We start from the raw sequence: 72,089 nt of genomic DNA, 5'->3' as shown, positions 1-72,089 counted from the left end.
TCAAGCTCATAATTTTGGGGTGGAGTAGGAACTGGCAAACTATCTGAGTGTGGAATAGGTCAAGTAGCAGATGGAAGATTAGGGTATTAAACTGTTCCTTTTTTCTTCATTGACAATCCTGCCTTTATAGCTGGAATCAAACAGAAATAGCAGTTATCTGTATAGTTCGTAGGCTCCCGCCAAACCATAGGCACAGCAAAAGCCATAAATCGTTTTTTATTTTTCAGTCATTCTCGTAGTATAACTGAACAAGAATTGCAATATATATGTAGAGCCCATGTCTTATCCTGGTCCCCTACTTACATACCAATATGATGCTGATAGGCAGTCTTCACAAGAGGCGTCAGATTCAGTTGCTGTGACGAAAATGTTATTTCACCACAAACGTAACAAAGATTATTCACTGAATTTACACATTTTCGTGGCATTTTGATTTAACAAATTTTTCATTTCAAAAACACTCGAAAACCAGATATTCTGTACCAATTATAACAAAAACAATATGAAACTCACCGTCACAGCAACAGTAAGAACGTTTATAACCTACAAGCAGCTGGAGAACGTTGTTTTGTCATTATCAGGTGTGACAACTCCAAAAACAAAATTACCCCCGAACTAAAAATGTAGATCGGGTAAAATATGACGTTATTTGTGTCTCCAAAGTAAGAGCTAATCGGTTATTTTTATGGTGATTTTTTAATTCAGCAGATGGAAATACATAAGAATAAGCTATTTTTGAGCCCGAAACATTTTCATTGTTGGGCAGTGTAATTTTTAAAACTTATAGCTTCGGATAAAAGTTTTTTTTTAAACGAACTTCTCGTTGGATTTGAATAATTTTTCTTTCATTTGAAAGCCAACTCTTGAGGGTATTCTGTGAAAAAAATTCGTTTTTGTATGACAAGTTTTTACCGCAATTTAAAAAAGACTTTACGGGAAAATAGATTTTCGTCCGAAAAAGTGACATTTTAATTAATTACCGATACGCGTCTAATCTACAGATTTGAAATTGATCTCGTTGTGATAAGTATTAAATAACGTTTCAGGTGGTATAAAACATTTTTCTGTACCTGTTCAACTTCCGGACTTTCAATAATTTTAATATGGATTTGCTGAAAAAGACGAAAAATCTATAAAACATTGAATAAAGAAAAATCTACTTCGAAAATCGAAAAATTAGCTTCCAGGTGTTTCGCCTCTCGTGCCAAATTTCGTACCTGTAGGTGCAGCGGTCTATTCGATTTTGTGGTCATTAGTACATAAAATTGTTTTATTGTTTTTTAGAATCATTTTCAGAAAATTTTCTAATTACTTCAGAAACTCCGTTGCGATTTTTTTCTCATTTTGTTTTGGCAATTTTGCGCCCCTCGATTTTTTTAATCCGTGCTGGGGCCGGACAAACACTCCGTTAGTCCGTGCCCCAGCACGGCTTTCATAATTAATGACATACTTTCATGTCTTTTCATTTTAACAGCCTATAAGCTACTGGTATAGAAGAATTGTTTGAATTACGCAGTATCACTGCTTTTAAGCTTGTTTTTGACAAAAATCAATGAATAACCGCTAATCATCAGAATTATAAGCAATATGCAGATGAGACATCAAATTTTCTATACCACAATAGGAACAGCAGATGTATCATTGTCAAATATCTCATCAAGTCTTTATTTCTGTTTCTAAAATACGAAACTGTGGTATTCTACCTACTAGAATTTCTGCTTGCTGTTTTGATAAATTTAACTTGGAAACTAAATCGTTAAGTTTCACTTGTTAAATGAAATGTTCACTAAACGATTTTTCTGGTATGAAATCATTGTCACTTGAAGCTTGTGCCGCCGCATTATTTTCAGAACAATCCTCTTCAGAATCTGAAATTTCCTGCAGTAAGCCGGGGCTGTTGGAATAGATAAATCATCTCTATGAGGAATTGGGTCTCATAGCCGATAAAACATTTGGATACACAATATTACTTTTATTTTTCTGAAAAGAAATCTGTAACATTTTTGAAACAGAAGTGTAGCAGTCGTCATAATAATTTGTTAATTCGCACCAAACCATAAGTATTGCAAAAGGCTAATGCTCCTTTTTTCCTTGTAATCTTTGCATGAGCTAATGTAACATCTAGTATACATAAATGTGACACCCGTTGTTTATCTTGATCTCCAGCGGACAACTAAAATAAAGCCCATAAGCATTTTCATTCATTTTTAAATCGGCCTAGCTGACTGTTTGTAGTGAACTAACCATAGATATAACAAAAAACATTGGAGAATTTTTACATGAGTGCATTTGCTGGCTGGTTATGTAAAATAAATTAAAAAAAGAACTATTTTGACAGTCAATTAATTTATGTAAAATTAAACTGAAGTTAACTAGATAAATTACATATCAACCGATTACTAACTCAACTTGCATAATGTAACACCCTACTACTGCACACAAGTTTAAGAATCAGTGGCTTTAGCTGCACTGAGAGACTCAGCGTTTTCAAAGAGAGAGTTTTTATTCTAGGATGACTCATTAGTTAAACTGTAGTAGGGATGATTTAATATATTTGATGCAGCTTTTATTTATTCTGCAAATAGGAACACTGCAGGATGTTCCCCTTTCATAGAAAGAGAGTGTAGTAAGAAAAGACAACGAATGGGATTCACTGAAATTGAATGATGGATTTACGAGCTATTTCTTTTTAAAAGAGATTTTGAATAAATCGCACGATAAAGTTTACGTTAAAGGATTGAAAAAGAAAAATATCTTAGATGGTTATATCGATGAAAGAAGATTGTAGGTAATCGACTCGGATGAATTCGTTTGTTCGTTATGGGAAACATTAGATCATTTGATTAATTTCAATAGAAGGTGTCGTGTCTCTGATAAGAAGAATCGCGCGCTTAAAAATGTGTTTCTATTAAATACTTTGTGGGCGGAAAATAGTTAAGTGTACGATGTAACAGTTAAAGTCGATGCGAGCAACAGAAAATGTATCGCACTGGGATTTGCGTTTCCTGAAGCTGACATACTTATGTACGTTCAGAAAAGTATTTTATTTGACAGGTACGGAAACAACATAGATGAAAGCTAGGATTTGTTATCATCATATCTTAAAACAAGACAAAGAAATAATAAAGGGAAGAATACGTCACGAGCATTACAAATGGCGTGGGGGGAGAGGCGTTGTACCTTTTATTTATTTTGTTTTACGTCGAAAGTGGGAAAATTTGTATCAACCAAAGCCCGTAAATACTGCGTGTGTGGAGTTCACCGTCTACTGCAGTGGGACCCACTAAAAACCACTCCCTTACGCAATATTATGCCGATGGCATAACCTCAGCACCACGCGCGTCACGGGCACACCTTACATTCATACAAATATTTACACCTCTCATTCACACTCTATTTACAAAAATATATCTATACACTACATAGCACATTCAGACACCATTTACAATCAATAATATATACAACTCAGAATACATACCCACAGCTATGCCGGCTCAGACAACAGGAATGCGTCCCGCGGGAGTCATTGGTGACGACAATGTCGAGGCACCCCCACCACCCGCCTCCGAAGGGTTGCGCCCACCGCTGGCCTCAGCTGACATCTCCGTTGTTCGCCTCGCGGTCCTCCTCTATCAGTTTCTGTTGTAGCAGCCTTTTAAACCACTGGGCACACGCAGTTCATCCCTGACCGGAAGAGAACATCAACCGCATGACTTCCCCCGGAGAGTTCAAATTGTCACGTGGTATCTCTTGTCTCCATCTGGGCACACAAAGAAGATGTGATCCACCGTATCCACTTCATCAAAATACTGGCACAGTTCTGTGCGCCTCTTTCCGATCCTACAAAGGTAGACCCCGAACGACCCATGACCCGACAACTTCTAAGCAGTCCAGAAGTCCACCCCTCCACGCAGTCTATTGACCCAGGCAGCCACCTCTGGGATAAGGTGTAGGTCCAGTGCCCCTCCATCGCACTCCGCCACCTCTCCTGTCAGTCAGCCAGCAAGCGGCCCTTCACCTCCTCTGTAACTTCTGTGGCTCTATCTCTTCTTTCTTTGGCCAGCAGGTCCAACGGTGGCATACCAGCTACCACCAGTAAGGCATCCAATGATACTGTCTGGCCGCGCAACTCTTATCGCCAGCCTCCTATATATGCCATTCAACCTCCGGGCATTTCTCACCACTCCAAAGGCCTCCTACCATACCGATGCCGCATACCAAATCATCGATACTACGGTAGACACCAGCATTCTGCGCTTGATTGACCCGGCATTGGCCATAAGCCTCAGACTGTTGTACCTTGAACCACTGTTTCATATTTATTTTTTACGCTCTACTGTAGTACGAAATGTGTCATTTTAGATGCTTCTAATGGTTTTTCATATCTTTTTTACATCATGGAATGTAGTTTTTTGCTGATATCTACTCCCTCTACGAAATCCAAATTGTTTGTTCGAAAGCCCTCCAGCGTTCACTATAGCTCTGGATAACCTCTGTTGCAGTGTGCGTTCGAATACCATGTATATTGTGTAAATCATTTACAGAAATCTATAAGAGGATGGCAACACCGGATCCCTTCCTGGCTTAGGGAGCAGTACCAGGCGTGCCGCCTCCATCTCTGAGGGTAACTCCTTCTATTAAACAATTGTTGTGCACCCTCAAAAATGCACCGGGATCGGCCTCGGCCGTCACTTGAACTGCCCGGTCTAGCAGTGGATCCGGTCCCCTTATCCAGTGGACCCCTTGGATGTGCCTTATCCAGTGGGATCCGTTTAACTGCAATCACTAACTTCTCTTCCGTGAGAAGCGGTGGGGGATTTGCATCTTCTTCCACCTTCTCCAAAGTTCCATCCCCACGAGGGAACAGTCCGTCTATTATATTCTGGACCTCACCGGAATCCAGGGACAAAGGAGTTCTGGCTCTCAATATCCTTTTAACAACGGTCTGGAATGGTCTCCCCCATGGGTCTGTATCTAATTCCGCGATGAATCGCTTCCAGGAAGCCCTTTTCGATGCCCGAATAAGCTTATTAAGCTCGCTGCTAGAGATCCTGTAGCGTTCCATGTGCAGTTGTTTAAGTGCATGGATGCGTGTTCGTTGCGCAACCCTCCTGGCTAAAAGACACGTTTACGGACAATGTCTTCGGACCACCAATATGGATAACAACCCCTCCAACAATACCTACTAAGAAGAAAAGCGGAACAGGCGCTTTTCAGACAGACAACCAGTTTTGCCGCCCCATCCTCCGCAACGATAGTCTCACGCACCCCGCTAAAGTCAAAAGTCTCCACAAATGTTTTCGGGTCAAAACCCTTGGTTGTCCAACCGCGAGTTACCGGCCTCCCAGCATCTTGAAGCCTTTCATCTGCTATACTCATTAAAATGGCTAGATGGTTACTCACCAGATACTCTTCACTCACGCACCAGTCTCCGTGCTACTACGGCTGGCATAACGAGTCACATCGATAATGGAACTGGTGTTCCCCCTCCTGAACGTCAATGTATCACTCGTATTGAGACACTCTGAAAGTGCTGCGGCACTACGAGGAGTCTACCTCGTTTGTCGGTGCTAGGCGACTTCCAGGTAACCGACCAAGCATTAAAGTTTCCGGCCAGCAATGCCGGGTCGGTGGGCTCCGATATCCCTGCTAATCGAGTCCAAAACTCTTAAGGCTTTGTTTGTATATTTTTTCTCAATTTTTTGAAATGACTGCCGCACAGATTTTACAGACTTTTGTTTATTTACTTTCTTTTGGTTAATTGCATTTTTTCTGGTGTGTGTTGCAATGATTGTTTTTTCTAGTTTTCTTACTTGCTCCCTATTTTTACACTCTTCAGCCCTAGAGTAAGGTTGATCTTTGGTTGTGACAAATGTCTTTGCTTCATGATTATTGTTGGGTGTTGTACAAATACCACCAGAAAATCTAGGTTGTGAGTTAGTATCTGTTGTAATCGAAGTTGAAACAGAACAAGGAACCAAAGAAGCTGCTGATCCAGTGTTCAAAGATACAGATTGCTCAGAAGCTGAAGAGCTAGAGGCTAAAGAAGTATAACCAGTTTTCTCAGCAGTAGAGGAGCAAGGGGCTGAAGAATTAGAAAAACAAAGGGCTGAAGAGATAAAAGACACAGGGGCTGAACTATCTAAGGACCTATCAGTTACGTAGGAGCACAAGAAGTCATCATCAGTAAAAACTGATCCATTGAGGGGAAATATTCCTATATTTAAGGAAACCTGACAAAACACTGAAGTAAATAGTCGAGGATATGCTATTGCTAACACCTCTACAGTGCTGTAGATGTCAAAAGTCTTTCCTTTGTTATTTAGAAGCCACACTTTGACAGCTTGGTTTTAATATGCCTTCAATGGACCGTAAATAGAAATGTCTAAAGGCTGTAATTTATCCAAAGTATGAGGAGGTAGTTACCACCACAATACCTGTATCAGATGCCTTATCAAGGGCTTCAGGAGATAGGTGGGTTTCATGATTGTCAAGTATTAATAACAGTCGAGTTGGTGAATTTACAGAGTACGGTCGTGCTAGTTTTGCTTTTTTCATATTGTTTTTATTAGTTTTACATATGAACTGTTATATCAACATTGATGGTTGGATTACAACATTTTTTATGAGTTTGGTTAACGAATTGATTTTTTATATAGCTTTATTGTTTGTTGTGCTCTCTTGGGAGGCCTCTTGTAAGCATAGAAATGATTAATTGATTATCTAATAAATTATTTTTCATATAAACAATAGTCGTTGTAGTTAACAGTGCTTAATAACATTGAAGAAACTTTGTTTTGTATGAGTAGCCTTGACTATTAAATACTGTTGTGTGTCTGTGTTAGTGTCGGAGGTAAATATTTAACTTTTATTTACTTCTGATAGACTTGTAGCTTCAAATCTAAAGCTACTATAGTAATGTACTAGAATTTAATCAATTACAATTTATTCTTTGGTAACTTTATTCGTTAAGCTGTTGATTTGTACAGTTAGTTGTACCTCTTTGGTGCAGAATAGCCCAAAGGAATCCACATGAGGGGAAGCCCTGCCGTACACAGGTGGGACCACAGCGCAGACATTCTAGTTACCGGGTGCTTCTAGTGATGCAGAAGACACGATGATTGTGAAAAACATAGAACCTCAAGCTGCAAGGTCACGAATCACTAAGAGAAAAGCTGAGCTTAATCTCAGACAGTAGTCATCAAAGTAACATGGAGCAAGGTAAAGATTCTAGGGAGGGAGGGAGGGAGGGAGATCTATTCGTGTTGGCCAAACTTTGAATTGGTGCACTGGAGTGTTTCATGGTGAAGAAACGATGTGTCCATCCTTGAGTTTGGGACCAGCTTAAACAACTTTAGGGAGGCATTCCTGGATATACCACTTTCCTGTAACTGGCTTCTGAGTTTCCCACATAACTCGCTCTAAAGCTCCACTCACACTAAAAAATTCAGCCACTTTTTTTTCTTCACTGAATTTAAGTATATTAAGATTTACACTAAGATTTAAGTAATAAAAATCTTACATCACTTAAGGCAGTCGTAAGTCAAAATTTAGCTTAAATACTGTCTAAACCACTTAAACTTCCACCACAACTTATTCTGTGCCTCTTATAATGTAGTATAAGATGAAGTAGAAATTTAAGATACATATCTTTGCGTCTTAAGATTTAAGCAACCTTTCATTTTCAATTTGAATTGTAAAGCAATTTTGTACTGGGCGATTCAAAAAGGACTTCACAACTTTAAAAGGATATAAATATTTATTTAGATAACTTATAGATTCAGTTGAGATCTCCTTTTATAGCAAAACACATCAAGTTTTGACTTGTGTTGTTCATTAATACCAAATTCAGTCACCAGGGTTGTTAAAAACCGATACATTTACTGGCATGGAATAGTTCGCTATGTGTTCTGGTTTCAGAATCTGCAGTTCAACATAATTTTCATAAAAAGTACAGTTGGGAATCTCCTAGTAGACATACAATTTACTCTTGGCACCAAACCTTCGTTGAGGCAGGTTCTTCCAGGAGACAACTGTAAATGGTATAGTTTATCTGGGCGTTTCAACATTTTCTAATTCCTCAGTTAGACGATGATGACCAAGATGGATGCCATTACTATCAACATGACAGGACATCACCTCATTACCGACTAGAAGTCTGATATTTTCTTGATACTAGATTCTCACTTTCGTGGATTTGTTGTCAATGTCCAATTACATGGCCACCTTGCTCCCCAGATTTAATCCTGCTAGATTTCTTGTGGGGTTTCATTAAAGATCAGGTTCATGTACCACCTTTGTCTGCTTATCTTGCTGAGCCAAGACTTTGAATCGATGCTGCAGCTGTTAAGAGGTAACACCTGACTTGCTGGTTACAGTCGGGAATGAAATCAACTTCAGGTGGGATTATGTCGCATTAAAAGTGGAAGCCATATTGAACCAAAGTAAATGTTAGGCAACAAACTTTTATGTTTTTCTATGAAACAAGAAACTGCAACCAAATCTGTAAATTACCTCAATAAATTTTTATATGCTTTTAAACTTGTTGAATCCTTTTTGAATCGCTCAGTATAATGTTGTCAACAATTGTTTTTATTTATAAAGTGTTACTTCGTATATGTTATAGTTTATATGCTTTGTTAATTTTACTGTCTATTTATGATCCTGTTTAACAATAAAGATGCACATCTATCTTTAGATTTTATAAATGGCTTTTGAGCATTTTCATGGTATTACTTTAATAACAGATAAGCAAGGCTTTTTTATTTAATAATGTTGTAGTTTTAAGTATGATTTGAATTACATTTATAACAGTGATATGAACTGCATGAGCATACTTGTTTTAATATGCAGCTAAGAAAATATTGAATAATTTCTAGCAAAAAAAAATTGTACAGTGAATATAAATCGTAGGCGATTTTCTTTTGTCTTTTAAGTTGTTTCTCTGATCAAAGTAATTGTATATTGAATCAGAAGAAAAGATTGTAATTGAACTGACTGCTCTTACCACATCCCAATTCTATGTTCATTTTTTTTAACATTCCTTATAGATTCAAAATACGACTTAAAAAACCCAGAGAAATTCAAATAAAATGGTCTTGAATATAGAATTTCTGAAATACTAACATAGCAACTATTAAACAGGATGTTAAGATCAGATAATCCATGTTTAAAACAGTTCATTTCACAGTCAGTAAGACTAATTTAATTGACAATAATTTTAAGTTTAAATAACTTTTCATTTATATCTCGCAATATTCTTGAAAATACCTTGCACAATGATGCTGAAGATAATTTCTTTAGTATTTTTCTAACTTGTACAGTGAATACGAACTCTCTTGAAGGAAATGTGGAGCCTATATTCCATGAGAAATACAATTCACTGAAAAATTAACTAAAGATCGGCATTGTGTTAGATTAATTCATTTTGTTGTAATTATCCCTCCTTACTCAACAATTTATGTGTGTAAATGATTGGTTCACCCACACTATTGAGAAATTACATACAATACAAAGATTTTTCAAAGAATAAGTGTAATATGAAAAATACAGGAATTCTCAAAACTCCTTATTCTATTGTTTTGGCTTTTAATGTTTCTGGTAAGGTGAAACTATCTTTTCTTAATGTTTATGGAAAGATGAAAAAGATTGTCTAATATTTGCACACTAAAACAAAATGTTTGAACTCCTACAGGACTATTTTTTTTTTGTAAAGTTAGTTCCCAAAGTTCTTGCACTACTTCAGTTGAATAGTAATAACTTCAGGTTTTTATAGCCTTGTGATCACCACAGATAGGCTAATCTCTTTCCCATGAACTTTAATGACATACAATTGATGTTTTATGAAGTCACAAAGTAAAATCAATAGATGACTAGACCATTTACAATCAGACCTTACAGCAACTGTTTTATAAAATCTAATTGTTAATACAGAAATAGTAGATCTAACTGGAACTCCACAATCAGTAAGATTAGTCTTAAGATCACTGCGAGTACGAACGATTCATTGAGCAATGTTTGAGTCTGGTATGATTGCTATTAAAAAAAGCACAATAAAAAAAAAGTTCTTGTATTTGTTGAAAAGCTTCAGAGAAATTTGATTTGATTGACTGCCAATTGTTTTTTTGTCACTTTAATCAGGATTGATTTTATAAGTTTTATATACTTGAGTTGTTTTTTGTCCAAATGTTAATTTTTCCTGCTTCACTTTCTGGTACTTATATCTAGGATAATTTTAACAATAATCACGGATAAATGGACAATGAAATTAGTCACTCCACATACAGAAATTCATAATACAAGTAAAGATGACCACAAAGGTGAATTGCTTTTTATACTGTCATTACACAATGATGTAAAATATTCTTTTATAATACAGAAAATAATTACTTTATTTTTATCTACTGTTGTTAATGAAAATTATTTAAAAGTATAGTTTTGAAACAGCAAACTGAATCAAATAAATTTTATGTTGATGTTATATACTCACTTCCCTCCTAGAGAATACAGGACATAGTGGTGGTGGTGAAGCTTACTTGTTGTATTGATCCTGTGGTACTCAGGTTGAAGGTTAGAAGCCAGACTAAGTACTTTGCAGAAACATCTGTTCCACATTAGGTGTGACAAAAGCATCTTCTATTCTTTATACTAAGAGAGGACGCAATTAGCATCGGTTTGTTCCCCACGTCAGAGGCAACTTGATCTATAGGAAGAAGACAACAGAATACCACTCCCCAATGATTCTCGAAGTGTTAGCATCATACCACAGGCTTCTGCTGTTAAATATTTTGGGGTTAAAATTATTTCTCACTCGCATCTCCAGAGTAATCAACAACAGAAGCGAAAATCAGCTGCTAGAAAGATATGGAAAGAAACGGTAGGAAGATGAAAATAGTCGCATGGAATTTAAGGACATTTCTGCAGTTAGGAAAATCAAACAACTTAAAAAAAACACAGAGGACAATTAGGGAAGTCAACAATTTGAAAGTGAACAAAATGAATATAATTAAGGTAAGTGAAGTAAGATCGAAAGGAAAAGGTGAGGTAACATTATATAAGGTTATGATGTTAATATACCATTAAAAAAATAGAAAAAGAAATAACATAGGAATCTGTTTAAACAAAGAAATTTCAAAATCTCCATGAAGGAGGAATTTTACGAACACTAGTCAACAAAAAATGTTTTTTTCGTGTATCTGGTATCATACATGGTGATTTTAACAAATTTTGGGGTGCTGAATTTAAAACTGTTATCAGAATTTGTATAATATGTGATCTTTTTTTAAATACATACAATTTACTTACCAACAAATGCATAATCACTGTGAAATAAATATTTAACAAAAATTATTATATGTATTCCTTTAAATCAACTAAATTTTTTACTCAAACAGATAAATTGAAATGCATTAATACAATTTTAAAATAACAGTTTCTGAAAGTCTAAATCATTGGGAATGTCTTGAAAATAAGTTTTCAAAAAGGTAAATCACTGGAATTGTCTTGTCTTTAATTTTTAAAATATGATGACAAACATTTTTGCTTGTACAATGTTTAAACTAGTGTCTCTAAACAAAAACCAACAAGTCACCCATCATTCCAGGAACCCATTTTCCTTGGTACCGATGCTCATCAGAATATCCTGATGGAAATGCTCTCCTTGTTTATTGCTGACAGCCCCCAAATTTTTGGGAAAGTTTAGGTGGGTGTAGGAAATGAATTTTTAATGACATCCTAAAAATTTGTAGTTTTCTAACAGCTTATTAACCAAAAAAACAAATTTTCATCTTTTCTGTTGCCTAAAACACCACCATTTTTGAAGGACTTCCAAGCAGCTAATTCACATTTGCTAAGTTTATCATCAAAAGTTGAGTCCATAAGCAGTTTCCTAATTTGCAGAACAATAAATATACCCTCTTTCAGCTTACCATCACTCAATTTAAGAGAAAATATTTTTAAATGATTAAATCCTGGTCCATCTCTGTCTAGTGCCTTTACAAAAATTTTCATGAGTCCAAGTTTTATGCAAGGTAGTGGCAGTATGATTTTACCACTCTGAATTAATGATAAATGCTTAACATTTTTTTCACTGGCCACAAAAAGTTCTGCTGCAATGGCCAGTTCTTTACTTGGTAATGACTTTTTAATTCTCCCAAAGACAAAGGAAACAACAATATTCTGTAAATCCCATTGTAAACCAAGTAAATCAACAACTTTCAGATCAAACTTGCCACGTATGATCTTGGTATTCTATTGCTTTTAATATTGATATCATAGTTTCATATGTTTATTTCACATCGACTGCATGAGCCAATGGAATGGATGGTTGTTTGTTACCATTATGCAATAAAATTGCTTTCGTGCTAACTTTAGAAGTCAATAAAAAGACGCCATTCTTCAGGAATATGCTGAATTCAAAGCTCTTTCTTCAGGCCATCAACATCAGTACAAAAACACAATGAATTTTTCATAGTAAATTAACTTCAAAGGGTTTTATTTCATTTTCTAAATGTAGTAACTACATTTAGCTAAAGATGCCACTGTTGCAGTCTAGAATCCAGAAGTTCATCTTGCTGCTTTGATAACTTCAAATTGTGAACTAAATCATTAAGTTCATGTTGTTGAATTAAATGAAATTTCTTATCAGACAAAGGAAAAAATTCTTCAATATCCTCTATATCACCTGCTTCATTTTCAGACTTCTTCTAGCAATGTCGGATTGGATGGTGTTATCAGTTTTAGAGCTGAGGATACAGCTGAATATTTTATGAACTTTCTATTTTTGAATAAAAAAACAAATATATTTTTCACACAAAAGTAGCAGTTTGTGAAGTAGTCCTTAGGTTTACATCAAACAATCGGTACAGAAAATGGCATAACTCATCGCTTCCCCTTCAATTATTCAGTTGGAGTTACAATATAAGTACAATATACAAATAACATGTGGAGCCCAGATTTCATCTTGATCCGCAAGTGCATAATCAAAATAAAATGTATAAGCTGTTTTTATCAATTCAGAGTTTTATCAAATAGTATTTCTTTGAGATTTAGGCATAAATTTACCAGACATAACAAAATTTGTCTGTATGAATTGAACTTCTGCAGAAGCCATGTTGTAGCAAATAAAAATGAGAAAAATCACTATTGTATTATAAAGAATTGATGAAAATATAACAACAAAATACTAATAACTGTATGAAACACAACACACAGTACAGAGAAGTGAAGCTAGACTGAATAAGATTTTAAGCCCTGTAGTAGGCAATGACAGATGTCTGTATATATCATACAGACACTTTTGTACGTGTCTACTTCTCATGATATAGTGCATACATTAATTTTTCTTTATTAAGCACGTAGTTTAAAAGTAAAAATACAGAAACTATTCTTAATTGCAACCAGTAGTTAATCAAAATGAGTTTATTATAAAAAATCTTTTATTAATTTACGATTTACGTAAAACTTTTATGCGGTAACAATTTCAATAGCATGTTTGAAATCAGCACCCAAATTACAGTGAAAAAAGTTATGTAACATGTTAGATACAAATTTTGTGTTGACTAGTGTAACTGAATAATTTCTGTCAGAATAGGAATTAACTCAAAGGGTTTGCTTTTAATACACATGTACTTGTCAAATAATCATATGAGCACCAGTAAGTTGAAGCCATTATGAACATATACAGAAAGTAACAGAAGATCAAATGTTATAAAATAACAATACAGGATTGGAATGCTAAACAGTGGAAGGATGGGAAAGTATGAACTAGGAACACAGAATAAAAGGTATCAAAGGCTTATTGAGATTTGTATGGAAAATAATACTTTCATAATTAATACTTCGTTTAAAAAACACATAAAAGTGTATAACTGAAATCACCAGAAGATGAAAACAGATATAAAATTAATATAATTGCAAATGAAAGATTCAGGAATGGAATTAAAAAAGGCACTTGGGTTGCCAAGAGGAGCTGACATAAATAGGAATCGTACTCCGATAGCAGAATTAAAAGAATGAACTAAATAAAATCAGGAAAAAATAACGAATGAAAAGGATGTAGTAGGAGAGAAGTTAGTCAGACTATTGAAGAAATGCAGCAGGCAATAATGCAAATGAATTTAAGGTGAATGTGAAAGATACGATAACAGCAGCAAAACAATCAATTGCCTTCATTAAGAGAAGAGTGAAGAAGCCACAAATTACCAGACAATTGAAAAAAGGAAGACAGAAGAAAATAAAAAAGGCTCTACAGAAAACTGAATAATGAATTATGAAGAGTAACACAAAGAGCAAATGAAAAATGTCTTTCAGATGAATGCTCATATATAGATTTAGAAAGAAAAGGACAATGTAAACTAACATTTAAATAAGTAAAAACAGTGACATGGAATTAGTGAAGGAGTATAGGCACTAAAGAAATTGGTTGTATTAATGGTGTACTGTTATACAAGTATTTAAAACTTGGAAGAAGAACTACATATAAAAAAAATATCGATCCAACAAAAAGCCATATGATCTTACAGAATATCACATTGAAATTGAAGATTAAATGAGCAATAACACTAAAATCAGAAGTTATACAAGCAACAAAAGATATAAAAAATGGTAAAGCACTATAAATAGATGAGCTGCCAATAAAAATGAGTAAATATCTTAATGAAGGATACAAGAGATGATGAAATTATGGAATATGATAAACAATAGTGGGAGGATGTGGCCAGAAAACAACCAGATCCCAGTCCCCCAAAAGCATAGTGCAGTAAATTGTTTAAATTAAAGACAAATTACTTTAATTTCACAGTCACTAAAAGATCTATATATTTTAAACAAAAGACTGAATAAAAAAATGAAGGAAATGTCTTCAGAAAAATAGTAAGAGATGAAATCGATAAATTAGAACTTTTACGGTATTCAGATTATGGTAGCAATACACTAAAGAAAATATACATTTGTCTACATCACCAGTGTCATTACTAATTTAAGATAAAATGGAAAAGATTAGTAAGTAAATGTAGGCTAGTCTAATTGCTTTTCTTTCATAATTTTATATGGAAAGGAATTTTTGTTCCACAATTTATTATCTAATTATCATCATGCATATGTGGTATTTCTTTTACAAGATTAAATATCATGATAATAAAAATTCATTAATTAACAAACTGTAATGATAAGAATTTATCTATAGGTACAGTTTGCCAATTACAATGGCAAAATAAATTCTCTTCCTTACCAAAGTATAAACATTTTTTTTTAATACTTGTGACTTTTTATTTTGACTGAGGAGTTCAAATCAATGGTTTTCAAATTCATTTGCCACAAAACCCAAAAATGCTTTCTTGTTCTCTAGCACACAGGTCAGTAGAAAATTTAACACCTGTAATGAAGCAGTAAATTGCTCAGAGGACAATTATTTATGATGAACAGTGGACATATCGCAACCACACAAAGGATAGAAATCACCTTATAGAGACCAGTGTTCATTTTGTTGATAGACACATACACCCACAAAATGTGAAAAATTTGTGTTGCAAATCAGGAAGTAGAAACAAAAAAATGATGAAGCACAAACCAACACATGATTTAAATCAACACATATTTAAAAGTGAAATTACATGGAGGTAATATTATTTAAATAAAAATCTCTGACAAAATCCCCCCAAAAACATAGAATTTATGCAATTAATAAAACATGAATTAGCTCAGTTTTGCAACTGTTGTGATCAAAATTTAAAGGAACATTTATAACATCATTAACAGAAATGCTGTCAACTAATGAAAAAGATCCTTTTTTTAAATAGTATTTCAATAATAGATGAGAGGAGGAATCCAGAATAGACATATAAAACAATATATTTTTTAAAAAAGGAAAAGAGGTGATAAGTAACAAAAAGTTTACATAAACATTTTATTAAGATTTCTGAGCCAACACAGTAAATCTGTAAATGTTAACAAAATGCAAAGTAACAGAAAAAATGCTCATTTTCATGGAAAAAAAACTCAACATGTTTTGATGATAATAAAGTTTATCTGAATTAAAAAAAAAATCACGTACAGACAAATGTAAAATTTTGCACTTTAAAACTTAATGTTGTTTGTATATTAGAAAACTAGAACTAATAAAAAAAAAAAAATAAATAAATAAAAAACTGGTTACCTTTCAGCGAAATTTTCTTAAGAGAATTATAATGACAATATAAAGAAAACTGTCATGAGTCTGAAAGGATTATCATGCATACGATAACAAAAAATGTATAAATACTTCTTATAATGATTCCTTAACTTATCAGCAAACAATATACATAATTTAATAAAATAATAGTTATATTATCCAGCTTGAATTATACTTGTTAATTATGCTTTTCTTAATGAATAATATGTACAAAACAATCAACCTTAAAAAAAAGTTACAGACGAGTCAAATGAAGAAAAATAAATAAATACATGGCTCAAATTTATATTATCTGGTAGTATAGTATCACATAATACATGTACATAATAAAAACAGTAACAGAAAATTTATTAAAAATGAAACGCCACACAACTCAACAAATTAAAATAAACTAGCAATTTAGAGCTGTTCTATTCTGTAAAAATAAAAATGCACTTGCACAACAAATATAACTAAATAATATAAATGATTATGAATATGGGATGTTATGCTATTGCAATAAAAGGAAAAACAATTAAATGACTTTTTTTTTCATTTGACTCTAGTAAGAAAATAATTACATTAACAACTAAATTTAACAAAAAATATTGCATTATCGAATCATATAACCAATGCCAATAATTTATCCACTATATAATATATATATATATTTATAAATAGTCTATAACTCTGGAAGCAAATACAATAGATTACTATTTTATAGTTAATTACAATTCTTTTCATTACAACATTAATGTATTTTATAAACACCGATGAACCTGATAGATAATATAATTCTGAAATGGCCAACTTCGACTTATAGACTGATTTTTTAAAATAATTTACCCCACACATATACACAGATACAAACATATATAATTGTGTATATAAGAACATCTCTCATTTTAACATAGTTTTCAGGTATAATTGATAATAAATTAAATGTTCTCAATCACTATGTTACATTTAAAAAATATTTTTGAGATATACATATATTATGAGTACAGTCTATACAAAATATAACATCATAATTATATATAAATTACTTTTAATGCAATAAATAGAAAACCGATTTTCAACAATTCAATTTAGTTTTGATTAACATAAAATATTGTCTATATAATCCATTAATGTCAATAAGAACTTAGGGGTTTTAAAACATAAATTCGGAAACAAAGATCGTTCACCGTGATGACATTATACAGTTTTTATTTAGTTGGTACCAATATCGCATTAATGACATCTAGCAGATATCCGAGGGATAACTCAGCTCTGATCTTGTGTCAAAGCACCATATTTATTGTCTAGAGCTAATTTTCCTGGCGTCATTTTAGCTGCTGTATCCGAGTATCGCGAAGAATGTGATTTGCTGTTACGTACTTCTTCAAAGCCGATTCCATCATCTCTTCTTCTGCAAAACAAGAAGACAATAGTAATTATGTTTAATAATAATAAATTAAAAATTTAAGGCAATTAAATGATAAAAAAGGTTATGTTCTCTAGAGAGTCTTTGCTTAACCTTCTCCCATCACAATGATCCGTGCTTGATTAGCGCTCCGTGAAAATATGTTGGTATCTGATTGCCTCCTTTCATAGTCTTATGCTACCCTCTTGTGAAAAAAATTTCAACAAATTACATTATATTAAAGAGATTTAACAGATTCTGGCAAAAAAAAAAAACGTTACGATTGGATATTTTTTATGCCTGTAACAACAAAAATTGAAACAGTACAAAAATTACGATAATTTAATTGCAGAATTTTTTTTGCGCATTTCTACCGTGTTTTTTATTAGCAAATTTTTTTTTGCTTTGTGTTTATGAAACATTGTTTACAGATTTTAAAAATAATACTTTCAAGCAAATCAGTTGAAAATTGGGCAAAATATGGTGAAAAACCCGTGTCATAAATCACAGATTAGTAACACATGTTAGTATAAGTGAAAGTAGATTCAGAAAACTATGTTTTATAAAAATCCCCACCACTGAAAAAGGTATTCAGATTGACAAAAAACAATTTTTAGTGTATAGTGTTATTCATTATGAATCGTTATGTGTTACATGTTTACCAATATCATTTGTCAGAAAAGATATTTATAGACCTCAAGTAAAAGTGACGTATTTATGACCACAAATTCCTTCTTTTTTTGTGTGTGTACTGTATATCATAATTTATTATGTGTTTCAATACAACGATATGTTGCTAATAAGATAAGCTATTTTTGTAAATAATAAATAAATCCATAATCGTCATAGCAATTATAATACACAAGTCACATACACACACAAGCACATTTCTGAGAAAAAAATGGTCATATTCTTTCTAGTCTAAATAAAACATTTTACATCGTATAAACGTCGTTCAAATTGTGTAATAAAACTGATTCCTTTGTGAATATAAAACAAAATAACTGACTTAGATGCAATATAAAATGATTTTGTAACAGCGTTTTAAAACTGACGCCGTACATAACCAGTTCCAAGACTAAATGATCTGAAAAGGTTAATAGCTTTAAAATACATATAACCTTTTTGACATATTACCAGATTTTTTAAAAATATTTAATTTGTTAAAATAATGAAGATTATTGTTTACTAACAAAAATTTGGGCTTTGGAAAAAGACAGTATCTAGGATTTATTAAAAATATTAAGATTAGCATCCTAAGTAAATGTTACACTTTATACAACTTGCATAAATATTATTCAATATCAAAGTTTGTTTAATAACAAAAAGTTAAAAAATGAAATCCAATACTTTTAGAAGTAGAGTCATTATAAACATAAGATTATTACCATTATTCTGACTTGATACTGATCAGATATGATGATTAAAAAAAAATTCATTTTATCTTTTAAAATATCTAAAATAAGACCATTCATTTAGAATAGTTTTATACATTAATTCAAGTGATTATATCAATCTAATAATTCAAATTTATCTCATTCTAGCTTTGTTTTTAACAACTGTTCTGTATAATATAAATTCTTGCTACATACAAGGTGTGTGAGAAAAGTAATGAGATTGTTAACACTATAAGCGATCTGGCAACGCTGTGTCTACCGGTCTGTACTAGACTGGTTTGATCATCCCTTCCACATGCTCAGTATGAGTTTCAACTCCATTCAGCCAACTCATTATTTTTGACAGCACCATCAGTGAAGTTGTATTTTTATTGTGTGTTACAAAAATGGAGCATCGAAATTTAGAGCAATGTTGTGCAATCAAGTTTTGTGTTAAACTTGGGGAATCCGCGAGTATGACCTTTGAAAAGTTGAAAGAGGCCTATGGGGAACATTGCTTACAAAGAGCACAAGTTTTCCGTTGCCACAAATCATTTTTGGAAGGCCGAGAACATGAAAATCAACCTCGCTCAGGGAGACCTTCAACTTCAAAATCTGACGAAAACATTGAGTGTGTGAGGGTTCTTGTGAGATCAGACCGTCGTTTAACAATAAGGATGATGAGTGAACAGTTAAATTTAAACACTTTCACTGTACATCAAATTTTGATGTTTGTGCAAAATTGGCGCCAAAAAAAACTCACAACAGAAGAGAAGGACAATCGAAGAAACATGTGCGTTGATCTTCTTGAGAGGTTTGACAATGACCAAGAATTCTTCAATCGTGTGATCACAGGTGATGAATTCTGGATATTTGAATACGATCCTGAAACAAAGCGGCAAAGCGAAGAGTGGTACACTCCATCATCTCCTCGACCAAAAAAGTGTCGAATGAGCAAAATCAAAGATTAAAACCATGCTGATTTGCTTTTTGACAGTAGGGGTATTGTGCATAAAGAATTTGTTCCTCCAGGACAAACTGTCAACCAAGTGTTTTACAAAGGTGTCCTTGAAACACTCAGGAAAAGAGCGATTCGCGTGGGACCAAACATAGCAAACAAGTAGATGCTTCATCATGACAATGCCCCACATCACAGCTGGCCATTTCCATCATGGAATTTTTTACCTCAAAACGCATTCCTACGGTTCCTCAACCCCCCCTACTATTCACCTGATTTAGAGTCCTTGTGACTTTTTCCTTTACCCAAAATTGAAACATGTCTTAAAAGGACATCATTTTGGAAATCTGGAAAACATTCAACAGACTGTGACCGACCAGTTAAAAGCCCTACCAGTTGAAGCCTTCCAGTGCTGCTACCAGGAGTGGAAACAACGTCTCTGCCGGTGTATAGCTGCCCAAGGGAACTACTTTGAAGGGGATAATACTGTTGTTTGAAATAAATAAAAACTTTGGTAAGTAAAATGTCAGTCTCATTACTTTTCTAACACACCTCATAAAAAAATAGTTTTCACAACAAAGACTTTGTATATTGACTTTAAAAGATTTAAATTGAAAATTGACCCAATTAATTTCTTTTATTGGGTCCAAAAATAATTTTTTTTTCTCCCCCCAAAAAAATTGATTTTTTTTTTGAGAGGTGTAAAAAACGGTTTTTTACCAGAAAAATTGATAAAAGTAGAATCATATTGATTAGTAAGTACCTTTGTGAATGAACAACTTCAAGTAAGTTGTTTTCTGTAGAGAAACCGAACATAATTTTTTGAAATGCAATTCAACAAAATATGAATCATTTTAGGTAATGATGAAAAATTCCACCTTTCTATGTTTGTCGTATGGTTTTAAAATTCTGTAATTTGAAAACTTTTGTAAACTCTACGGTGTTCAAAAAGTGATGCAACCTTATCGGAAAATGAGTAAATTACAAGAGTAGTCAAAAGTGGCCTCTATAACACAATTTACATAATTGAATACAACATTGAATGCTCTTTAAACACATGTAACATTTGTTGAGAACCTGTAGTGACACATCGTTCAATTTTGCTCTGCATTTCGGGAACAGTGTGAGGATGAGTTTTGTAAGCAGCATCCTTAAGGTATCCCCACGAGAAAAGGTCAGAAAAAGATAAATCTGAGACCATGGGAGCCAAAACCCCTTCGAGATCACTTGTCCATGTGTTGTTGGCTGTATGAGCCGTAGCATTGTCCTACTGAAACCATGTGTACTCTAGCTGGTCTGCAGATGTAGCGTTTACAAACTGTTGCACCATCTGTATGTAGCATTTACCGTTACACTGTTCACTGTACCATGAAAGAATGTCATGAAGAATTGTCTACGTGACATCACATACCAAAAACCCACTTTTAGTCTGTGCAGCTGAAGTGGAATTTCCGCACACCAAATGCATAAATTCTGTGCATTCATGTATCAAGGTGGAACTATGCCTTGTCAAACCAAAACCAGTGATGGAGTTCTTCCCTATTTTACGTTACAGATGACATGATCCACTGACAGAAGGCTACGATGTTTTCCAGTATCTGCAGGTAACAACTGAACAACACAACTTCTATGCAGATGAAACTTTAAACACTTGCGCAATGCCATGTAAGCACTACCAACAGAGACCAAACTGGCTAGCCAAGCATCACATAGACTCCTTGGGACTAACAGAAAATGCAGCTTGCACGTCAATCAAGTTTTTTTCTGGTGTTGGCAGTTTTGGTCGACCACTTTTGGCTTCATTGGCCACATTCAATGTTTCTTGGAACTTGTCATACAGCTGCTTGATGGAGGACTTGTTTGGTGCATTCACACCGTATTTTTCTATAAAGGCATTCTGGATCTGGGCATAACTGACACATCTAATATATTGGGACACAATGAATATTCTCTGATGCAATGTGTAACCTATTTTTCCTGAATTAAACATGCAACAAAACAAGAAAACACTTTTCCATACGGTTGCATCACTTTTGGAACACTACATTATAATGTTCAAAATGTAACAATAATACAGACAGTGCCTTAAGTAACATGCATATGTTTATATTTCACAGTATTGATCCTTAATTGAATTAAATATGCTACAATTATAATTGCATTTCTATTTTAACCAACTATCTGCAAGACTAAATTATTTTACATTATATAATATAATAAAAACGTATAACACTTGGACTTTGAGTGATTGAAACATTTTTATGAGTCTAATCCTCTGTATTAATTGGTAAAGGACTTATACACCTTCAATATCAAAGCCTATGAAATTATTTAAAATAAATAAATACATATATATATGAAATAGAAACTGAAACAGACTTTCTACCCCAAGCACCAGTAGCTGGTTCAGCATTTTTAGCAGCAGATAAAGTGGGAAACAGATCTTCATTGTTAACATCAGGAGCAGCTTTGCTTTTCAATAATCGTGGATCTGAAAAAAAATTAACAATTTACAGTAAAACTTATAAAAGTAGATCTTCAGCTAAAGCCATCTAAAATTGAATTTTTTCTTAGTTCCAAAGACTTTTATATATTTAAGCATAAAAACTCTGTAAGGCAAGACCTCTCCTTACATGAAAGTAGATTTCATCCAACAAATAACTGTCTAAAACAGAAATGATTTTCTGAAATTTGACTTTCCTTATTTCCTAAGTGAAACTGCATTTTGAAGATGAGACTGTAACCACATCTAGTAATGAACTTATTACAGGAGTAAAATATAAAACACTATAATTCTTTATCATTTACAATAACTTAAAAAAAAACTACCTCTATGAAAACAGAAATTTAATTATAGAATTATGAATGCAGTCCCTCTGCTGATTGATCTTCCCCTTCTTCAATCATTTTCCTTCCTCAGAGAGTTATCACGGGAAACATATCTATCAGTTAGTTGCTACTCTCGTATGATTGTCTGTAGGAATATTCAAGGAATTTGTTTTTTCTGTCCTTGACTTAACAAAAATCTGCACTACTGGCCAAGATGTCTAATGGGTAAAGCTTACCTACTATTCCTCCTAACACATTTTGTAAAAAAAAAAAATACCAACTCAGGCGGTAATATGAGATAAAATATTATCCAATGGTACTCCTCCTCTCTTTATTGTTTCATTTAATTTGTATAAATGTTATTGCGTCAGCTGTAAAAACATTTCATCAATGAATATAATAACAGAAACTAATTTCACTGGTCCAATGAATTTTCCTTGAAATAACAGAAACCTGGCTAACACGGAAAAAATCTCACGAGTTAACAGTAACGTTTTTTGCAAATTGTATAGAGGTACTGTAATTTACGCAAAAAAATAGGTATACCCATTTAATGCTATACATAAAGTAGAGTACTAAATTTTCCCACAATATAAAATAGGGATACATTTACTGTATAGTAATATACATACTGTATACAGTATACTGTACTACACTATGTTATAAATTACCCTCCATAAACAAAAATAAAAATTTGTCATGTCAGAGTTGTAACTGATAAATTCGCATTTAACCTATGTAAATGTTTACATTTTCAGTAACTCGTCGCCAATCAAATAGGCGACAACAGGCAGACAGAGTGTTAAAATTTTGTATAGGCGACGGCACACAGTCATCGTTGTTTTAGCAACTTCAGTAAACTAGCCTTTATGCCTACTGCCCTGTGAATCATAACTTACACTCTCATCATTCCTTATCTCGAATCACAATTTTTAATTAATTATGTAATGCCACTATACATAACTTATCCATGTCATTTTTGTTCATTATAACAGTGCTCTTTACTGTGATAGTTTGTGTGTGTGTGTGTCTGTGTATTCAATATTGTTTTCCATTCATTCACTCAATTTGTCATTATAATATTTTATTTTTACGGATCCATATTACAGTTCAGTATCTGAAGTACAGAACTGTACAGTGCAATTGTTAATTTAGTGTTCTTCCGGATACTTTGTATTAGTGTAAAAGTATGGCATCGAAAAAAAGAGTTGTGTTGGACTTAAATACAAAAACCAAAGTACTCAAAGCCAGCGAAAAAAGACAAACTGTCTGTTAAAAACTTAGTCGAAAAATTTGACATAGGTAAGACTCAAATCTATGAAGTTTTAAAAAATAAAAACAAGTTAAAAACTGAATGGTTAAAAGGTAGCAGTTCAAATAAAAGGCATATGCGAAAAAACTGGCAACGAAGAAATTAACAAAATTGTTTGGGAGTGGTTTGTGAGTACGAGGACAAGAAAGTTATAAATTTCAGGAGTAATTGTACAGCACCAAGCAAAGGAAATTGCAGAAAAATCAGGTAGCACAAATTTCAGCACTTCAAATGGCTGGCTGAAAAATTTTAAAGAGGCATCAAATTGTGTTTAAAGAAGTATGTGGCAAGGCTGGAGATGTATGTGACAAGACAGTACCCGACTGGAAAACAAAACCGGACTTTTTTTATGCACTAACAAGTAAGACTCTTTGCTTAAAAGGAGAATATTGTACAGGAGGGAAGAAGCATTCCAAAGGAAAGGTTGACAGTTTTTGTTTGCGGTTTTATGACAGAAATGGAAAAACCACTCGTTATTGGAAAGGTTGATAATAAGCTAAAGTGCTTTAGAAACATTAATAAGAACAATCTTCCTGTAGTATGGAGATCCAACAAAAAGTCATGGATGACATCACATATTATGGAGGAATAGTTTCAAGTTCTTCTCTTTTTAGATAACGCCACACGTCATCCAGATATTCCATTAAGCATGTTAAATTAGCTTGGTTCCCACCAAATACGACAAGCGTTACCCAGCCTAGGTAACAAGGTGTAATTAAATGTCTCCGATTGCACTACCATAGATTTTTAATGAAATCTCTGTTAGCAATTACTGAAATGGCACAGTCAATTACTAAATCTACACCAGATCTAAATCTGACAAAATCTAAATCTATATCAGTGTTCAACACTATAATTTGGCTGTTGGAAGTATTTAAATGCCTATCGGCAGAGGCAGTTCAACACTGCTTCCAAAAAGTATACTTTCAATTGCACACGGCTACAGAAACGGAACTTATGATGACATGATGACTTGCAGGAAGAACTGAACATCTTCATGGGGAGTCTTATGAAAATATAATTGCTGAAGATTTTGTTAACATGGACAACTTATTAAGAGACAGAGGCTAACATAAAGAATATAGATGAATTTATTAACCACCATCGAGAGAAAACTGACGAAGACAAAAGCGATTTCGATGACGAGGAATGTAACAGTAATAAACAACACAAAAACTAGATCATACAGTGCAGCATTATCCAACCTATTAGACCTTCAGGAATTTTCACTGGCAGCAGATGATTCAGAGTTGTTTAATGTAATTTGTAAAGTCAGAATGTTGACAGAAAACAAAGTAGCTGAAAGTAAAAAGTTCAGTTCAGAAACAAAAAAGTAACCAATTTTTTTTCTTACAACAAAGACTAAATTACATAATGAACAATAATAAAGTACATTTAGGTTAATTTAAATTATGTTTACTTATTAAAGTGTATTATTTTAAGGTACTGAAATTTGTTATTCTTCAAAATTACCAGTTCCTAAATTTAAGATTTAAATTAAAATACGGAAATTGTTCTACAATTCAGTATACTGTTCTGTACGTCATATGTTACATATGAGCCAGCAAAGCCGAGGAGGCCATTTACCCGATATGCTATTACATGCATAACTGTAAACTGCATACTTTATGAATCAATAAAAAATTTACAAATTTTAATTAAAAACCTGTGTTTTCTATCAAAATTACTTCTTGTGTGTTTTTTGGGACAGCTTTAGAAAAAAATAAATGTAAACAGAAAAATAAAAGAAGCAACATTTAGAATTTTTTTAAATACAAGTATGAACAGTCTCAAAAATATTATACATGTTTATAACAAAAGGTCTGTGATAAATTAAATAATACTCACTGTGATGTGATGGCTGTTGTGCTAGGTTGCGTACATGAGGTGGAACATAGCTTCCGCTAGTTCCTTTTGTGCTTACTTCTTCTGCTGGTTTCTTTTCTACTGGTTTTATTTCTGCAAAGGAAAAAATAATGCACAGGTTATAAAATCACACAGAACATTAAAAAATGTGCTTGAATTTTTACAAATATATTCATGTTAAATACGAGGTAAATTAAAGAAATATATATGTATATGTATATATATATATATAAAACAGCTGCTTTATACTGGTACAAAGTAAACATTTTATAAATTATATTATGGATGTTAATAAATCTTCTGTATAGAATTTTATCACTTTGAAAATTGATTTACTTAATTACTTTTTGTGATTTCTATTCAAATCCTGAGGGTTTTAAAAACCATTTTATGAATTAAAATGCACTAAAATAGTGCATCATAACATAAGGTACAAAAAAATAAATTGTTTGGGAATTAGATGTTCAGAAACAACCGATCAGTTATTTTAGTACAATATCTTAAAGTAAGGTAGCACATTGTAACAGTACTCACATTAAGCAAACTTGTTTGTTTGTATAACAGTAGACTTGTCAACTGGAAACATAATTTTCACCTCAAATGATTAATATGCAATGCTAGAAGAATATTTTCAATTTATTACTTAACTTTTTATTAATATCTTGGAATTTTAGGTAAAATATTATATTACATTACATTTCAACACCATAAAGGAATTTTATTCTTATAACTGTTATGCCTTGTAAAAACCTGTTTTAATTTACGGTTTATTTCTGCTTTTCAACTCTGACAGTCTTCTTTAACAATGTGTTGAGGATCTTGCCAATTACAAGGTACGGCCCCTACAAATATTCAATGCTCTTTATTGGTTGAGATGGAAGTGAGAGAGTTGAGTGTACTACACTGTTTTAAATGTTTTGTAGTGGAGTAAATTACATTAAATGTTTCAATTTTTCAAAATATGCACGCAACTGTCAAAGTGACAACTAATAACTCTAGTATTAACTGACAATGACATCAACGTAATGGACATTAATAACTGTAAAGGTGCCATTAATTTTAAACTGAAAATTTATCAATTCTTACTTTCACTGACATGCTTCTGTTGTTGAAATGTGTTCACTTTTTTTTTTGGTGCTAACTTGGGAAGCGAGATATCTAACCTAACATTTCTAATAAGAAATAATAATTTGTTAAAAGAAACATTAATATATACAACTGTTAAGTAAACAATTCAGATAAAAAGTAAACATATAATGCTTATTACATTATTTTATTATACTAAAATCTGTTAGTCTGTTCCCTTTTTCTTTCTTTAAAATAGATCTTACAACTTCAGATTAAATGATAACATACTTTTTTAAACTTTCTGTAATTGCTGTAAATTATGTATTAATAAAGTTTATAAATAGACATAGCTGTCAAACTATTTTTGAAAGATTTCTAATAAAATTTAATTCTAAACAGTGACTTAAATTGTATGTGTAATCTATATGAACTACGGCGATTGTTGACTATAATTTCAAAACTATATAAATGTAAAAAAATTCACACAAAAAAAAAAATAAAAAATTACATTTAATAAAAACTCTGAACAGCACATTAGTGGCAGTTATACATTAAAAAAATTCTAAGGTTACTATGTTGTTGCCGCTTCAATTGAGAGTTAAAAAACTGAGTAATATGAGCAAAGAACATCATGTTGATGCCCCAAGTCTTTTTCATTACTTTTTTCACGACACTAAAAAGGATTAATGAATGAATTTACACTTTTTTGTACTTTTATCAGCAACTTGTCTACTACTTTTGCTAAAAACATTCATTATTCTCATTTTAAGTTATATGAGACTGATCATCAGACCAATAAGAGTTGAGATAAGAAATTCATGTGCACTACACTCTCAATGGACTGAAAAAAAAATTTTCTTAAGATTAATTTTAATGACTACATTAAAATTACTAAAAATTTAACTAAAAATAGAAAATAATTATCATGTCTATTTTGACATGATAAAGTCATACGGGCATGCCAACATGAAAAGTTGTCAAAGCAAATTTTTATTTTAACAATTAATTTAGCTTGCACGGGAACTCATGTATCAAATGGGTGATTGTAATCATTTAAATTATGCACGTTACAGGAAGGCAGGTCAGTTATTTTTATTTTAAATAAGTATTATGCCATGATCAATATTTTACAAAAAAAAAAGGATGCATATAAACAACTTTGCCTGATGTAAGGTGCACCAGAATCAGGGTGTTATATTACAATACTAATAAAAGAATACAGTAAAGAGGAATTTTTATTTAAGCCTCATGATGTTACAGAATATTTAGACAGTAAAAATTCATGCTATGCTGTAATAAGTAGCTCTTCTGAAGAGGCTATTTTATTATTTTTATAAGCTTAATCCGGACTTGTTGAAGGATTTCAATTCAATTGAACCCCTTGAAATATCATCTAATCGGTAATCACAAACAACTTTCATTTGTAATTGCATAGTTAATCACACAATCTAAAAATCCACAAGCAATTTAAGTTATGCTGGGTTTACAAAAGTGTGGTATCGTCTTTGCAAGACTGGGCAACATGTGATTGTGAAAAATTAGAGTAATTTGCATTGGCAGTTGACAGTTCCTAACTACGCCTTGACTGAATTTGGACAGCAGCTGGTCATGACCGATCAGAATGAGAACAAGTTAGACGAGACTGTGAACTTGCCAGACAAAATACAAAATGATCAAGACAGAACTCTGTGATGGTGTAACTATTGTGTAAGATGTGAAAGTCAAAATGTAACATAATTATCTAGTGCATTCACTAATGCATGAAATGAGTAATGACAGATGTGGTGGTAAAAGTGATACTTACTTACAACTGTAAAAAGGTTGCAGGAAAAATCTAAATCCCAGAAAGTTATACAATAATCACCCACTGCAATCTGAATGGTGTGAACATTCTGAGCTATCAGAATGAATATTTAAAAGAGACAAGGCTGAATTATGTAGCTAGAAATAATATTATAAAAGTAATGAATGATTTGGACAATTATCAAATAGTTCACTCAGCAAATAATTTACAATTGTGTCATTCCATGTCAACTGGTACAGTTTTGAAAATCATCCCTAGTTGACCATCCCCAAATATAATCAAATTTTTGGTGAAGGTTCCATCAAATTCCAGCTCTTTATCTGCTATGGCTGATTTTTTGTGGCCTCTTGAAAAAGGGGTACTTATTTATAGTTTGTGGACATATGTAAAAATTGTTATCTTTGAATAACAATTTTGACAGCAATAATACAGATACAGATTCAAATTTTGGTATTGTAGGTTAACTATTTATGCTATATCCAAATATGTTAGCCACAAGTTTCTTTTGGAACCTGGTTTTGAGATATAGCAGCTGAAATTCAGCAGAAAATTTGTGAAAAAAATTTGGAAGTCAAAGATTCAGCTTATATATTCCTTATCAAATATTTTAATCAGAATGAGACTTTGTAATTTGAAAAGGGGAATAACTATGCATAGGATCCTGCAGTTTCAAAACTGGAATCTTACGACAGGAGAAATCCATCACCAAATTTGGTCAAAAAGTTTTTATTATAATTTTTGGCCCATCTTCAAGGGTTATATCTCCAGAGATATACCTTCTCAGATTTTGTTAGTCTTATAATAGGTGGAAAGGGCAAGTTTTAAACAACATAATCCATGCATTTTGTTTTTTGGCCCATATTCTGTGTTTGGTTATTTCTACACTATTATGATATAGGAACTATTTAGTTCTTACTATGGCTGCTTGGTCTCTTCGCTCTCCTCTCGAAAGACAAGCGTTCACATATGCTGCAACAATTGTGTATTTTTTATTGTTTTTTTATGAACATTATGTATGTATTCAGTTATGTTTAAAATGCTTTCAACACCACACTGTAAAAATTATTTATTCTCCAGATGGATGGATCATCAAATTACAGTCCACTAGAAACATGAATTTATGTTACAAAATTTTTAAACAAAACATTGCAGTAGGTAAGAAAGCTTTTCAAAAATAATTAATCTTTAACATGCGACAGATTTTTAATCAATGGAAAGTTTTACTTAATTAAAACAGCTAAAGGTGGAAAAACATTCAATGCTTCAGAATATTATTAGATTTTTTAAAGTACGTTCTAAAATTTACAATATCTTAAAAAACTTTGCAGTGTTCCAAAAAATATTGGACTATTGTAAAACTTTCTAAGCTGATCTGAAAAATCCATTTTCTAAAATGTTCAAGAAATTATTAGAATTTTCTGGAGAACTCCATTCTACAAATTTCTGGAAAATTCCATTTCTTCCAGAACATTCTAAAATGTTCTTTACTTTGAAAAAAGGGTATATAAGCATCAAATTTTTGTGAATGAATAACTTCTAAATCAGTTGTGACATTTACTGTTATCTCCAACTGTGTTTTGAACTGTTTTAAAATGAGTGAAGTTCTTGGCCCCTGGCAGTTTGGCAAGTCTGATGGCTTTGAATGCCACAAGTCTTTAACGTTTAATTATGGAAAAGCTTTTTTTTCCCCATGAAAGAACTCTCAGCAATGGCAAGAACAGCAGCAATCTGGAATTAGCTTTAATGAAAATTCTGACATATGTTCCTACCATAAAACTGTTTTGCTGATAAGTTTGAATTCCTACAGAAGGACTGCTGTAACCCATTTAGAAAAGTCACATAATGCCAGAAAAGGATTGTGGCCCATTGATACTGATTCTGCTGACCAATCAAAAATTTTAACAAATTATGACTTCAAGCCAGGTCAAACATTATGCTCACCATGTAGGCAAAAATCGGCTCAAAGAGAGATTCAGCCAAAGGATAATCAACCTGAATCAGAATCTAGTGATGTGGAAATGCTAGAGACTTCTGGAAGAATGGATACCTTACTGTCACCACTTGGAATCTCCTTTGAAGGTAAAAAATGTCAGCATACAGGATTCAAAAGACTACCTGAAGCAGAAGGTAAAAAGTGCAGAAGATGCTATTGCTACTACAGTAACAGCTGCTGCTGGTTTGAGTGTTACTGATATAATGCGAACATTAAAAAGTAAGCAGTGTCAAGGATGTAAAGATCTGGATATTCTGATTGAAGAGCTCACCCATAACAAGTTCAGATTTGGACATTAGCACCCAGTTGCTGGAGTATTGAGAAAACACTTCTGATAAATTCCAAGTTTCAATGCAAATGGTGAAGAGGGCCAGGAAGCTCAAATCTGAAGTTGGTATTTTGGCAACACCAGAAAAAAAGATGGAAAAAATTGAAAGATGATATTAGACAACGGGTCCTCAAATTTTTGGAAGATTATGAATTTTCCCAAATCTATCCAGGAAAGGAAAATTTTGTTTTAGTTAGGATCAATGATTAAGTTCATGATAGCTGCAATATCCATCAAGGGTGACTACAAGGTATTATTGGGAAAACTGTATGCAGCTTAGAATCTAAGGATTGCATGCTACAATATTGTGAACAGTGTCCTGGAAAAACCTGGATTGGAGTCCTATTTATTAGATGAGCTTAAACATTATGACTTGGAGGAACTAATAGAATATGAGCAGTGGATTCATACATAGTCACAACAGGTGACTATGGAAAATTTTATTGAAGAGCTTTCCTTAAAGATCTTTTCCCTGACTAGCCACCATTTTGTTTCAAAACATCAAAATTCATATTTAAAACAACTGAAGTAAAATTTAAATGATAATTATACCATTATCCTGATGAATTTTGCTGAGAACTATTCATTTATTTAGCAAGATGCTGTAAGGGATTCCATTGGGAAAGTTGCACTGCATCCATTCATGGTTTATAACAATAAAAACGAACTACAGAATCTTAGCATTTGTACGGTCAGTGATTATCCGCGCCATGATATCATGCTGTTCATATAGCGTTGACTGAACTGATCAAATACTTGAAGACAGCGACTGAAATAAAGCATATACACTACTTCAGTGATGGTTCAGCTACTCAATACAAGAATTTTATTAATTTGTGCCACCATGAAGAAGACTTTGGGATAACAGCTAACTCTTTTTCTACTAGCCACGGAAAATCACCTTCTGATGGAATTGGAGGTACAAAACAATTAATAGCACATGCCAGTCTTCAGCGACCTATAGAAAACCAGATATTGATTGACACTAAGAGACTTATTTGAATTTTGTAAAGAAAATATACCAAGAATCAGGCTCTTTTTTACTCCAAGCGAGGAAGTTGAGAGAATCTGACTTGAACAGAAAAGCCAGTTTAGTAGTGGTCACTCAATTGTTGGAACAAGAGAGAACCACCAATTTAAGCCAGTTAGCAAAGCTAAAATCCAAGTCAATGATGCTTCAGTATTTGAAGCTGTTAAACCTATTCACTTACCAGCTTGCAACCAGGCCAATATCTGGCTTGCATGTACAACAATACTTAATGGATTAGAAATAGATGTGATATATCTTTTGAAGAACATGATGCCCTCCTCATTAGTTTTATGCACCCTCATGGTGCATTCTTATCATTGGCCCCTACCCTAGAAAAGACATTTGCTGGATCCCAAAACAGCACATATTTGCTACTCTTGAAGTACCATCAATGACATCATCAGGACAATCTATGTATCCAGAATACATCCAGTCTATGATTGAGAAACAATTTAAGCTGAAGTGGAATAAGTATTGTGCTAAAACGTTTGACTGCTTTATATATTTTTATTTTATTTTGAAGCTACTGTGTTCTATAATACTGTAATACTTTATTGCATTCTGTTATTACTACTACGACAATATTTAATTTTGTTTACAATTTTAATATTTTTGTGCATTGTAATAAATATTTAAAAAAATTGTGCTTGCCATAACAGATATAATTAGTTGAAACCGTCTCCTCTGCATTCAATAGGAGACAAGGTAGAGCTAATACAGTTAACAATTTTGCATTAACAGGCAGCAAAACAGTTATTACTTAATACAAAAATTACTTTCTACTAGAGTATTCATTTAATCCATAAACATCACGGTAAACTTGCTCTCTGTGTGAAAGATGCATTATCATTAATTGTTTTATCTGCCACTTATAAACGACAGGTCAAAAAACAAACTGCATGGCTTTTGTAGTTTAAAAGTTGCTCTTTCTAACTATTATAAAACTAACAAAATCTAAGAAGGTATACCTGAGATACAAGCTTTCAAAGGAAACTGAGCTAAAAACTTTCTGACCAAATTTGATGATGATTATGTCCTGACGTAAGACTCCAGTTGCTTTGAAACTTTAGGGTGTGTACACAATATGCCCTTTTTCAGGTTACAAAGACTCATTCTGATTAAAGTACTAGATAAGGAATTATATGAGCTCAAATTTTGACTAAGCAACAACTTTTTGGCTGAATTTCAGCTGTTATATCTCAAAACCAGGTACTAAGAAATTTGTGAATAGCATATTTGTATTCAGCATAAAATGTTAACCGAAAGTATTAAAATTCAAACCTATAGCTTTATTATTGTCTTCAAAATTATAAGTCAAAGTTAGAATGTTTTGTATGTATGAATGAACTACTAGTAAGAACCTTTTATTCAAGAGATCACAGAATATCAGCACAGATATAGCGCTAAAATTTAGTTAAATGTCATTTAAGACCACAGCGAATGTCCATGCAAAATTTAATGAAGTTTGAGTTGGTCGACTGGGGACCTGTTACGTTTTCACCCCTTCTTGCCATCGGGTGCTGAAACCTAGCAGTGGCTAAGGTGCCCATGACAAACTATGGTCACCAGACTATCACGCCACTCTATGTCACAAGGTGCTCCCTTGAGCACTGTACGTAGCATCTTCTAACCAGTCTGCACTTATACCTGACCTAAGACAGTCGTGTCCAGATGGACTCTCTCAATTCAGATGAACATTACTTTAAGTTTTATTTAGTTTATGTTTGCAATCTTTAGCATTAAGTTATAAGTTACAAGTGTTATGTTGCAAAATTATTTTAAACTGCCAAGACGACGTACACTTAAACAATCCTTCAGTAATCAACAAGTTGTTGTCTTCATTCATCACCTATGAACACATACAATCCACCCTCGCTCTAAAATCTACCGCAACGCTGTTAACCAAGGGCGCCCCGTCGACATCTCAACAGGACCACTGGTCCACTTGACATGCAATGAACCAATTACAACTCAATTGTTACACTTACTGTTTACATAAAATACTGTAAATTCTTAAAATAAGTTTCATTTATAACCAAAAGAGTATGTTAATAACTTATAATGTATACATGCCAATAACTTCACAGTTTACCCAGCACCCACAAACATTTATGATGTCCTGAATAAACAAGTTTTACACCCAGATCCCTTATATTTATGTGTGCGTGTGTATTATGCATACATTTTTTTATTCCTAGAAGCAAAATTATTTTGTCTAATGAAATAAGATTCCTTATATATATGTATATATTATTTATTCTTTGGTGCACTGTTACAACACAGATTGATTACTTCTACATTTTACCAAATATACTATATCTCTCTTGTATTTTCTTTTTGACTAAACTGAAGTTAAAATAATGCAGGACTTACTGGAATATTTTATGATGATTAGGCTAGGTGATGAATTGACTTACATATAGTACTTGAAAACAAGAATCTGCTTGGCAATAAAGAATATCACTTCTGACCAACTATAAAAATAGAGTAACAGAATCCTTAACTGATCATTAGATTTTGAAAACTAATAGCTATTTAATCTTCTTAACATGGAATTAAGACATAATTGGGTAGGAAATTAAAAATAATGAATGAGTATATTCAAATATTCTGATTGAATAACCATCAATAAGTAACACCCATTTTACAGAACCAATCTTTTTTTTTTATGTGCGTCATTTTATCTTATATGGTTATCAGATCTTGCTCGGTTGAAAGTCATTGATTTGTTGCTTTTGCATCACAAGGGCAAAGTTTATTAATGCTTTGCATGAAAGGAATAATTCAATCTAATCAGTTCATTGGACTTAGTTAAATACTGTCAAAACATAGAAAAATAGCATAAATAAATATGCTTATGAAAAACAAAAAAAAATTAAACTGAAAATTTTAAACTTTTAAAAATTAAAGATAAGATATTAACTGTAAAGGTCAATGATGTAAATTGCTGTTGAAAGTAGTGACACTGACAACTCCTACCTGCCTTGTGAGGGGTTGTACACTACCCATCCAGGTAATATATATTGTCAACATTAGCATACAAGCTAAATCTATAGTTTTATAATAAAACTGCAGCAAAAATATTTATTAACCATGTTTACATAATGAAATCCATTAATGTGTTAATGATGTTACGGTTTACTTAATTAATGAAAAAATTAAATAATGTAAAATTAATTTTAGTTTAAAATTGACAGAACAGTACAGCTCCGTCTTCGTCACTCCTTTCAGTAATCAGGAGGATAATCAGTTAGTCAACTTCAATATCTATCACACAAGTTATTTTCAATCTCAATAACATGTTGGCCAAATACAGATCGCATATCAGCATCTATCAAAGCAAACTTTTCTTTAATGAGACTTATTAAATTCACCTTAAATGTTATGTTTGAATCAGCTATAAAATTTTTTATATTATTTCACAAATTAGCTCAATCGGGTTTAAGCCTGCATGGGCAGTTTATCAATATGTTCTTGTAAGATAATGTTAGGATAATAATAATAAGTTACAAGCTGTTTAGATACTTATATCAACCAAAGTAACTCTGCCCTAAACACTGGCATTTTGAGGAAATATTCCTACTTTTTTACCATTCTTGCATTTCCACTTTAAAATTTAACACAGTAAGAATTTTTCCATTTTGACAGGATTGTTTATCTGTATCCCACTTTTCAAAGTTCTTTTGATTCATATTTTCAAAGGAGTCATCTGTTTCTGAGCTAAGTCCTTGTTAGTAAAACAATAAATAATATTTTTTTCAGCCTTCATGCATTTATAATGGCTCTTTCATCTTTGGAAATTGGTGAATGGACTTCTTCATCGCTTCCATCCTTCACAATTTTTGGTTGAATGTCAAGACTGTTATGAAAGTTGTACTTTCATGACATCTTTTCCCTCAAGCAACAATTTTCTATTATCGTGAGTCTGTTACCCACTTAAATTTTTAAATCATTTAATAATCCTTAAACCTGTTTCTCCCTCTTCCTTGCTGCCTTATACCATGTTTTTTATTTTGGAACTTTTTTAAAATCAGTACCGTTTTCTCAGTCAAGTACAGATTGTGTACAATTCTTATAACAACTGATGAATTAAAACTTTGAGCAACAGGTTTCTCTCTCTTGCCAATTTTATCTAGTGTTGAAACTCGACCGCTTTCTTTATCTGAAAATATGCCTTCAGCTTCCTTCTAGTATGTTTTCAGACTGATAGATACAACCATAGCTTTAATGCAAAGATGTTGAATTTGGAGCAATAGAAAAAGAACATTGTCATTGATTTTTTGGTTTTATTAAGCACTGCATTTTCTTTCATAATTTTTATACATCATATTAATTTCTTTGCTTTGTCCATGAAATATTCTACTTTTTACTTTACTTTTTTATTGCTTCATTTATAGCAGATAAAAAATTTCCCCAGATTTATCAAACAGGAATATAGTAACATTGGAACTACCAAATTGTTCCTTCTATCAACATTTGACTATATTGATACTTATTAAGTACCTACGTTCTATGTTTTGAGCCAATATACCTTTCCCCCTGCTTTATTAGGAAAGAAAAAAGTTAATGCAAAAGTTGAGGAACTCTTTGTAGAGAATAAGCATTTTCACCATGATGTTAAGCTGGATAAAAAAAAAACACCAACTAAATGAGAAATTACAGAAGGTGATTCTAAAGAAATTATGTCAAAATGATAAGAGGACGGAAAGATTATAGTCTTAGAGGGAAATGGGTGAAACATTTCAACTGTAGTAAACTTTATGCTCACCATTTTTGTGAACATTTACAAAAAAGAAGTTAAATAGAAATGAAAAATCCAAAAACAAATTTTGTGGTTTTCCTTACAGGAATAATCTCAAAACTGCATGGTTTTAGATGTCATCAATCACCATCATCAGTTTAAGGAGCAGTTGTAACAGACGGATAACAATATTATGTGTAGTTTACGCATTTACTCTGACATAAAGAAAAGAATGTCTCAATCTCATTCTTGTGTTCTCTGTTACTGAAATTTTGAAAAAGAATTAGTGGTTTCATTATATGGAGTTTCAAATGTTACTTTTGGATATAGTGTTAAGTGGTTCAAAAAAATATGAAAAGTACAAAGCAGAAATGTAAATAACATTAAATTAATATTATACAAAATACAACTGAACTAGGAATTAGGAATACCTATACAGTAATGATTATTGAAAATTACAATGAATAATAAATAAGTTTAATTTTGGTAAAACATTGCAGTTGCCAGACATTAATTCAATTGATAGGGGTATGTTGCTTCAATGAAGGGCAGTTTAAAAAAAAATGTATAAAAAAGAAGAGAAGCAAAAAAAGATTGCTTTGTAATTGGTTAAAACAAAATTAAATATAAAATTTACAAGCGATTCAGAAATTATTAATAGAAGATAAGAAATTTAATAACATCAAGAAAATTGTTAGTACTATCCAAAATAGTAGAAATAAATGACAAAAAAAAAGCTAGGGGCATATATTGTAAAAAATGGGGTTTTCTTTCTTTTCTTTTTTTTAACTAAAAAGTTTCTACTTTTACTATTTTCTAAAATCAAATGACTGACTTCTGCATTCTGAGATGTTGACATAAGATCTGAGTAAAATTAAAACTAAAAATTCATCCCCCAATCCAATTTTGGTGTCAGTTTTAAATTTTATTCCTTTACACTTGATCAATGAAATAAAGGCTGCCTTAAATTTTGAAGTTGCCCTACAATATGATAAATTACACAATTTCCTCTGATTACCATATAAAAAAATGATCACTGGGATGTAAATCTGATGAAATATGGACATACCTGGAATTTCTTCTTGTATCTGTGGTTGAGCTACAAATTTCCAAGGTCCAGCTTGAACTTTTCTTTTAGGCACAAGTTCTCCTGCTTCATTTTCTTCCATTTCTCCATCTTCCCCGTCTTCTCCATCATCAATACCTTCATCTCCAGCTTCACTTTCAATAGTCAGATTTTGTATTTTCAATCCAGTGTAGTCCTTTTTCTCTTCTTCAAAATCTTTCCATTCATCCTCCTCCTAAAATACAACAAAGAAAATACAAATCAGACTCGTAATGTTTTTGAATAATCAGGCATACCATGTGCTGTGGTTTACAACTGGTTAAAACTGGTGTTCTTTAAACTATACCATACCATATTTCTGTTATACAATCATAAGATTATTCCATGCTACTGTAAAATGAAGGTGCTGCCGGCTAGGTGTGCATAGTTTCACACGTACTTTCTTACAAATATTTCTTCAAAAGGGAGTACCACACAATGATATAAACCTACCAGTTGTTTATAAAAATATTTTTTCATTCAATTAATTTTTTTTAAAGATTTATAAAGCCCCCAAACAAAGTAAAGCTGTTCATACATTAATAAATAACAGAGTAAATGTTCATACAAGTCTACAACAAAACTCTGCTCAAAGTTGTTTTATAACTTTAGCATGCAAACTGGTCAGAAAGCCAACACCAAGAATCATAAATTATTTTGTAACAAGAAGAATTGATCCAGTCTAAATATTTGTTAACCAGTTTTATTTCTGTATCTAAAATTCAATAAATCCACAGTTCTAAATATTAATGGCTATAAATTATTTTTTAATGTTCATTATTTAATGCTGAAATTTTTTAATTTAAAAATCTAATTAATGAACTGAATATATGTAATGAATTTTCAGATTTTTAAAAATAACAATCCCTTATCTGATACTATAGCTTTTTGAACTAAGGCTAAAAATTGTGTTGTCTAATACGTTAGGTCTACCAAACCTTTCAAACAATTTTAATAGTACTCTACATAATCAGACAAATACAAAATAAACCAAAATTAAATAGTAACAAAAATTAGATCAGTTAAGTGCTTAAAGCAATAAAACTTTTTTTCACTAATCAGGTGCAGCACATCTTTTATTTATTTTACTATATAATGGATAAATTTATTGTATTGCATGTATTAATATATTTCCAACTTGTATTAAATTTAAAAAAAAATGTATTCTCACATAATAAATGTGTCAAATAATGATGATAGCTTTAGCTTTAGAGTACATCAATTAACAAAAAGAAAAAATTAAAATAAATTTTTATGAGAACAGTCTATGATTGGTTGGAGTAAATCAATGCATTAAGAAAGAACAAAACCTGTTAACATTTACATTAAAACAATGATTCTAGACAAGCTAAATGTCAAAAATATCAACAATAATCAAAATCACAATTCTTAAAAAATTGACTCCATCGCTCCACTGGATCAAACGAAAGGCAATACTTTCTCAATAAAAAAAACCTTTCAAGAGGAGGATCTTTCATGTAATTTCTTACACTCAATCATTCTTTGTACATTAGAATTATTAACATTAGCCTACTTTTTAATCATGATATGAAGAAAGTAAATTGCAAATCTTTCTTATTATACTGGGCAACTAGCCAGTCAGGGCTTGCTTCACTAACCCTTCCAGTTTAGCCCCCTAGACCCCCACTCTGTTAATTGTTGATAAAATAACAATTAAACCCTGAAAAGCTCTTTCCTCAAACATTTCCCTCGTTCTTGACATAGAAGGTGTTGTAGATGAACATATTCCTTTTGGTTCTCCTTTCTATTAGACTAGAATACCTTATATCTCAGGAAGTGATCAAAGTAACAAGCTGAAAATCAGATGTTATAAAATGCACTATCTATTTTTTTTTACATCAAAAAATGAAATCAAAAACTGAATTAGGTCCAAGAAAAAAATTCACAACTTCATCCCCAGGGGGCTAGTGCCTCAATCTAAGGCTTAAGGTTTTATCTGGGATAACATGAATATATCCTGAAAACTTGAAACCAATCAGTCACTTGGTTCTTGCTAGATGCTGTTGCAAATGGACAGAACCACTATAAACATTTGCATTTACATGAGATATGTAATTGTTAGTTCTTAATGAAACCATAGAACACTGATAACTGCTGCATGCTACTACAAATTATTAAGGCCTTCACACTTTGATGTCTGCAAAATGAAATCACTTGTACTGTTATTAGAGTTAATTAAATTTTTATTTGATGGTGTGACTTCAAATCAATCACCTTGTATCAGTTTTACCAATACACAATTTATATCAGTTTGAATCCTACATAATTAGTTTACTCTAGTTTATAATCAGTTTCATCATGTGACTGTGTGTGTGTGTATGTTTGTATATAGATTCATAAAAAAGAACATTGCACTTTATGCAACAGTTTGAACAAAAGCGGCAATTGTTAATGATTTGGACAATAAATTTTCATCAAGTGACCATGAAAACAAAGAATACAAAACATTTTAGAATTGGGGCAAGACAATGTAATGACATGTTATCTGCACCATTGCAATTTATAAACAGATGTGATAACAACTACACTGAAAAGTCCTCAGCGTCAGGAGTGGACAAAAAAATGTTAAATCCCATATTTTCATTAGTTGAGTGTATAGAAGTGAAAGTGAAAAATAACAAAGATGTAGACACTATTGCGGATGCTGTTGTCATATAAAATACATTATTTGATAGCAAATACATTTAAGAATAGATAATGTGGTGGAGGCAGGAGATGAATATGACATTATTTTTACCACTAGCAGATAAGGTATAAATTATTAGTATGGACATAAATTCACCAAGATCTTAGAATGAGACTCAATATTGACTTGAAAAAAGTAATATATTGTGAATGAGAACTGAGAATATTAAACACAAGTAAAATGCAGTGTAGTGTTACAGACACTTTCTGAGCTCATTCTACTAGCAAAAATAATGGAAAAATGTCATATAAACATGGGTGGTCCAGAGACACTGTTAGCAGGTTACGGCTAGTGAAAGAGTTTACCCTGATTCTTGGGCAGTTAAATTAAACCATACTGAAATTCTGGAAACCCAAATTAAGGGAGTAAACTTGATGGTTTCTTATGGTTTTTTACCTGAAAAATTTCATAAAAAACATCCCAAAACCACATCTCAAGGAATTTTCATAATATCCAACAGAAAAATTTGTTGCCTAATAACAATTTTTTTTTACATTTGTAATTCAAAAACTTTCGTTAAATACCTAATAAATGCATAAAATTTAATATTAAAACTTGTAGAGAATTTAATTCTGAGACAATTGATGAAGAATAACCCAATAAAAAACAAATACAAGTCCAAGAAATTTGATTTTATTATTAAAACTTACTGTATGAAAATGAAGGGATTACATGTACAAAGCAAGTTTGCTTTCCTATAAAGTGCAATCTTATAATAAATAGTGTTGTATTAAAGAAAAAAATAAAATTAAAAACCAATACTAATGTTATTCATACAATAAAGTTTACGTATCTTTTGTGAATTCACTGTCAAATGAAAATTTGAGAAATTATTTCATAAGTTGGCAACACAGATATCAGCTGGCCAGCAATACACTGTCGTGTCGTCGTGTCATCAGTATATGTGTGTGTTTTAATTGGTGTCATACTGCAATGCCTTTGTTATTTACGATTCTTTTTTTAAGTTCACCGATGCTGACAACTTTCGTAGCATATAGCCTGTCTTTGATAAACCCTCAAAGAAAGAAATCAAATGGCATGTCAGAGGACTGAGGTGGCCAGAGAATTGGTCAATCAGAGACAATCCAAAGTTGAGGAAATTGTTCATGTAGGTAATCCCTAATATGTAAACCCCAGTGTAGTGGTTATGATTATGTACTTATTTACTTCGTACATGATTATGTACGAAGTAAACGCTGGGTTGCCGATATTCAATTTATGGTACTGCATACTCCTGTAACAAATCTACATAATTATCGCTAGTAACTGTTGGCTCAGTGAAGAATTTCAACAAATAATGAACACCAAATGTTAATTTTCAGGTTACCATATTATTGTGTTTGTTGAACAGCATGAGGGTTCTCCTACCCCAAATCCAACAATTATGATGGTTAATATAACCATGGAAGGTAGCTTCTGTCAAAGATAACATTTTTTTAAAATGCATTAGCTTCATTCACTTTTGAACCCACAAGGAAAAAATGAGTACTTTAAAAAAAAAATAAAAATAAAATTGCTGGGATGAGATGGATTTTTATCAATTAACACTGAAAAACCTTTTTGAATAATGGCACAACATAACCGAACTCAAGCCAGCTGCCTGAGCTTGAATAATAGCAATATAAAATCCCATAGGCATTCGATATGGCTATATGACTTCAGTCCCTTGGTAGTGTAATTATGATTCGTTAATGAGTCAGTACTCAATGTGTTATAAACTCATGCTAACATATTACACAAAGTAAATAAACTTCCAGAAATCATCATCAACTGATAATTTATACATCAGCAGCCAATATGGTATGCCATACATGACCACTGATTTGTGAAATAAAGCTGCACACTTGCACTTGCATATCAGCAGTTCAAGTCTCAGCATGACAGCACATCATGTCTATGTCACTAGAAGCTTTACATACATTTGATGTTCAATAATAGAAATTAGTTCATACATTTCTCCTCTAATATTTATGAACTGAATAATATGCATACATAAATTGTTTAAACACAAAACCGTTATATTAAAAATAGATATATTTCACCCGCTGCTTACATGCATACTTATATTTTTACACACATGTGAGTTGGTAAAAATATTTTACCTCAGTAAATACAATTTCTATAAATGTTTTAAACTACCGAAAATACAGAAACAATTGTAACCCTATAAAATTAACCCATTCACATACCATTTTTTCCCCCGATCATTACTTAACTGATAATGATAAATCTTATATATGGTTGGCCCTAGTCGTATTTGACAATTTACATTGTTTATAACTGTATTAATTAAACATACAATGCAATTTACTTTTTAATTAAAATGGAAGCTCTTTTAAATTAGGAAAAGTTCACCCACCTCACCTATATGCAACTAATCTAATTTTTTCACTAACATCCACATAGACATCATTTCTCCTGTAAATTAAGCCAGGGTTTTCTCCTCATACCACATAAGTAAAGATGAGTTTTAATTGAAACAAAGCATAAAATACGATAATTAAAAAATGATGAATGTAGCTGGTTCAGCAACGAAGGTAGAATAGTTGACTTTTCCCATCTAATATATTTTTACAATACCTGTCTAATGTCAGTCCATCAATCTTTTTTAAAACTATTTTTTTTTTTTCATTCCTTTAAGCTAATTTCTAGAGTGAATAATGAACTATCCCACTTCATAATCAGAGATAGTTTCTACGTGAATTGATCATTCCATTCCTCTACCCTATCACAATTATTCTTTCCCCTGCTTCCTATGGTAGATGGCAGGCATAGGGTTATGGCTCTTTACTGGGATTAGCAGGACTATGGCTCTAATGCCTAACTGTGTGGTGGCTTTGCTTCTAATCTGAAAGTCGCACAAAAAGACTAACTAGTGGTTGAGGTGCCTGTCAGTTGCAGCCTTCTGGCTCTTCTACAATTTTATCTTATCTATATTTAGTGAACAGCAAAACTATTCTCTTCTCCTTTTAGAAATATATAAAGATATAATGAGAACATTTTACCAACATCAGTGTTTGTAAGTTACTTATTATTACTGAGCAAATTACCACACACTAAACGAATCAAGTTATCTATCTTATTCTATTTAAATACAGACTAAGTACAAAAAAATTACAATTGTATAATTATTTTTCACCAATTCAAATCGGCAGTAATTGCCACTTCATTGTGAGTAGCATAATATTTATATTTACAAAGGTGAAATTTACCCCGATGAATCTAATTTACAGCAAGTACCAAAACTTTTCCTTTGGTAACTTTCATAGGTAAAAAAGTGAATAGAATAAGACAATTCTTCACGTGAATTGGAAAATAATCAGACAGTACACAGCATCTGAGAGGTGTGTCCACTTACATAAATATCCAAGTATATTATGTGCACTATTAAAGCTGCCCTCCCAATCACAATTGGATCTGCAATGAAGACAAGTGTAGAAAGTTAGGATACGTGGCTGCCTATTTAATTGCTTTTGATAATTTACATAGTTCAGATCTCGACCACAAGGGAGATTTACTAATCAAGTGAATATCATACCTACCATTTCTCCTAAACTTGACACTTCAAAAAATGATTACTGTACTCTGCAGTCTGAAATTTCTAAAATATAAAAAATGTATCAATCATTATGTTTCTGTAGACAAAAGATGGAATGAACTGAAATTTATCTTAGAACTTAAAGCTGTTTAAGGCTAAAGGCATGGTGATTACAAAACATGCAAAAATTACATTTTAAATACAGTAAAGTTAGCAAGTTGGGGTACAAACATGTGAAGATCCTTTTCTGTCAGCATTTTTTGGCCTCAACATTCGAAGAGGAATCACACTGCAATTGCCACATACTTTACTAAGATTTGTAACAATGATTTAAAAATTTCAGTTGTTACAATGTGAAATATAAGATGATGACTGTTTAGTGTACTAAAAAGTGTGTAGCAAGTAGAGATTTCCCAACAAAAGATCTGAAATCAAGAAAAAAAATCACCAACAAAAGACTCTGTAGAGAATCTGTATTTGTGGGTCTTTCACTAATTTCTTGTGCTTTAAAGGAAATAATATTATAATTTACTTCATGGCCTTCAGTCCTGATCAGATAATTTCTGATTTTAATCTTTCTAGTACAAGAAAAACTTCCTGTCACGGTAATCAATTGTTTTTTGTTTTCAGTCATTTGACTTGACTGGTTTGATGCAGCTCCCCAAGATTCCCATCTAGTACCAGTCGTTTCATTTCAGTATATCCCCTACATCCTATATCCCTAACAATCTGTTTTACATATTCCAAAACGTTGCCTGCCTGCACAACTTTTTCCTTCTATCTGTCCCTCCAACATTAAAGCGACTATTCCAGGATGCCTTAATATGTGGCCAATAAGTCTCTTTTTAACTTTATTTTTCCAAATGCTTCTTTCTTCATCAATTTGCCGCAGCAACACCTCTTCATTTGTGACTTTATCACCCCATCTGATTTTTAACATTCTCTATAGCACCGCATTTCAAAAGCTTCTAATATTTTCTTCTCAGATACTTCAATTGTCCAAGTTTCATTTCCTACACTCCAAACATATACTTTCAAAAATATTTTCCTGACGTTTAAATTAATTTTTCATGTAAACAAACTGTATTTCTGACTGAAGGTTAATTTTGCCTGTGCTATTCAACATTTCATATCGCGCCTGCTTCGTCCATCTTTAGTCATTCTATTTCCCAAATAACAAAATTCTTCTACCTCCGTAATCTTTTCTCTTCCTATTTTTATATTTGGTGGTCCATCTACTTTATTTCTATTACATTTCATTACTTTTGTTTTGTTCTTGTTTATTTTCAAGCAGTAGTTCTTGCATAGGACTTGCTAATTGTTTTGTATTCTTCACATTTATCTGCTCCTGCTTCTTTTGGTTATCATGACTTTAACACTCTTTTTAAAGTCTGACAGAACTTCCCCTTTTTCATAAATATTACACACCAGTTTGTATAATCTATCAATCGCTTCCTCACCTGCACTGCGCAGTAATTCTACAGGTATTCCGTCTATTCCAGGAGCCTTCCTGCCATTTAAATCTTTTAATGCTCTCTTAAATTCAGATCTCAGTATTGTTTCTCCCATTTCAACCTCCTCAACTTCCTCTTCTTCCTCTATAATACCATTTTCTAATTCATTTCCTCCATATAACTCTTCAATATATTCCACCCATCTATCGACTTTACCTTTCGTATTATATATTGGTGTACCATCTTTGTTTAACACATTATTAGATTTTAATTTATGTACCCCAAAATTTTCCTTAACTTTCCTGTATGCTCCGTCTATTTTACCAATATTCATTTCTCTTTCCACTTCTGAACACTTTTCTTTAATCCACTCTTCTTTCGCTACTTTGCACTTCCTGTTTTAATATTTCTTAATTGCCGATAGTTCCTTTTACTTTCTTCCTCACTAGCATTCTTATATTTTCTACGTTCATCCATCAGCTGCAATATATCGTCTGAAACCCAAGGTTTTCTACCAGTTCTCTTTATTCCGCCTAAGTTCGCTTCTGCTGATTTAAGAATTTTCTTTTTAACATTCTCCCATTCTACTTCTACATTTTCTACCTTATCTTTTTTACTCAGACCTCTTGCGATGTCCTCCTCAAAAATCTTCTTTACCTCCTCTTCCTCAAGCTTCTCTAAATTCCACAGATTCATCTGACATCTTTTCTTCAGGTTTTTTAAATCCCAATCTACATTTCATTATCACTAAATTATGGTCGCTATCAATGTCTGCTCCAGGGTAAGCTTTGCAGTTGACGAGTTGATTTCTAAATAACTGCTTAACCATGATATAATCTATTTGATACCTTGTAGTATCACCTGGCTTTTTCCATGTGTATATTCTTCTATTATGATTTTTAAACTGGGAGTTGGCAATTACTAAATTATACTTCGTGCAAAACTGTAAGTCAGTCCCCTTTTTTATTCCTTTTTCCCAGCTCATATTCACCCACAATATTTCCTTCCTTCCCTTTTCCAATGCTTACATTCCAATCTCCAAATATAATTAAATTTTCATCCCCTTTTATGTGTTTAATTGCTTCATCAATTTCTTTGTACACACACTATACCTCACCATCATCATGGGCACTTGTAGGCATATAGACATTTAACAATCGTTGTCGGCTTAGGTTTTGATTTTATCCTTACAATGATTCTGTCGCTATGCATTTTGAAATATTTTACTCTCTTTCCTATCTTCTTGTTCATTACGAAACCTAGTCCTGCCTGCCCTTTATTTGAAGCTGTGTTAATTATTCTAAAATCCTCTAACCAAAAGGCACTATCCTCTTCCCACAGAACCTTGCTAATTCCCACTACATCTACATTTAAACTGTTCATTTCCCTCTTTAAATTTTCTAACCTACCAACCTTTTTTAGACTTCTAACATTCCTTGCTCCGACTCAGAATGTTTTTTTTTTTTTTTGTGACCTCTTCCTTAGCAGTTCCCCCGGAGATCCAAACAGGGGACTAGTTTACCTCTGGAACATTTTACCAAGAAAGGCGCCTCCATCTCTGTTTACATGAAAAAGCAGAGTTACATTTTCTTGGATAAAAAGCAGCTGTAGTTTTCCATTGCTTTCAGCTGTGCAGTACTCAGAAGATTGAGTGATGTTGATATGGCCGTTTAAGCCCACCTGACCTATAACCTTAACAACTACTGAAAGAGCTGCTGCCCTCTTTCAGGAATCATTCCTTAGTCTGGCTCTCAACAGATACTTCTCCGATATGGTTGCAGCTTCGGTCTAGCTACTCTGTATCACTGAGCACTCAAGCCCCCTCACCAACAGCATGGTCCCATGATTCATAGAGGGAGGAAATCAATTTATCATATGTTAATTATGAAGAGTGAAATTGTGTTTATGTCAATATCACAAATTAATTCAGTGGAGTTTAAATTCATTAATTTCTACTTAGATAAGAACAAAAACCAAAAGGGCATCTATGCTGAAAAACACTAAGCAAATATTAAATAAGCAATATAAAATTTAAATAAGCAAATATTCAGCAAAAAAACTGAAGGTTTCTCTACTTTTTCCCAAAATTACAATAAACATTTACCATAGTTATTTAAAATAGCCTGGTTTTTAATACCCAAGTATTATATGGATTGTGTGCGTACATTTTTCTTAGGTCGTTTCCATAAATAACATAAGGAAAACCTATGCACACAATTTTTATTTACCAGAAATGAAAATATACAAACAATGGAAGTAAAGCCCATGAGTATAAATGAAGTTAGGTTGAAGGAAAAACAGATTTTTGATTGACATGGATAATCATACTCAATTGAAAATGAAATGTTGTAATAAAAAAGCAAAAAAGCCTACATTAATAAAAATAAATTACTAATTCTAAAGAATCTGAGGTCATTCATGACTAAGCAAACCCTCCATCTACACTACTTTTTTTGTCTTGAATTGAAAAAAAGTTTTAATTTAAGAAGTAAATAAAAGTAAATATATAAGTAATATAATAATAGGTATAAAATAAACTCAAGTAACAGACAAAGCACTAAATCATGCTGCATTCTAATCAGTTGCATATAGAGGAACATACTTTATATGTACATAAATTTACCACAACATATTGTTTAGCCCTTCATTATGAGATCCAGTTAGAACTTCATTTTTAACCACTGTGAAGAGTTATTAATATAGAAACATAGTTTTTTCTTCACAGTTTGAAGGCCAAATTGACTTTTCCCATTTTCTACATTTTTTTAATTATTAATCATTAAATAATCCTAATTATTAACCAGTTAAGTTCTAGGATAGTTCGTTCATACAATAAATACAATGCAACAAAATTTATGAACCTCATTAACATAATACATGTAACAGTTTCTAATATTTAATTGATAGTATATATGTCCAACAGTAATAAAGTATGTCCATAATGATTTTTCTTTTCTCTTTTGCAATATTATACAAGCTGCAATAAAGTTTACATAGTAATAAAACTGGGAAAAGAACAATTTTGCAATGTTTGTCCATGACAAAACCAAAACAAAATTTTTTCTACAATGTAAATAATGAACACTACTTACTCTTTTTCACAAAACCGCAAAAAAAAGCAATGCGATTATGAACTTTTTACAATGATGAAAAATAAAGTGTAAGGCATGTTCTACACAACATGGTGCAATATATAACAATATGCCACAATGTGTAGAATATGTCATTCTGACATATAAAAATGAAGGCAACACAGAAATAGAGTACAGTCCTGATGGTGCCACCCAGATCACCACTTTATATGTAAATAAAAGTAATTTACTTTTCTCTTTTATAACAATATCAATATTTAGAAATTTTGAAAAAGAGTACGCATCATTAAACACAAAAAATGGCTATATGACAAACAAAATTATTTAATTTTAGTTCAACAATTAAAGGTAAAATGAGCCACCTTATCCAGTTTTCAGGTACAAAATAATAGATATTTTCATTAATAAAATCACAGTAAAACCTTTCTAAAGTGGATACCACAGGGACAATAAAAAAATTTCCACTTTGGTAGGTTTCCACTTTAAAGAGGAACTGTTTCACACAGATTGGATAACAAAAATTAGATACCACTATAGTTTAATCAGTTTATTGAATAAATAGCATGTTAAAAGTAAAGTAGAAAATGAAAAAAATTTGTTTGAATATTAATTTCAATAAACAGAATAAATAAGTTTACTACATAATCAAAAATGTATTATCACGTTCAGACAAACATTTTGATAGGAGAAACCAGGAAAATCACTTTTATTGCCATTGTACATGTTCTTCATACCACGTCTACAATCAGTGACAACAGATGTTTTTCCATTCGATCACTGTCACTGTGTTTATATCACACTGACTTCATGGGTTACTTAATTCTGTAAGATGCGTCATCTTTTTATATATGACTGCTTCCTTTTTATATATATAACCAATGCTTTCAATTAGTTAATCTCCTGGTACTGTTGCCATTTGAAAAGTTTTAGCTAAAATAATGGTCCTGAAAGTAGATATTCCTGAATAATATGTTAACTTTTTCATTATTGGAAATCATTCATTTAACCTGTCCCATTTCTTCAATTAACTGTTCAGAAATTATTCCATCTTTTATTTTTATTAAATTGGTTAAAATCATACTTCAAAACGACTTTTTAATAGGAAATTTGTGTCCATCGTATACCTCTAATACTACTTTTTTACTTAAGGTCTTTATGTGTTTTTTCAAGAATTTTATTGAAAATTAAAACCCAAAATAACAATAATAAACAAAAATATTATTTTTTAAATATGAGCAACAGTTATTAAAATTTTTGCATTTTGTTCATCACTAAATGATTCAAATTTATGAATTTTGAGCAATAAACATTTATTTAAGTGGCAACAATGAAGTACGATAATATTGTTATTTTATTCTCATTATGTCGAAGTAACTTAAAAATACATTAACCTAAAACTATTACAGTATCATAAAATGAATATTATCATTATAAGATCCAACATAATTAGCTTCTTAAGAACAAAGAATCAGAAAAAGGAATTTCAATATCAGCATTTGGCTGGAAAATTTTAGTCATGACTCATTTTGGAATTTTGTTACTAAAAAGTAAAATGTGATGATGTGAAATTGTATCCAAGAGAACTGGAAGAATCATCTTCTGAAATAAAATTTTTATTTTTTTAAATTATAGCAATTCAAATTAAAACGTTTCTTTCCAGTTTACATTACAAAAGTAAACATTCTAAAAATATAATAAAAAAGATTTCTTTTTCATAAGCAGACTTATAAATTGGAAAATAGTTAGAGCATAATTTTTTCTACTTTGGAAAGGTTTTACTGAGGAGTGATAAGCCAAATAAAACTTCTATTAGAGGTTTCTTCATTATTAAAATTACTAATTTCAAGAATCATGAAGTGTTAAAGGTTAATTAATCATCTTGAATAATGAATAAGAACCAAGCCTGTTGGTAAATACATCAGGTACAATATCTGTTCAAACATTACACTGGCTCACTTATTAATAACGTATGATACATACAAATACTTTAACATGCATATCATCTACACCTAATCATGTGTCTATAAAAAAAAAAAATTCCACTTTATGCACAAAAGCTGGAAACTAATATTATTTACTATATTGATTTCATACTTCCTTATTCATTTACAGTGCAATAAAAAAGTTGTGATTCAAAAACATTATTTAAATAATATAACATGTAATTCCTTCACATAAAAGTAACTCTCCACAATTATAAATATATCCATGCATGATAAAAATCTAGAAAATCAAATAAAGATTAAATCAATAAATATGACATAATAAATAAAAATATTTCACTGAATAGTGATACTGTAGTAGCAGATAGTACTGCAAAGTTATCAGATGGAAAAAAAATTAATGTAAGAAACATGACAAACAATAAAATAGGCATAAAAAAAATCCTGTAATTACTATAAATATCAGTGACACCCCTTTTTAATGAGTACAAAAATTACTATACCTTCCAATAAATAACATATGAAAAGAAATCAATCGATCACGTTTTCATACTTAATTAAACTTTTAACACTACACGATACAACATAATTTAATTACATTGGGTTACAGCTGTTAACCGTAGATGTGCATATTATAAAAGAATAGCCTAAATGTATTATATTTATCTCTGCGAGATGAGGTATGGTCATTTTAGCCGTTTATTAGGAGGTTCTGGGTTCAAGCCCCATTCAGGCATGGCATTTCAAATACTAAAAAAATTCATTAATATTCATCAGAAACTGTTATTTACTTGCACAGCAAGAACACCCAATGTTGGTGCTGTACAAATAAATAATTGTCTTTTTGAGTCTACAAAAATAGAAAATATAAATTGAAATATTATTATATAATCAAATTTGGCGCTAACTGATGTTAGATTGCTTTTTATACTTATTAAACTGTAATACTTTAACTCAAGTATATGATATGGAACAAACATAATGTAATAAAAATACAAAATGCTCCCCCCCAGCTGAATGTTTGCAGTTTTTACAATGCAGGATTCTCCGTGGAAAGAATTTATTAATTTGTTGCTTTACAGTATACATCAGTCTTTCTTAAGCTGAGGGATTGGAAAAGTGTTCCTGTATCTGAGATAATGATCATTATGCACCCAATCCCTGAGACAATGTGAGTGAATGTGTCATTTATATGATGAATAGAAACCTGCTCTTTTTAGAGCTGGCATTTTGATATGCAATATTTTAGCACTAAAAAGGCTAAGAGAAAACCACTTTACTCCTCACTTTCTTAATAAACCTTGGTATGGAATGTTTGTTTCTACTGAGAAAGGCTATGTAATTTTCAGAGGGTGACTAGTGTCTTGTCAAGTCTCCAAGAAACTTTAAGACTATGGCACCCATCTGGAATATCTATACAAGAAATATAAAAATCTCTTTAAATTAGACATGAAAACAGTACTGAATTAACACTTCTTCGCAAACAATATTTATCTACAGCTTCTTGGCAAAAAGTAACACCTAATGATAGAATCACTGATTAAAATGTATAATTTCAACTACAATTTTAGCTAATAAGAATTAGGGTATCAAAAGTTATGAAATATTTAATACCTTACGGAGTGTGAGGTAATTCAAGTGCCAACAAAATCTATTACTGTGTTTTAACTATAATACTAAACTCAAAAATTTTTACTTTATTTTAGAGCATTCTAAAATTCAGACAGGTCTCAAAGAAATAAATATCAGCTAAGATGTTACATTGCACCGATTAGTTTTTTAAACCCTAAACATGATACAACATATGTCTTACCTGGGAAACAAATGTTACGGAAAAATGAGAACTATTAAAAATTATTTAACATTTTTTAATTAATAGATTACAATTTACATAAATCGAACAATAAGAAATTCTTTTTACTAAATGGTTAATTTTATTAAAAGTCGACAGTTACAGAATAGGCTGTTTGCTAATCTATGCGATGAAATGGGAAAAAAGAAAAAATTCCTTCTTTTCCATACAGAACTCAGATGATTATCGCAGGGGAAAGTATTAACCCAGTTACTGGATTTGGGAGATGAATTAATAATATTTTTCCAGGATAAACTAACATTCTCAATGTTTTTAGAGAATAATGAGTATATGTTGCTGCTGGCTTACTTGGCTGATGTAGTTTCACATTAAAAGACTTGAATGTGAATTTACAAGGACGTGATAAAAACATTTTATTAATGACAGGCAAAGTTCACGCTTTCATTAAGAACCTTAATATCTGCATTATTCACCTTTAAAGCAACAATTTTGACACTCACTTCCCAATGTATTGAGAAAACTTTAGATGAAGAAGACACTATTGTTCACCACAGTTTGGATAGCATGAAGATACATATGTGTGAGCTAAAAATTCAGTTGGATAGTATTTCCTGGAAGATAAAAACGATTTCTCGAAGAGACTGTACTGAATCTATTTAGTGAAAACATTGTTGTAGGTGCTAAGTTATCAGTTGAGATTCATGATCAGTTCATCAAAATGTCTGCTGATAAAACATTATACAATTCACATCTGAAGCCTTAAAATACATTTTGGCTTGCTCAACAAAGTGCTCACCCAAATTTGGAAATTTGGTCACAGAAGCATTGAAAATATTAATCCCTACCGTCACATCTTACTTCTGTGGAACGGGTTTTTCAGCTATGTTTGCCTTAAAAACTAAATATAGGAATCGTCTTTTATCACTTGAAGACAATTTGCTTTTGTGCATTTCTAACATGTATCACTTGAAGACAATTTGCTTTTGTGCATTTCTAACATGGATCCATGTATGGAGAAATTTTTAAATGAAAAACAAATGCAACCATCCAGTTAGTTTATTTTCTTCATATGTGTACTTATTGTCTTTATGAATGTAAGTAAAATGTTTATAATAAATGATTTTTTTATCATAGAATGATTTCACTGTTGTTTATATGTAAACCTGTAGGCTAATTTCACGATCCCCAAGTTGAGAAACACTGCACTAGGGTATCATAAACTATGTTCACAATGGTGCCAAAAATGTACTCACAAAGATCACAGAATGACATTTACATATGTTTTTCGCGACTTTTAACCACCAGGGAGACAAATTTTTTCCCATATGGTTATGAAACGTGGATTTTGTATGTCAAAGCTGAGACAAAACAACAATCTGTGTAGTGGTGTCATTTTGGTTCACCTAAACTGAAAAGATTCAAACAAGCCCAGTCTCAAAGAAAATCTTGGCAACTGTATTCTGGGACTAAAAGGATCTGATTTTGATTGATTTCATGGAACCTTGAACATCCATCACATCAAAAGTCTATTGTGAAACACTTTCTAAATTCCATCGTGCCATACAAACTAAACAGGGAATGCTGAGATCAGAAATTCTTCTTCACAAAAATGCACATCCACACACGGCTGGATGCACAATAGAAATAATTCAAAAATTCCAATGGGAGATTTTTGATCATCCTCTTACAGTCCTGATCTTGCACCTAGTGACTACCATTTATTTCTACATCTCAAGAACTGTCTTGTGTCTTCAATGGTTCGAGGAAAGTGAAGACTTGAAAATCTCAGTGCAAAAGTGGCTACAATCCCAGGCGGCAGAAATTTATTCAGTGGGTTTAAAGAAGCTTGTTTCACAATATCAAAAGTATTAGGAATGAAATGTTGATTATGTAGAAAAATAGAGTCAATATTTAAGTATTTGAAACCATTCATAAATTTTTCATTTTTTCAATTGTTCTTATTTTGTCCAATCAGCCCTTTCTTTTGAACTGTGCCTCGTATTATGAAAAAGCATGTGATGCAATTTTAAATCCAATGAATGAACAAGAACAATCATAATAATTTAACAGAGTCAGCACCAGTAAGATAGATGCATATAATTTCATGGGTTAACCAGATTAGACATTCAGTCTTACGTTTTTCAAGCAAAGATTTCTAAAAATGTCAACTTATTTTTACAGTATATTAATTCCACACTAACAATTTTAATATCAAACATGAAACTCTATCATAATTTTTTTTTTTAGCTCCAACTTTTGGCAAAATTTGGTCATACATACACAGGTAAGATAAATAAAATTTAAGCATTATACCATCTGCCTTCTACTGATCTATATTCAATGTGTTAAAACAAATGGCTTTTAAAATAAAATATCATGGGGAACATTATGGGTTAGAATTTGGCTATCCGGATGAAGGTTTACAGTTTAAGGTTAAGCCAGAGTATTATATTTTATACTTCTTGATACTTTTCCTGGCTACCAATCTGTCACTGGGTTCTAATTAAAACAAATTGGCTTGATGATCCATGAATAATATAAAGCTATAAACTCACATGAACTAGGGATGCAGCTGCTTACAGACCCTTACAAAGCCGTATAAGATTCTTGGTGACTTCTGGAATATCATATTGCTGACTGATATTAGCAGCTGTCACAACATTTTAAATCTCACCATAAGCTTCACCACTATGAAATCATCCTATAATATAACACACTATCATAACTTTTTTTTTTTTTAATAAAACATTATAAGCTAACTAATCAAAAGACAGAATTATTAGATGAATATTTCATAGTCAACAAAATCGTGTGGAAGAAAGAATAGGCTCAATTACAGCCTGTTAATGCTCACATGACCTAAGCGATGGATTTTTTTTCTTCTTTTATCAAAATTGTCAGACATAACTGCTGTTGCTGGAATGTGTTGAAATAATGTACTCAAATCATCATAATGTGAAAAATAAAATTCTTAAATTATTACCCAACTACAAATTAGCAAAGTGGAATAAGTTGATTGAAATAAATATATAAGAAGTGTGTGTATATATATTTAAATATACATATTTAGTAAAGGACCAATTATATGTGGACCAATTAACCAGGATTCAGATTATCCACGTTTGGGTTTTCATTCAGGCATTATATATTTCCCTAACTTAATACTAAATAAGTTCTGCTGTTCTATAATAGGCCTACATAATAATAGCACTGTAGTTTTGTATATTTTGGTAGGATTTTAATTTAACTTTGTGAAGTGTGTATTCTGGTGAGTAAGGGTGGGAGAATGTGGGAAAACATGTTTCATTAGATAAATATCCAGCAGGGAAGAGTTTCCTTCTGCTTACATGCTAGAGTAAGGTATTGAATAGCTGTAATACTTCATGTCTGCCTACACAACACTATGAAGCATGGGAAGCCTACTTACAATTTTCAATGACAATGAATTTGATATGTTGCCTTATAGATATTCAATAGGTTATATTATGTGCTACTGTGCATTCTATTTGTTGAATATTCTGATGAGTTTATTTATTCTTTTTTTAATACAGTAGAGTCTTTTTTAACAGTAGAGACAAAATTAGAGATAATTAGATGTAAAAATGGTACAAGATTGCACTGCTGGCAAATGAGTTTGGAATTGGGCTGTTTGTTGCCCAATTCCAAACTCATTAAGTTGCAACAAGCTGTGAAACATTTGCTGGACCTACTCATAGAAAGTTAGGTGATACAAGTGAGCAACTTGAATGTGAAATGGTTTATCCAGGAGAGGGTGGAAGAAACTTCTTTATCAGGCCCAATGATTTTGGCCAAGGTAAAATATTTTTTCTGATAAATTACAAATTGCTGAGACATTAAAATTTTCATACGGTTGGTTAAAAACGGTTTAAAGATCACCATGGAATTAGAGATTCATGGACAGCAGCTTAGTTCAGATGAAGTGGGGGCAACATTATTCTGTGGGGGAATTATCTGAGATTACTAAAGAAAAAAGTTTAGTTCATGCACAAATATATAATGCAACTTGAACACTGGCATCTGCTAGAAAGAACTGCACCATACCATGAGATTAACAAGGACAGAATTACAATTTTGTGTTGTGCAAATGCTTTGAGACAAGATGAAATTTAGTGGTTGTGGATAAATCTAAAATCACCTAGAAGTTTAAAATGCAGAAAATGTCTACCCATAGACTATTATAATTTTTCACCCACATGAATGACTAAGGATTATTGAATTGAGGTTGTGTAGATTCATTCCACATGTAAAAATTTTTTTGACTGATAAAGATCTACATCAAAAAACAGTGCTCATTAGACAACGCCCTATGTCATCCACCTGTAGATATATTTACAGCAAAAACGGGGATTTTTTAATGATTTACCTTCCACCAAATGTCACAGCCCTGGTTTAACCAATGGTTCAGGTTGTAAACGAGAGACTGAAATAATTATACAGAAAAGATTTGATGATGGGCTTAGTTACAAAGAAAGTAACAACGCAGTACAATTTTGGAAATCAATATCAATCAAATGTGCTATATATAAATATAAATAAATATATTTATTTATACAAAACCACCTGGGATCAAACAACACAGTAAATCATTTGAAAAATTAATTCATAATTTCAGAAATGAAAATGTTGAAGAAGAAGAAGCGTACTCTGAGAGCAATGAAATCATTGTTCCTGAAGTTAGTCGCTAAAAAAGATAGGATGCGAAAGTTTTAATGAAGAAAATATTTGACAGTAGATAAATGCTGACGCATGTATTTCAAAACTATGAGAAAATGAGAATGACGATTTAATTGATAATGTTAAAGAGCCAATACCTAAGCCCTACACATCTCACAATCATGAAAATACTGATGATGATAACTATGTCAATCTGGAGCCAATTTGTGATGTCAGCAGCAAGGAAGCATTAATTGGAGATGAAGAACTACTTACTTACACAAAAATGAAGATGACACAGATCACATCAAATTTTTAAAATTTGAGGATACATCAGAAAAAAAAGAAAAAAAGTCATTATACCAAAAACAGAAATAAATTAAAATCAGACTTTTGTAAATAAATATTTCTTTTGTAAGTAGTATTGTACAGTACATGTATGTAGTAGTTACTGTAAACAATGAATTTACAGTAAATAAGATTTAGTTTTAACCTGACATACTTGTTAATTTTTGTTTTAATAGGCCTTATATATTGCACAAGCAAAAACATACACAGGGCACATAGTTTTCATTCGGCTGCAATATCTGCGATTTCAATTATCTGGAGTGCATTTTCCCCCAATTACCATGGATAATTGGTACTGTGTGTGTGTATATAAGCTATCTCTCTCTCTTATATTATATATATAAATTATATAATGGATATATTTTGTAGTGCCAGCAGATAGCTCGTTCCATTGGACTCAGCATTCAGGCACCATGTTAGTCAAAAATACTAGACCAATAAGTGATATTAAGTAGAATGCAACAATAGTGGCAGGTAGTCACCAATAAAGAATCAATAATAATAAAAAAATTTAATTGGCAATTAGCTTGACATTAATTCTCAAATTTCTGCATAAGGCCTACCATTAAATAACCTGTACAACTCCCCTCCCTCCAATAATTTATGCCTTATGATCTTTACCTCAAAGCATAAGTTTTGAAAAGATCACCAGCAATATTTTTTTTGAAATGTTATGTATAACTGATACATGGTAATTTTATTACAAAGCAGTTTCTTATTTTAATATTGTAGATTACTGACAGTATAGATTAAAATTAGAATAGTAATAACAGCTGTAATTAAGGAAGTGTTATCACAACATTAATATGTTGTTGCTCCAATTTTATGACTCCTACAATTAGATAAAACATATTAAAAAATATAAACTATTATAATGGCAAACTGAAACAAATTTTATAATTTTATCATGTTCAACTTATGTTGAAACATTTCAGTCATCTTTATAGTCACCTTCATTTGCCAAAAATGACTGCAAAGGTAACTAAAAACATTATTAGAAATGTTTTATTTAAAATTTGGTAAGGTTTAAATCTACTAAAAAAACAGAATAAGCAAATTAAATGTTAACCAATTAATAAGCTATATAAAATTATTAGATATTATATAATGCTTATAATTCTAAACTTCTAATACTTTTACCTGCCTGCCTAGGCGAAAATTGGAATTTTTTACGCAACTTTTACCTGAACTTACGTTATAAAAATTCTGCACTACATTACAGCCACAAATAAGAAAACAATAAGTTACAACAAACACTCAACAGTTCCTTTTTAATATACTACTGATACTTTGTTTTAGCTAGACACATACAAACAATTTTCAAAAATTGAAAATTATGGTAATGATTAAAGTATAACCCTTACATCAACAGTAATTTCTAAACTAAAATGGGAACATAATTACACACCAACAAAAATAATACCATGTACAAATACATCCAAACCCAGATTTCATTCCAACTATTTGCAACAATCTCTTCATTCCAACAAAAATGTTATAATATAAAAATACGACAGCATGGGAACAATGATGTGACACATTAGAAACTTGACTTGTAAGTTATAAACAGTTACATAACCTAAAAATAAAACAATAACTACTATACAAACACTACAGAATCTTATGAGCATCTATGGAAGATGTTTTAACAGTTAGAAAGAAGATTTTGATCACTTCTGTTTAGAGCTTATCACCCACATTTAACACTGATTTTTTTAAAAATAAATACATCCTTGACACATCTAGTGTACAATTCTACTATTACAATATTGTGTCTGGAAACATCAGACAGTCATGTACAGTAACAGTAAATTTCATAATTATACACCCACTCGCAGAATGATGGTTATTTGGTAAGCTTCCACAACAACTTTGGTTACACAAATTTAGTGAAATTTAACACCATTTCATACTCGCTACGTGAAATCTATGTTTTCAAAGCACTCTTCTCTTCCTTGCATGAAAGCTTCCTCACAAAATGAGTCCAAAATTTTAATGGAAAGAGTGTAAAAATGATTAAAACAGTTACAGCAATATACGCGATATTGTGGACACAGATCAGAACACTATGTAAGTGAATAAAAATCAACTGTCAAACATAATCCAGTTACTTATTTTAAATTCTATAGTTATATGGCCGATATTGTACCCAATATAAGATTTCTCTAATGCTTTCAAAGGTAAAACAAACAATAGAAAAATTCCTGCAATTGTTTACAGTTAATTAGAACTCATCATTTAAATAAAAAAGAATAAATTCAATCTTTCCTAAGCAATACGACAAAAATAATGCGTAGAAAAACGTTTACAGAACTACAGGTTAAAAAAGTAAACACATTAAAAACACGCCTAATATTAACCAAATAAAATTATTTACTCAAGACCGGAGTGAATTATCAAACATCAAGAAAATATGCATAAACACAAGTTAACAATAGTGGATATCTTTTACAGCTAGTTATATTTAAAAACTTAGCACTCAAAAAATAACTCGTTACTTAAAGTGATAAGAATACGGAGAATAAGTATACGGAAGAATAAACTTCTCACTTTACTAACAGTTTATAAGATTTTCAAGTTATACCAGAAAGCAACTTTGTGAAATACTAACCTAAGCAGGAAAATTATTAAAAAAATGTAACCTTTACCTTAAAATAACCATAAAGCATAGGTAAATAAAAATAAAATTATCACAAGATGTTTGACAAGTTATATCCAACACAAAATTACGAATAAGCTATAGGACATGGGCTAAATTTTATTAAAAGAACAAAAAATTCTCTTCAGTAAAAAATAGCATTTAAAAAATGTAAACCATTTTCAAAAAATGAAAATTATGATGGCGATTAAAGTATAAACCTTACATCAACAGTACAATTCTAAACTAAAATGCCAAAATAATTAACGCTTTACACGCTAACTGAAAAAGTAGCCAATACACATACATCCAAATCACATTTCATTCCTACTATTTGCAACACTTTCTTTATTCCAACAAAGATGCAATAAAATAAAAACACGACAGCATGGGAACGACGATTTGACAATAAGGTTACACAAATTAACTCGCACAGTATCCTTCTACCCAAAGGTCATGCTAGGTTAAGCACATGTATTAAATTATTTCATAACACAACATACCTGGTTTCCTAAGTTTGGATCTTCACCATCTTGCCCAGCACTTGACTGTAACTTTTCCTTTTTAGTCTTTTCAGTCCGTTTACCAGTTTCTTCAAGCTTTTTGGCAATTTCATCCGCTGTTGCAAATTTTTTGCCTTTTGATTTCTTCCTATCTTTCTTCGCGAAAAAGTCATCTAAATCTGCCATTTTTTAGATTATAGATTTGTTAAGTGGATAAATAATTAAACTTATTATCTATGTCCACTAAAACGGTGGACAGGACAAAAACAGAAGAAGAATTGATTCCACATGTATCAAAAACGCCAGCCTAGCCTAAAGGAAGTCAAGTGCGCAGTCCTACCGCTAGTCAAATGTAAATGTAAAAGGTCGTAAAAAATTAATTTTAAAGAACTCGAAGATTTTTAAATAAGATAAAATGACATATATTTTATTTTTATATCTCCAAGTTAAAGTACAAATGAAATTTTAATTATGATGATGATAATACAACATAACGAATGCATTTTAAATACATCATAATCGAAAGAAACCTTATCGAATCAACAACTTGGGTAAGTTTGAAAACATATACTTTTTTCAAGAGAATTATTTACCAAAAGTTTAAAATAATACAAAGCTACTATAGGGTTCTTTTAAGTAATTTTTTCTCTGCCGAATGTCGTTAACAATAATAACAATTTAAAATATAATACGTTTTGGTTTGTTAGTATGTCAGCACTTCATAGCGCGTAACCTGTATCGCCGGATACAAACAAACTGTACATATTCGAGGGGATACAAAAACTTCTCGGCCTGACCCAGTCCTCAAAATCAAACCACAATTTTGTCACTTTATAGATCATGTAAACAAAAAGTGTAGAATTTTCAATTATTGAATTCTGGATCATAGAATGAAGCAAATCAGAATAGACGTCAACTTCTGAAATTACTGATCATGTTATGATTTGATTTTGACAAATTTAATTTTTTTCCAAAAACAAAATCTGAGAAAGAAAAGATAACTAGGTAATACACTGGCTTCATAAGTCATGAGTCATTGGATATGAAGAAGCTGTAATACTGATATATTCTAAATGTTTTTACTTTTATAAGAAAAACACTAATAGTTCTGTTTTTAACGTGAAACGTCTTCAAAATCACACCGAAACATACGGGTACCAGAACAGAAATTCGTAGCGTAACGAAAAGGTCTACATCGTCCTGCCTTAATAACTCCCTAACTATTAGTCTCAAAGACGTAAATGTGGTGTGATTTTATACCTTACATGGACAGCTCGCCGATACGACTTTGTGTCACTGATGAGCGGGTTGGTGAGGGGGCACAACGCAAATCGGCCAAAACTGGCGCTCTCGCTCAATTCCATTCAGTATAGCTCACGACTTAGACGTGATAGCGTGGTGATTCGTGTGTTTGTGTTTAGAGATTCTCGAGATAGATCGATTTAAGTAATAATAAGTGTATTTTGGACAATATTTATGTGTAAAAAATTAAAGTAAACATGTAAAAAAGTATAAAAATTCAATATGTCAGCCTCAGCCCGCGCAAAAGCCAGCCAATATAAATTACGCATATTGTTGAAAGGGGAGGTTATCGGCCACGGATAGGTACCCCAATGTCCGGTGACGAGTGAGCGATACTGCGACGGGAGCCTCGCAAAGCTGGTTCGGCGTGCTCATTGAACGACCCCAACGGCGCGAGCACCTCTACCGCTATTTATTATGGCTTATGTCTCATACTTCTCAATTCACAGACCAATTTTGAACAAAGTTGTCGTTGAATATTAGTCAAAATAAATATCATGTACCATTTAATGTTTGTTTTATGTTAAAATTAAATTTAGTATGCAGTCAATGTCTCGTTTTTATTTCAATCCAATACACTAAAAGTAACTCGCTGACGTACAGACCGACCAGTTTATCTGTAGAGTTGGTCAAATGAAGGAACTAAAATTTTTCATTGGAGACTTTCAGTTTGTTCAAAAAATACAATGGTGGCCCTCTCCTTTAACTCTACAGATAAGTTGGTCAGTCTGTAGCTCGGAGGAACTTCATTCAAGATCTGTAATGTTTGATGTTAAACCAATGGCAATGCGCCGCACCACAGCTCCAACCATTTTTTTTTTTTTTAATGAGTTATCACTGCTGAAGTAACATTGATCCACTGCTATGGTCCAGAATCCTAACTTGTATGAATGACACTCAGGTTCTCAATGTCTCAAAAAATATTACACCCAAAAATCTACAGGAAAGTACATGGACAGAGATTTTTGAATGATGGTGGTATTTTAATAACTGATCATCTTCAAAAGGACCAAACTGTTTATTCAATATATTACTCTAACATGCAGGATTGATTAAAGGAGACAATTTTTTTTATTGAGAGGGAAACTGTAGAAATTTGTTTTCTTTTTGCAGTTCAGTAAATCTACACACAAGATAGGCAAAATGGAAAATTTGAATTTTTTTGATATGGTAAGAGATGTTTTGAAAAAACTGGATTTTAAAAGCATAGACTATGAAACTTTCTCTCCAGATTTTACTTCATCTATTTATTCAGAATTTTTAAAAAAAGGTTAGAAGGGAAATATTGTTAATTGTTTAGAAGTAGTAAAACAGTAGAATAGTATTTCAATGACCACTTATCAGAAATAAAAAAAATTATGTAACCTGATAAATGATGTACAGCAAATTTACTGTACGTGATTTACAGCAAAAAATAAAGCTTCTACACCATAGCTATTAGGTGCTATCATAGTTAAAGACATTCCTTCAGACACTATTATGTTTTTATTTTCCTCAACACAAAGCTGGGTACTTGACAGAATAAAAGAACATGTCTTTATAAATGTTTTTGAAAACATTAATAATTGATTATACTCATAAAAGACATGGCTGCATTATACTTCTTTTTCCAATATTGAATTTTTATTTTGCATGGAGAGATTGTTATACATACTAGATATACATGTATGTCCCCTCTTTTTTCATTGCAAACGTACCAAATTTGTGTATGTGCATGCACACATGCACAGTATTCTATTATTGATTTATATATGTATATATATTCTATTAAATAAATCACCTATTACAGAATCTTTCTAATAATAGATTACTATTCTATTTGATTTTTTTTGTCTTCAGTCATTTGACTGGTTTGATGCAGCCCTCCAAGATTTCCTACCTAGTGCTAGTCGTTTAATTTCGGTATACCCCCTACATTCTACATCCCTAACAATTTGTTTTACATATTCCAAACGTGGCCTGCCTACACAATTTTTTCCTTCTACCTGTCCTTCCAATATTATAGCGACTAATCCAGGATGCCTTAGTATGTGGCCTATAAGTCTGTCTCTTCTTTTAACTATATTTTTCCAAATGCTTCTTTCTTCATCTATTTGCCGCAACACCTCTTCATTTGTTACTTTATCCACCCATCTGATTTTTAACATTCTCCTATAGCACCACATTTCATAATCCTTTCTTCTCAGATACTCTGATTGTCCAAGTTTCACTTCCATATAAAGCGACACTCCAAACATATACTTTCAAAAATGTTTTCCTGGCATTTAAATTAATTTTTTATGTAAACAAATTATATTTCTGACTGAATGACTGAAGGCTCATTTTGCCTGTGCTATTCGGCATTTTATATCACTTCTGCTTCATCCATCTTTAGTAATTCTACTTCCCAAATAACAAAATTCTTCTACCTCCGTAATCTTTTCTCCTCCTATTTTCACATTCAGTGGTCCATCTTTGTTATTTCTACTACATTTCATTACTTTTGTTTTGTTCTTGTTTATTTTCATGCGATAGTTCTTGTGTAGGACTTCATCCATGCCATTCAATGTTTCTTCTAAATCCTTTTTACTCTCAGCTAGAATTACTATATCATTAGCAAATTGTAGCATCTTTACCTTTTCACCTTGTATTGTTACTCCAAATCTAAATTGTTCTTTAACATCATTAACTGCTAGTTCCATGTAAAGATTAAAAAGTAACGGGGATAGGGAACATCCTTGTCGGACTCCCTTTCGTATTACGGCTTCTTTCTTATGTTCTTCAATTATTACTGTTGCTGTTTGGTTCCTGTAAATGTTAGCAATTGTTCTTCTATCTCTGTATTTGAACACTAATTTTTTTAAAATGCTGAACATTTTATTCCAGTCTACGTTATCGAATGCCTTTTCTAGATCTATAATGCCAAGTATGTTGATTTGTTATTCTTTAATCTTCCTTCTACTATTAATCTGAGGCCTAAAATTGTTTCCCTTGTCCCTATACTTTTCTTGAAACCAAATTGGTCTTCTTCTAACACCTCTTCCACTCTCCTCTCAATTCTTCTGTATAGAATTCTACTTAAGATTTTTGATGCATGAATAGTTAAATTAATTGTTCTGTATTCTTCACATTTATCTGCCCCTGCTTTCTTTGGTATCATGACTATAACACTTTTTTTGAAGTCTGACGGAAATTCCCCTTTTTCATAAATATTACACACCAGTTTGTATAATCTATCAATCGCTTCCTCACCTGCACTGTGCAGTAATTCTACTGGTATTCGTCTATTCCAGGAGCCTTTCTGCCATTTAAATCTTTTAATGCTCTCTTAAATTCAGATCTCAGTATTGTTTCTCCCATTTCATCCTCCTCAACTTCCTCTTCTTCCTCTATAATACCATTTTCTAATTCATTTCCTCCATATAACTCTTCAATATATTCCACCCATCTATCGACTTTACCTTTCGTATTATATATTGGTGTACCATCTTTGTTTAACACATTATTAGATTTTAATTTATGTACCCCAAAATTTTCCTTAACTTTCCTGTATGCTCCGTCTATTTTACCAATGTTCATTTCTCTTTCCACTTCTGAACACTTTTCTTTAATCCACTCTTCTTTCGCTACTTTGCACTTCCTGTTATAGCATTTCTTAATTGCCGATAGTTCCTTTTACTTTCTTCCTCACTAGCATTCTTATATTTTCTACTATGAAACCCAAGGTTTTCTACCAGTTCTCTTTATTCCGCCTAAGTTCGCTTCTGCTGATTTAAGAATTTTCTTTTTAACATTCTCCCATTCTACTTCTACATTTTCTACCTTATCTTTTTTACTCAGACCTCTTGCGATGTCCTCCTCAAAAATCTTCTTTACCTCCTCTTCCTCAAGCTTCTCTAAATTCCACCGATTCATCTGACACCTTTTCTTCAGGTTTTTAAATCCCAATCTACATTTCATTATCACTAAATTATGGTCGCTATCAATGTCTGCTCCAGGGTAAGTTTTGCAGTCGACAAGTTGATTTCTAAATCTTTGCTTAACCATGATATAATCTATCTGATACTTTGCAGTATTGCCTGGCTTTTTCCAAGTGTATATTCTTCTATTATAATTTTTAAGTTGTGTGTTGGCAATTACTAAATTATACTTCATGCAAAACTCTATAAGTCGGTCCCCTCTTTCATTCCTTTTGCCCAGCCCGTATTCACCCACTATATTTCCTTCCTTGCCTTTTCCAATGCTTGCATTCCAATCTCCAACTATTATTAAATTTTCATCTCCTTTTACGTGTTTAATTGCTTCATCAATTTCTTCATATACACACTCTACCTCATCATCATGGGCGCTTGTAGGCATACAGACGTTAACAATCGTTGTCGGTTTAGGTTTAGATTTTATCCTTATTACAATGACTCTATTGCTATGCATTTTGAAATAGTCTACTCTCTTCCCTATCTTCTTGTTCATTTAATAGAATTTAAATATAATTTAACAGTACAGAGAAATAATATGAATCTCAAAAAGATTAATTTCAGTATAATAATATATATAATAAAAAATATGTATTGAAGTTGAAGATTAGTATAGAACAAAAAGGAATAGAGAATAATAATATTAAACCAGTCAACTAACTGAAAAAAATATATATATATATATAACTTATCTATTTTTCTAAAACAATTTGTATATATTTATTTTTTAAATTTATTTTTGTATATAATCTTTGTCTTCATGTATAGGTTTTACCTTTTATATACCCTTCTATTGCTAAATTAAGTGAACTTGATGTCTTAATAAATCACCCACCAACCTAGTTTGTCTCTGTACAATCTAGGATGGATGTGGAGTGTAATAAACTCCACATAAATATTTTCAACTAGCAAACTTCTTTTTTGGATCAAAGCTCTTTTTGCTTCAGCCATTATGCTTTTGGTGTCTCTTGGTTTAGCCAGCTTTTATAATTTTATTACCTAACTAAAAAGCTTTGTAAATTCTGATACATTACACATCTCTATCTTAATATTTAATTCTTTGTTATCCTCCTTTACAAAGCTATTAATTTTAAATGTTCACACTCAGGAATGTAAATTCTCTCTTTAAAGAAGGTAAAAGCTATACTGAAGATTTGTATAAGGCAGAAAATGTCCTCTCCTGCGGCTAATTACACTTCTCTATCTTAATATTTAATTCTTTGTTATCCTTCTTTCTGTCATATTTAAATATTTTTTTTTATTTTTCTTTATAAAACACTTTAATAAATCCATGCTATTCAGCATTTCTTGTAATCTTTGGTTTCTGTTAAAAGAATACTGTAGGGTTACATATCAAACCCAAGCTGTTGCTCTCAGTATCAGGGGTTTGGTCACAATAAAATTGGTTGCACAAAGTAATATGTTCGTGCATGTTGTAGCCATCTGAGATATGATGACAGCACATGAGCTGAGGTTGAAAAATGTATTAATTGTAAGTGTCTACACTTAGTAAGGTCTCGGTAATGTCCTTTCTATAAGAAGGAAAAGGCTACATTGAACATTTGTACTGAGCAGAAGGTGCCACTGGAAGGTGTCCTTTTCTGTGGCTTGCCGAGAATATAGAAAATCCCTCAACATTAGAAATCCTGTGCCCAATGTTAGTTTTGTCCAGGCACTTTCTAACAATCCACCAGGTTGGTCTAGTGGTGAACGCGTCTTCACAAATCAGCCTATTTGGAAGTTGAGAGTTCCAGCGTTCAAGTCCTAGTAAAGGCAATTACTTTTATACGGATTTGAATACTAGATCGTGGATACTGATGTTCTTTGGTGGTTGGGTTTCAATTAACCACATATCTCAGGAATGGTCGAACTGAGACTGTTCAAGACTACAATTCATTTACACTCATACATATCATCCTCATTCATCCCCTGAAGTAATATCTGATTGGTAATTTCCGGAGACTAAACAGAAAAAGAGGCTCTTTCTAACAATGTGCAAAAGGTGAGTGAGTCCACATCATGCAAAACACTGACCAAATTGGTCTAGGCTTTGTCAGACTAGGTAAAAACCATTATTTTTGCTTTTGCAGCATTAAGTACAGGCAAGAAGTTGGATATTTCTGGTGGAAAGATTGACAGTGGTTTACCAAAAACTAATTCAGTCAGTACACCACCAAATAAAATTCAAATTGCACCAACTTCACAGCAAACTACTAAGATCCTAGTGAAGGGATCTATAAAATAATCATTGGTTGGTACAGTATCTCTGACCTCCCAGGCTTCCAAATCCCCACCAACATCTCAAGGTCTGTTTGAGGAAGAAGTGCCTGAAGAAACACTTTCTAAAACTCTTAAACAATAAAAAGAAAAACCGGATAATATTTGATAAATAATCAGCACGCAGAGTTTTACATACAACAGTAAAAAAGGTAATTTTTATAGAAACAAATGTTATTCATTAGAATGTTTGTGGTCCCCGTTCTCACCAAGGATTGGTTTGCTTGGGATTTCTCCCATCATCACCCCATTTGGTTGCCGTAAAGCATACGACTGAATGTCTTTGTCACAAACAGCCACTGAGCCTTGAAACAGTTTAGCAAACAGTGTCCTAAATAGCTCCTAGAGCTTACCTGATAGCATGAGCAGACTAAATGCAGTGCCATACACCATTGGCTTACATGTACCAACCGCTCACTTGTCATATATTTACTAAAATGGGTAGGTGCACACCATCAACTACTAAAAATGTGTATAACATCTATAAATTAAAATTTACTTCATATAGACAACAATTCACTGCCACAGCTATGTCACTGAATGCCAGCAAGTACCTGTCCACCATAAAGCGCTTGGAGCCTTAATTGGCTGGTGGTCAGCCATATATCTCTAGGTTAGCTTCCCACAGCAATGCAGTAGAAGTCTTTCCCTTAAGTAAACTACTGATGCCAGTTGAACAAAGCAACCGCATTAAGGAACTCCCACAGGGTCTGACAATGTGGCTCTCGCCACATTGACTCACTGCTTGTGAGTGGCCAATTTTCCCCTTGACCTCTAAGTTCCAGGGTGACCTGGTCTCTGGCCCCCCCAAGAGCAGGCAGTCAAATGTCAGGTGTTCCTTTGAGTGGATCTCCCTGCAGACACACAGCTCATTAGCTGCCAGGCGGAACCAAAACAGATATTGGTTCAAATTAAAATGGTTGGTGAGCACCTGGGCACTCGTTGCCCTTAAAAACAAACTCGAGGCATACCATCCCCCAAGATCCCGTATAAGTACAGGGATGTACTCTTGTACAGGGATCTTCCCTTAGTCGTGATGTCACATTCAGCTGTATTGTTTCCATCGTTAGGCTCTGCAGCCTCTTCCGCAGGCGGAAGATGGGCAACTGAACAAAATTTAGATCTGGTGCATTGTGATTACCGTTTCGTTCCAGTGCTGGCCCGGCCCGAAACCGTATCCCAAATACATTGGCCTCCCGGCCTCTTTGCAATCTCCACTTTTACCATTAAATCGATTGGGAGAGCCTTTCCCAATACGGTGGTAGCCTCGCAGGAGGTTGTTTTAAAAACACCAGTGCATACAATTAAGGATCTGCGCTGGGCACTACTTACATTTTGAGCAAGTGCTCTATTCATATCCAACCTATGCGCTCAAACGGGCGCCGCGTTAGAGGTCATCCTTTTGAAGCCACCTTGTACATTTGACGGCCAGACAACCCATAGTCCTTCCGAGCAATCCTCCTAAGTTTGTGCATCACAGAGATGGAGTCCGCCACTACTTGCCTAATGTGGTTGCTAAACAGCAACTTCTCATCAAGCAAAACAGCTAGGTACTTATGAACTCTCACTCGGCTGATTACACAGTCTTTATACTTAATGTGGGGATTTCGACTGTACAATAATTTGTTTGCACCCTTCAAAAGCACAAACTTCGTCTTGGGCACAGAAATCTTAAAATTTTGAATGTTCATCCAGCCCTCCGCGTTCGTGAAGCTGCGTTCGTGAATTACCACGAACAAAAGGAGACAGTCATCGACGAAAGCCTGGGTCGTGACCCGTTCTGGGAATGTCAATCCTAGAACCCCGTCAAATACAAGGTTCCACAGCACGGATCCCTGCGGGCTTCCCCTGGTAACAGATTTTTCCATAGCTAGGTATGCATTTTTAAACAGAGCCATACGATTAAACAAATAGTCACGTATTACGGCCTACAGAGCTACGGGAACATTGTGGCGTTCCAACTCATAAAGGACAAAACTCCAACACAAGGAAGGAAATGCTGCCTCTACGTCAATAAAAATTGCCAAAACATAATTACAGTCGGCGCTTTCCACCTCGGGAAGAGTATTTAAGATGACATCCTCGGTGCCAACCCCTTTTGTGAAGCCATACTGGGCTCGATTTAGAAAACAGTTCACCTCAATGCTTTGGCAGAGCCGTTCCACAACCAGCCTTTCAAGCAACTTTGCCAATTACCGGCAAGAGGATGATAGGCTGCTGACCTGCTGACTCCACTCGGATCCTTTCCTGGTATTAAGAGCACCCTCACCAAAGCCACTTTCCAATAAGTCGGGAAGCAGCCCCAGCTAATGCACCCCGTGAACAGCCTGCCAAGCGGCTCTTTTATGACAGGCAGCACATGATAGAATATAACCGGCTCAATTACATCATCGCCGTGTGGATATCGAAATCCTAGAAAAGGAAAAAATCCTTTAATACTTTGTCTCCAGGAGACTCACTTCTTTCACTGGGATGAGGTGTCTTTTCGCGGTTACGTCTGTGAAAGATGCGACTATCAAACTGAGCGCAGAGGACGTGAAGGTGTGGCTGCTTTCCTGAAGGAAATCATATTAGCCATGTAGACTCAGCTAGCGAGAAGCATCTCTGCAGTTTCAGTGAAGATATTGGTGCCATTTAAAATGATATCTGCAACTTATATCTTCCCCCAAATTCCAGTATCAGTTAGGATGATCTGTCCAATCTGTTTTCACAGATTCCTTGGCCCTGCTTAATAGTTTGTGATTTCAACACCCATCACTATTCGTGGGGCTCATCATTTTTTTTTCCCCGAGGCACTATAGTTGATCGACTGAGGCAGAACTCAGATCTCTGCATTTTGAACGATGGGTCGTACACATTTATGTCATCGAAATCAGGTACATTTTCGTGCATCGATCTATCCTTGTATTTAACATCCTTACTTCCACGTCTTACTTTTTTTTTATTGTTAACAAGGTGGAGGAACCCCATTTACGGGCGGCAAGGTAGTGTTGATCTCGCTAACAAGTTCCGCAAGAAGTTATTAAGTGCCTATGTGTACCTGCGTACTACTGACTAAATCTCCACCCCAAAATAACAACCCCTACTGGAAACCGCTAAAGTGGCATTGCTTCAGGACGGGGGTAAACGCCCACACACACACAATCAGACACCACTAACAATAAAGTAGCATCAAAACCCACACACCCCAAGAACAACACATCACAACACACGAGACAAACCACAAGTAAAATGCTCACAAAAGACACAGCAAAACACGCCCCACATCCACGCAACTTTTTTAATACACACGCATCACAATACAACTCATCAAGAAGAACAAAGCACAGCAACCCACCAGTCACAATAAACACCCACAGCAGACACAGCCGATCACTACACACACACACACACACACACACACACACACACGAAGAGTCCAGTCCAAACCTATAAAGATAAGATCTGAAGGTGCCATGACCCGCCAGGAATTAATTAAGGCTATATCCCAGCGAGCCATGCGACCTTCCACATCAACTCCTCAAATCTCCTAGTATTTGATGAGTCCACCGGCCGTTAATGCCGCGGTCCCATCTCTCCTGCCACTTTCCATCAACTCATCATGTGTAAGCTCAATTACACGCTTCCTCTCATAAGTTGATAAATCATTCTGCTCTCTTAACTTTTTTTTTGACTCTCCTCCCCTGGGCCGGTCCGACTGGTTGGTATTGCGCCACCCAGGGGAGTGCCTGTTGTACTCAAATGGGCCTTCCCACCTACCGGCTGTATGTCCGACATGGCAGGTCGGCCCATCGGTCAGTTCTTTTGAGTCTATTGATATGCCCATCTATATATATCGCCACACCATACTATGATTGTTTTGACGTGACGATTGGGTCTTTTCTT

General features: G+C 32.7%; 1 protein-coding gene across 1 annotated transcript; it reads right to left on the bottom strand.

Annotated features, from left to right (window-relative positions):
- Window positions 1–15,890: 15,890 nt before the first annotated feature.
- On the bottom strand, window positions 15,891–60,997 carry LOC142323229 (protein CDV3 homolog). Its single transcript, XM_075362590.1, has 5 exons — window positions 60,673–60,997; window positions 37,927–38,158; window positions 25,876–25,986; window positions 22,266–22,377; window positions 15,891–17,558 (listed from the first exon to the last, which is right to left on the bottom strand). Exons 1-5 carry the CDS (start codon window positions 60,856–60,858, stop codon window positions 17,414–17,416), a joined length of 786 nt encoding a protein of 261 aa, XP_075218705.1. The 5' UTR covers window positions 60,859–60,997; the 3' UTR covers window positions 15,891–17,413.
- Between the last annotated feature and the right edge of the window lie 11,092 nt (window positions 60,998–72,089).

This window comes from Lycorma delicatula, chromosome 4 (assembly GCF_047948215.1).
Source record: "Lycorma delicatula isolate Av1 chromosome 4, ASM4794821v1, whole genome shotgun sequence".
Taxonomy (NCBI): domain Eukaryota; kingdom Metazoa; phylum Arthropoda; class Insecta; order Hemiptera; family Fulgoridae; genus Lycorma; species Lycorma delicatula.
Note: the sequence above shows the minus strand (reverse complement) of the source record. Positions and strands in the feature narration are given on the sequence as shown.

Excerpts from the sequence above, each read along its gene's own strand:
- LOC142323229 (XM_075362590.1), bottom strand. The coding sequence starts at position 60,858 with ATGGCAGATTTAGATGACTTTTTCGCGAAGAAAGATAGGAAGAAATCA. Across the intron at positions 38,159-60,672 it reads ATCCAAACTTAGGAAACCAG|GAGGAGGATGAATGGAAAGA; the intron begins GTATGTTGTGTT and ends GTTGTATTTTAG. Across the intron at positions 25,987-37,926 it reads GATACAAGAAGAAATTCCAG|AAATAAAACCAGTAGAAAAG; the intron begins GTATGTCCATAT and ends TTTCCTTTGCAG.